General features: G+C 41.6%; 1 protein-coding gene across 1 annotated transcript; it reads left to right on the forward strand.

Moving 5' to 3' along the window:
• Nucleotides 1–2,478: 2,478 nt before the first annotated feature.
• scn1laa (sodium channel, voltage-gated, type I-like, alpha) lies at nucleotides 2,479–44,093 on the forward strand. Its single transcript, XM_082966993.1, has 27 exons — nucleotides 2,479–2,715; nucleotides 10,437–10,750; nucleotides 12,584–12,702; nucleotides 12,952–13,041; nucleotides 13,240–13,368; nucleotides 14,174–14,265; nucleotides 16,448–16,711; nucleotides 17,204–17,267; nucleotides 17,478–17,619; nucleotides 20,895–21,101; nucleotides 21,884–22,159; nucleotides 24,888–25,259; nucleotides 25,776–25,908; nucleotides 26,024–26,262; nucleotides 26,371–26,544; nucleotides 26,677–27,033; nucleotides 27,153–27,650; nucleotides 34,165–34,297; nucleotides 34,489–34,643; nucleotides 34,929–35,102; nucleotides 35,305–35,427; nucleotides 36,728–36,997; nucleotides 37,167–37,220; nucleotides 39,957–40,094; nucleotides 40,242–40,346; nucleotides 41,589–41,859; nucleotides 41,954–44,093. Exons 2-27 carry the CDS (start codon nucleotides 10,490–10,492, stop codon nucleotides 43,117–43,119), a joined length of 6,006 nt encoding a protein of 2,001 aa, XP_082823119.1. The 5' UTR covers nucleotides 2,479–2,715; nucleotides 10,437–10,489; the 3' UTR covers nucleotides 43,120–44,093.
• Nucleotides 44,094–53,912: the final 9,819 nt, after the last annotated feature.

A 53,912-nucleotide genomic window follows, 5' to 3' on the forward strand; every position in this document is an offset into this window, starting at 1 on the left:
GTGTTGACGTATCGCTTGTCCAATTCATTACAGATATGCGTGTGTGTGTGTGTGTGTGTGGTCTGCTGTCAAATGATTGTAGACTACAATGATTTATCCTAATCTGTCAGGAACATAAAGTCAACAGAATGTCTGACAAGAGAAATGTAGCGATAATGGATTGGAAGATCATGTCCTTAAATTACGAAGGTTTACGATGTGAAAGTGATGGCCCCTTCCGCTTTACTACCGTGTCCTCCAGTCACATACTCATGTTCTTAGATTATACTGTACCTCTATTATTGAACAATTACATTGTTTTAAATTGTACTTTGAAATGACTGGAAATTGTACTATGTTGGAAATTGTACTTTGAAATGAATGGAAATATGTTGGAAATTGTACTTTGAAATGAATGGAAATGGTACTTTGTTGGAAATTGTACTTTGAGTTTGAAATGAAATGGTACTTTGTTTGAAATTGTAGATTCTACTTTGTTTTGTACTTCTTGGTTGTATAATAAATGATTGGTAAATTTGACATTTGTTTAGTCATTATTGATTATTATTTCAATACATTTGAAGGGATCAACGTATTTTAACAAAATTGCAGAAGAACCACCATATTTTAAAGAAACATTTGATTTAGGTTCTATACAGAAACCTTTAGAGATCGACAAAGAACCATCAATGCTGTGCTACAAGAGGTTGGGTTAGGGTTAGGGCTAGGGTTCTTTGTAGAACCAATAATGGACATTTGTAGAACTTTTTATGCTGGATACTTGTGTAACCAATAATGGTTATTTGGAGCTCTTGATATTTATATTGTGTTCTTTTGTTGTTTGTAGGGTTCTTTAAAGGAACAACCCATTCATGGTTCTTTGGAGACCCAAAAATGGTTCCCTATGGCATCGCTCACAAGAACCCTATTTGGTTCCAACTTGCACCTTTATTTTTAAGTGTGTGAATCAGTTAAATGATTTGGAACATTTAAAGCAGTTAAAATCACACTCCTCACTGCACATTTCAAAGTGTCCCATCACACACTTGCTTTCCCATGATGCATGCTGTGCTGCCCAGGGTTGTATTAGCTCAGTCCGTGCCACATTGGTCAAGTCCCCCTGCTCAGATGTTGCATGCATCAACCAATGGTTGCGTGCCACATCATCGACTGTGTCACCAACTGACAGATTGCTATAATATATGATGGAGTTAGCTGATAAGTAAAATACTTGTCCAGGCATTGTAAAATCTAGGTATTCGTCAGCAACGCCTAGGCAGGGGAACGCACCCATTGTCTGGCTAGCTGGCACTCAGACAAATGTTGGCTCACTAGGGCACCATCCATTAGGATCCCTGTCTTTGAGTACTGATGTTCTGGAAATTACTGAACCCGTCAGTGTTGTTAATGATGATTCAGAGAAGTGGGTTAGGGTGGAAACTCACACAGTGGCCAACTGTGCTATAGCAACATGAACCCAGCAATGTGCCCTGAATGAGAAAAAAAAGGCTCCCGGGAAAAACATTTAACAGGGAAGTCTGTAAATGTCACACAGCGGTTTGTTAGTCATACATCAGCGTGGGCCCATTTGGCAACGAAAGGAATTTACCCAGAAAACAAAAACCTGTAGAAATTCATCTAAATGAAGTTAATTAAAAAGTAGTGTCATTGGAATTTACCCAAATTAGAGTTTAAACAACACATTTTCCCCCATTGTAACACCAATCTATATGTACTCCCTTCACTCACACACCTCCAGTCAGGATCCGACTAAAGAGATCCTCTCATGTTGAATGGAAAACTACAAAGACCTTCAATAAAATAAAACCTTTTTTTCTGGAAACACAGAATTGATGGTTGCTGTATTTCAGCACATGGATGAATGATATGTACAAAACGCAACGCATTGGATTTGATCCCTGAACAATGCTGCCTGCAGCCACCAGGTGCCATCAGAACACTTGAAAGCATATAGTCTGGGGTATTTTTGGGCTAGAACGACAGAGGGCAATATTCACACTTGTTTATAAGTGCATTTCTCTGCCTTCTTATTTGTCACAGATTTCCTCTAATAAAAATGTTTTAAAATACTAATAAATCACACAGAAAGCTGGTATTTTGTACTAATATGATATGAAACTGTCTCTAGTGCTACAAGGTTTTTTTTTTTTTTATTGATGCACACGTTGTAGTGACAATGTGTAGTGAAGCCTTTAGCATTTTCATAATGAGAAAAACACTCTCACATCGTATTACCACAGTCACCCACTGTGTGTATCAGAAACTACCTCCATACTTCACCAACATCCAGAGATGACTAACACTTTTTGAATGTTCTTCAATGTGTTACAGTAGGTATGCCTACATGTAATCTCCATTTCAGTGATACTAAACTGTAGACTTCCCATTATCTCTTCCCGACATCCACGACCACAGACAGACATTATTTCTGATCACGCACACAACCCCCGACTCTCTGCCGTCATTGGTACCCGGTAACAACCGGAAGCGAAACAGAATGCTCTGAACAAGACGACTGTGGCAACAAGTTAATCACTCTCTCCTGTGATTTTTTGTTGTTGTCCATCTCTGGGAAATACTAAATCGAAAGAAGAAAACACATTTGACTTAGTCAAGTTTACACATGTGTCCTTCAATCACCTTACTCGGGAGAAAGCAACATCAAGGCGTGCCTAGCGATTATTGTCTTTACCTGCCTTGGATGAAAAACGAATGGTAAGTATAGGGGATGGGAATGGGTGCCATAGGGCTGCCCAAAGGTGGGAAATGATTGCGTAATTTAAATAAATCTCTCAAAAAACCATCTTTAATGTCTCAGGTGAAAACGGAGTGGGAGCTGTCCCTGTTTTTCAAAACTGATGCATGACAAGGTTGATGGAAAAATATGGTTAAAGAAGATGCCTGGAGGGTCCTGATACAATAATGATCAGTTATTGGTAACAGAATATCCCATGATGTGTAACCTATAGCTGACCTATTCAAATAATTATGATAGGGACTATTGTATACTCAGATAATGTAGTTTAGGCTAATCCGTACTATGGGCATCTTGTCATTTTGACAGGGGATTACCAGATTTTACAGATCTGTATTTTATTCATTTAAAAAACAACTGTGGCGTAGGTTTTAAAGGGAATTAGTCTTGCTGGGTGAAATAAGCTGTTTAGCAGATAATACTATGATCCTGCTAGTTATTACAATATTTGTGTGATCAAACCTTATTCATATAATGTCAGTGGGTCAAACCCTGGATCAGGCATGAAATAAAAGGGGAAAGGGAAAGGGGGATACCTAGTCAGTTGTCCAACTGAATGTATTCAACTGAAATGTGTCTTCCGCATTTAACTCATCCCCTCTAACCTCTGACAACATTGTTCTTTCGGCATGTCCAATCTCCCATAGAAAATATAGTTCAACACAAAATATAATGCGCCCTACTGTAGCCTAGTTTAATAACCTTGTTAGGGCGGATATATGAATCGAATGTTATTGATCACTGTGATCATAATAGTGTCCCGTCTGCTGCTGCAGTATTGTTTCAGCTGACCCATCAATAGTGTTTCTAATTGGGTGCCACTTCCAGGTATTCCAACCTGTTAGTTTAATGTCAACAGAGTGGCAATAAGGCTAGCAACGTTGGAACAGCCGGACAAATAGCCTACTGTAGCCAACACTTCATCACATGGGACTAGATAGGCTGTAATATGATTATTGCCATATAAAGATGAGAATTGATGAGAATGAGAATTGAACATATACCAGTCAAGAACGATTTTACTTTATCCCACTAGCAAAACATGTTTGTATGTATTTATCTGCGACATTATCCTGTCATAACTCTTCAATATACATATATTTATAGGCTATAAATCGTAATCAGTCTGTTTAGACTCATCGTAATGTATAGGTCTACATTATTTATAGTATCGCCGACGCGCTAAATGTGTCACACTTCTCCAGTCATTCTACAACTTAGCCAATTTTTTTTATCTGAAAAATCGAGGCGTGAGGCGTGATGCAAGCAGTGGTTGTGGGCGCTTGGCTATAGCCTACTGTCGTGTACGTGAATGGGAAGGGTGGCTTGAGGGTGTTGGTTCTACCAGACTCGCTGGGTAGGGCGGAGATTTTGCTCTGAGAGAGCCTTCTCCATGGAAATAATTGAAGCCTACAATATGGCGACAGCAGTTGAACCCCCTTCGTACGTCATATCTACCATTGATAAGGTAACTTGTTTGATGCCCTCCGGTATCATCGGATGCGGTCATATTCATATTCATATCCAAAATATAAGCCTAATCAAGTCATTCATTTTCGAATGTATCCGTACACCTTTCTCCTTTTCTGTTGTGTGGACAGATTTATATGTATTTACATTCCCTCAGCGCGCCTCTCAGGGTGGACTTTCTTATGGACGAGACGCAGAAATGCATGAACATACAGAAGTCAGTCAGCTAGCTGCGTGTCAAGGTTGTGGTAATAGTCAAGCAGATGTTTTAAATGTGTCATTTATTGGCTGCGGGTTTAAATACGATATTGGTCATACATTCTCAATACTCATTTGTTTGATTGGTTAAGATAACAAAAATGTAAGCTATTTTACCTCAATAACTCAGTGTTGCTTGCTTTCTGATATATAACGTTGCTTTTGTACAATTTCGTTGTAGTAGTCGGCAAAACAGCAAAACAGCGCTTTTATTAATTTAAAGTCCCATCTCAACTTTCCTAAATCGTATCATAAATTTGCCTGCATGAGTAACCCAGGTCAACATGCATATTTTGTCATGAAATTGAACATAATTTACAGTTGGCTAAGTGATATACCACTAAGGCGAGTGTGATTTGAATAGTTAGTTAGACTACATAATTTTGTACGCTCTTATGTGAGTAATGCAATGAACTTTAGATTTCTCCCTCTTGGGCAAATCTCTTGTGAAATAATGGAGGATAAATCAGTGCCATTCACATGAGCAGACACTCTGGAGGGAGGGTATCACGCATTTCTGATAGACCCACTGGCATTTCTGCGCTTAGTCCAGTGCGGTTAACCTTTCAGCACCATGGACAGCAGCACATGCGCGAAAAGTAGGACTGCCCGGTAGAATCAATCCGTCAATCAACAGCACCCGTACACGAAAGAGAGGGAGAGCAAGTAGCCTTCGTTGCTCTGTTAGACTGATTTGGGATTATTTATTTCGATAACAGACTAAGCAACTAAAATTGGACTTTCAATGTGGTTTATGGTCGGCTACAGTAGGAAATATGCAGATGCTCTGAAGCTCTGTCCCTAAATGTTTTCGCCTAAATAACAAGCTGCTAAAACGTCATGATGCATGGCAATTATGGTTTAAATAATCTATGCTATATCATGTCTATAGCCGTGGTTCTACTTCCCTCCCTGGAGTCCTTTCATTGTACCTGAGTTCATTGTACATTTTTCAAGTAAGAAGACTAACACACTTTAGCTTGAGTGCCCGTCTGTTTCTGCTCTCTTGCTAACTCGTTGTCAACAATGATAATTATCCGTGATAATTCCATAATGTGTTGACAAGAGAGAAAAAACATACCAGCACTTAGGCTAAAAAAAGCACATTGAGACAAGTAGCTTACCATGGGTTTTCTGTCAACCTGTTTGAATTAATGAAACATGGAGGGCGGGGCTAATATGCACGGTGAAAGATAGAGAAAACAAAAGTGGTGTCATTTGAGGTCAGTGAACGATAGAGGAGACAAATGAGTTGCCATTTTTGGTCAGCTGGCCACCTCAAGGTCTTGATGTCAAGGCAACAGCTTGCAGATGAAGAGAACTATCTGAAGCACATTAGCAGCTCATAGTCGTGTGCAATAGATACTAGAGGCCTGTATGAAACACTGGTTTCAAGTTCTACGTTTTAATGTCACATGCACAAGTACAGTGAAATGCCTTTCTTGATAGCTCTAACCCAACAATGCAGTAATCAATAACAATGTAATATTAAAAATAACATAAGGTCCAACAAAAACACACAAGAAATAAGAGCACGAGAAAGTAAGTAAGCATACTATATACAGGGTCAGTCAGTTCCAGTACCATATTTACAATGTGCAGGGATACTGGAGTGATAGGGGTAGATATGTACAGCTGAAGTCGGAAGTTTACATACACCTTAGCCAAATACATTTAAACTCAGTTTTTCACAATCCCTGACATTTAATCCTAGTAAACATTCCCTGTCTTAGGTCAGTTAGGATCACCGCTGTATTTTAAGAACCTGAAATGTCAGAATAATAGTAGAGAGAATGATTTATTTCAGCTTTTATTTCTTTCATCACATTCCCAGTGGGTCAGAAGTTTACATACACTCAATTAGTATTTGGTAGCATTGCCTGCACCACCATCTGTAGTGCCATGCGATCTAGGGAGGTGCTATCCTGTAGACCATGATCAGCTCCTTGGTCTTACTGACGTTGAGGGAGAGGTTGTTGTCCTGGCACCACATTGACAGGTTACTGACCTCCTCCCTGTAGGCTGTCTCATCGTCGACGGTGATCAGGCCTATCACCGCCGCGTTGTCAGCAAACTTTAAACTTTTTTTTATTTAACCTTTATTTAACTAGGCAAGTCAGTTAAGAACAACTTATTATTTACAATGACAGCCTACCCCAGCCAAACCCTAACCCGGAAGATGCTCGGTCATTTGTGTGCCGCCCTATGGGACACCCAATCACGGCCGGTTGTGATACAGCCTGGAATCGAACCAGGGTTTGTAGCGACGCCTCTAGCACTGAGATGCAGTGCATTAGACATCTGTGCCACTCGGGAGCCCTACTTGATGATGGTGTTGGAGTCGTGCGTGGCCATGTAGTCATGGGTGAACAGGGAGTACAGGAGGGGACAAAGCACACACCCCTATGGGGCACCCGTGTTGAGGGTCAGCATGGCGGAGGTGATGTTGCCTACCCTCACCACCTGGGATCAGCCTATCAGGAAGTCCAGGATCCAGTTGCAGAGGGATGTGTTCAGTCCCAGGGTCCTAAGCTCGGTGATGTGCTTGGAGGGGACAATGATGTTGAACGCTGAGCTGTAGTGAATAAACAGCATTCTCATGAAGGTAATCCTCTTACCTAGGTGGATGAGGGCAGTGTCGAGTGCAATTGAGATTGTGTCGTTTATGGATCTGTTGGGACAGTATGTAAATTGGAGTGGTGTCCGGGATGATGGAGTTGATGTGTGCCATAACCAGCCTCTCAAAACACTTCATGATTACAGATGTGAGTGCTACAGAGCGGTAGTCATTGTGGCATGAAGCCTTATAGTTCTTGGGAACAGGAATGATGGTGGCCATCTGTTTATGCTGCCTATGTTTGGTGGCCAGTCGCTTCAATATTTATTTTGGATCACATATTAAGTCTAATCACTAGTCAGTATTTACAGTATGTCTGTAGTGCGTGTATATGGGAGGCGAAGTCAAGTGCAGGAGCGCGGAGTAATATAAACAGGCGCACTTTAATACCGGTTACCAAATGACAGCACATAACACATACTAGTGCCAAAAACACGGTCTAAAACAAAACTGCAACGCCTGACAATCATCCACGTAACAAAATAACAATCACTCACAAATACAACATGGGGAACAGAGGGTTAAATAATAAACAAGTGATTGGTGAGTGAAGCCAGGTGTGATAAGACAAAGACAGAACAAATGGAAAATGAAAAGTGGATCGGCGGTGGCTAGAAAGCCGGTGACGTCGACCGCCGGGAACGCCGCCCGAACAAGGAGAGGGACCGACTTCGGCGGAAGTCGTGACAATGTCAATAAACATAGATTCGAGGAGTTAACACAGAACATAGCCTACCAAACAGAAATTCTTCAACTGCTGCCAACAGTCACCATGTTTTCACTGGATACAGTTTGGCCACACACCTACGGTCACATCTGACTGTAAGATACGTTTGACTGGATCCCTTTTAGTTGACGTCATGTATCTAGTCCATTATCTGTTTATTATCTTAATGCACATTGAGTTAGATGTACCGAGGTTATAGGAATAATGATCTTATGTTATATTGTGTTGAATGAGTTGTTGTGTTATATGGAGATACTGTAGTGTACAGTATGAATTATTGTGCCCGTGGTTTTGTCTTGCAGCTGGATTGTGACCGAACATTTACCTGTATTCTCTGGTAGAAGCAATCTAAAATAAATGGAAGGCGAAACAGCTTGTAGTAGGTCCGATGGAGAGGCCTGCCTCCCTGAAACCTAGAGAAAGGTTAGTACCAGGATTATAGCATGACTCCAACCTGGCATCTCAGCGATTACATTGGAAACTGGGAATTGCTCCCAGATACCATTGAAGCCAGGAAGTATTTTCTTTTACATCACGGCGCATTCTCACTTATATAGCTGTTGGAAAGTGCTGCACGGATAAAAGATGAAATGATTCATACAGACATTTACATTCACCTTTAAATCAATTTTTGGGGGGTTTTGTTTTGTCGAGCAAGGTACCCACTGGGCAAAAACTAGTTGAATCAACGTTGTTTCCACATCATTTCAACCAAAACATTCAATGTGATGACATTGAATCAATGTGGAAAACCGATTGGATTTGTAAAAAGTCATCAACGTAAAGGGATTTCAGGAATGTTTGTCTTTTTTTTCACCCAATTTAGAACCTAAAACCAATTACATGTTTAAGATGTTCGTTGATCTTTACGTTGAAGGCATGTTAACAGACAACTCAATCAAAGACAAATCAAAACTAGACGTTCAACTGATGTAAACTCCAAAAGGTTTAAAAACTCTTTAACATAAAAAGACTTTAAACGAATATAAAATCTTGGCTATATTACATACGTAGATTAGTCATTCATCTGTGTTTGAATATGACATTTGTATTTTTATAGCCAACAATATAAAATATTTCATTCTAAATAATTGGTTCTATTATTCAGAATGCAGGTGTCAGCTCTTCATTGTACTCTTTTCAGAACTGCTTCTACTTGTGTATGTGCTCTGCTCCTTTAGTGCGTGCACTCATACCTGTAAAGGCAATTATAAAGGTTGCCTTTTGTGTCTGGAGTCAACGTTTCAGATGCATTAAGGAGGAATTCTAGATACCCTAATGTAGCTGAATTTGATACACAGCTACAACTGGCAAATTCTGTACAGATAAACTAAGCCATTTCCTAATGACTTCTTCCATTTAATGAAGGGAAACTAGATGTGGCTTCTAGCCATTAAAGTCAATAGAAGATGTGTGAGTAGTATAGAGTACTAATGCTGATGATATGCACTTCTGAAATCGTTCCAAATTCAGGTTCATATGAATTGGCATTTGTGTGTAGCTGGCTGAAGAGTCAAACTAAACCACAGCTGTGCTATTAAGGTATTTATATTATAGTGTATTATGTTGCCTTTGGCAGGATCTGCTTTTCTGTTATATGTAACAAATCATTCATAGTCACAACCCACAACCTAAATATGGGGTGATATAACCTAATGCCATAACAGAGCACAAATATACCTCAGAGGTTACAACGACTACTTTCGTTTCACTAAATTCCTCAATGGGGTTTTACTATGTTGACATATTGATGTGATTTATATTCAATCCAGTCCAGCATTGACCAATGTGTTAGTGATTGATTTCTTGGCTCTGTCAAGACAAACAATGGACTTATTTTATGACACTATTGCACTATAAAGCCAATGACATAGAGATAAAGCTGAGGCCTCTGCACAGCGGGACAGACGCAAAGGGGAGCTGTGGTGAAAGGGATGCACGATATTGCCATTGCAGTGTCACTGTGCATCATCTTACTACTCTCTGAGCCTATTTGGAACATCAGCCTCTCCCTCTGTAATTTTGTTACTCATTTTAAGGTGGAAACTCTGGGCTCGGAACGAAACCGTGCCTTCTAGCTGTTGTCGGTAGGATTGGCTCTGGAGCAGAGAGTAATGAGTTAAACTACAAGCCTGTATTATATGGCAAATCAGATTTCATTATTGCCGGGTAGTTGCTGTGGATTCAAGAGCGAAGACAGGTCTCCCTAGACTGATAATGGATTGCTACTTGTCCTCTGTGGGATCCACAGCCAGATCTCCCTCCACTCATGGGCTTGTTTATTTAAAGTAAAGTAATAGGTGTGAAGAATAGACTGTAAAGTTCCTCATATTGATTGTTATACTGCCAAAGAGATGCGGTATGGAAAGCATTTCTGTTTTCCTTTGTCACTGGTATCCGTGTGACATTGGATGATTGTGAGTGTAAGATTATATCGGGAGAATATTGTCCAAGTCACTGTGTTCTGCACTCATACAGGTTGCACATTTCCTTCAGCAGAAATATTTCGTAGGTTTTATGTCTTTTTTTGGGGATATCCATGCCTCAGGAGTTGATACAGAGTCACTACCCTTGCCTCTAACTGGAGCTTCTCCCTCTTGTTTCTCCAGTCCTTTCTAATGAAGGAGGCTAGCCGTTCACTCTGAATGTGCAGGATGAAAAGATGGCACAGCTGCTTGTACCGCCAGGACCAGACAGCTTCCGCCTGTTTTGTCGTGACTCCCTTGATGCCATTGAGAGGCGGATCGCTGAGGAGAACGCCAAGAAACCCAAGGGGAAGCCCGATGACGATGACGACAACGGACCCAAGCCCAGCAGTGACCTGGAGGCAGGCAAATCACTGCCACTCATATACGGGGACATTCCCAAAGGATTGGTGTCCACACCACTGGAGGACCTGGACACCTTCTACAGCAACCAGAAAGTGAGTTGGATTGGTCATCACAAAGAGCTGGGCATTGAAACCAAGGAAGAGGTGTTTGAAGGAGCTGTGAAGGGTTATGGCAGTCTTGGAAACCATAGACATGCATTAATGTGTAACACACAGTTGTCTGTAACGTTGCATAACGGATGTAGTAGCTCATGTTTTTGCATACAGTAGCCCTCAACTTTGGATCTGCATACTATTTTGAGTAGAGGGTTTATGTTGATGCATACTACTGTCTATCCGGTCATGTGTACAGTATTCCCGTGCTGTGAGAGATCTCTGTGTCAGGCACTGTGATGCTGTGACACCCAGAGTTGTCTAGCACAGGCTTTCTCTGTTGTCAGATCCAGTTTCAGTTGTTATTGTGTAGGACAGGTGGTGGAGCACGCCCTCATCCATCCAGAGCCTTTGTATCCAAGGTGACAGGAAAGCAAGGATCGATAGGGATACCATCTGACAAGTTCAGGGAAGACATATTACCACACCACAGAGTAGGGCTGGGCAATATGGTCAAAATATCATATCCCGATATAGGTCATTTCATATCCCGATAACGATACATATCACGATATACACATTTTCTGTAAATTCAATGAATAAATCGTTTATGTAAAATGACCACATGTGAAGGCCTATTTCTTATTATATTTTGAATTATACTCAACAAAGAAAAGGTATTTGCATTTGGTACCTTGGGTCGAGTGTTAGCACCAACACACGAAACCCCCATTTCTCGACCGTGTAAATTGGGGCCATGTCTTTGCTAAGTTGTAACGGCAGCGGTTATCGCCTTCCATCTTCATGATTCTTTGCCATATGGTGTGCCGCGGACAAAAGCCTCTTGCAACGTCTGAGTCGGGGGTTTGTTTTGAGCACTCGACTACTTTTTGTGGTCTCATCCGTACTCTCCATACTGTTTCATTTGATTCTTGCATAGGTGGTAAAAGAGGTTAGTGGTGTTTGAGCCTGTTGTCGGGACCGGCCTGCGGCATATTTTGCAGAGGACGGTTTCTGGTCCGTGTCAGACTTTTCATACCCAAACCACGTCCATGCGACCGACGTAACCCCTCTTTTAGGTACAGTCTCCGTGCTCTGTGTCGCGTTCACTCTCCTCCATGTTTGTTTGTGTTGCAAATTTCCTTCCACGTGGCACGTGTGGAAGAACGCAAAGCGACGTCCAATTGACGGAAAATATTGCCGTAAAGAGTGTGATTTGCGACACAACGAAATAAACGATAGAGCATAATATGAAACGATAGACGTTTATATATATATGTATATATATGTATATATATATATGTATATATATATATGTATATATATATATATATATATATATATATATATATATATATATATATATATATATATATATATATACATATATATATATATATATATATATATATATATATATATATATATATATATACATATATATATAAACGTCTATATATATCGTTATATCGCCGAGCCCTACCACAGAGTATCGCTGTGCTCTAGAATGTGTGCTATAGCAATACCAGAAGCTGGTGTTGTGTTGTTGTTCTTCTCAAAGAGAAAAATGCATAATTCACATATTTTTGTTTAGTGAATAGTTCATTTCCATCACTCCTAACTGACCAGGAATATGTGTTTACAGTCTCATGGGGTGTCTTTCTCCCTGTCTCTCCCTTTCCCTCTCTCTTTCCCTCTCTCTCTCTCTCGCTCTCTCTCTCTCACCCTCTCTCTCTCCCTTTCTCTCTCTCTCTCTCTCTCTCTCTCTCTCTCTCTCTCTCACTCACCCTCTCTCTTTCCCTCTCTCTCTCCCTTTCTCTCTCTCTCTCACAGACCTTTATAGTATTGAACCGAGGGAAGGCCATCTTCCGCTTCAACGCCACTCCTGCCTTGTATGTCTTAAGCCCCTTCAACCCTCTTAGAAGAATATCAATTAAGGTACTGGTTCACTCATATCCTTTCATTGTCGTTTTTTTTTAAATTAATGTTTTTTTTTTTAGGTCAAATTAAATCTATATCCAAATATCCCATGTCTTTATCCTGTTTGAACAGATAATTAGTGCAGTATAGTGATTTGTGTACTGAAGATATGTGCTCACCTGATACGTTCTATGCCCGATGTCAGGTGTTGTATCGTATGTCATGTGTAAGCAATATTGAACCAGTCTGGACAGTTCCGTTTCCTTGACAACTGCCTCCACATTGTTCAGCATGGTAATCATGTTCACTATCCTTACCAACTGTGCGTTTATGACCCTGAGTCAGCCCCCGGACTGGGCAAAGAACATAGAGTAAGTCATCCTCTTACCCCAAAATCGACATGCTTCCACAATACACATCCACAATACCCATCCACAATACACATCCACAATACACATCCACAATACACATCCACGATACCCATCCACAATACACATCCACAATACACATCCACAATACCCATCCACAATTATTCATGTCGACTAACCAGTCCCCTTTGTTACCAACAGGTACACATTCACTGGAATTTATACATTTGAATCTCTTATAAAAATATTGGCAAGGGGCTTCTGTGTCGGGAAGTTCACCTTTCTACGAGATCCATGGAACTGGTTGGATTTCTGTGTTATTGTCATGGCGTAAGTATTCACACGTTTTCCTGGTATGAGCTGTAACGGGATACTGTATCCCGCGTACCTAGCTGTATGATGTAACTAGTGGCAACACTATACACTAATGTTCAGTCTGTAAAGTTCTCACGACAAATCCACTTCTACGCTACAAGTCATTTTGCCTATTTCTATTAACAGCTACCAGACTTCACTACCATTTGTTTTTGCTGCTTGAGGCAGATGAGTTACAAGTATTGGGTAACTGTACATGTAGTTTAGCACATTGATTCTGTTTGTTGTTCAGGGGCAACAAGTCCCCTTAGTTTATTCTTTGTGTTGTTAGTGTATTAATTGTTGGAGCATACACAAGACAACAGTTGTGATGCAATACTGTGTTGGAATGGTTGCACATCTTTGTAATTATAATCCCATGCAGACATGATGAATATTGAGGCACTTCTCAGTCTAACCTTAGCTTTGCTAGTGTCCTTCCTCTGACTCCTCACACCTATTGTCTACCCCACCATGTAATTGTGTTTGAGGGGTTTAGGGACCTTGCCATGTTACATGAATGTATTTTCTCCTGAAGTACACAAGCTCTATTGTAATTGTGAATTTTCCTGCAGGTATGTAACAGAGTTTGTAAAACTAGGCAATGTTTCAGCTCTTCGCACTTTCAGAGTACTGAGAGCTTTGAAAACTATTTCAGTTATCCCAGGTAAGGAGTGCCTGCTGCCAGCTGTCAGCCAGCCCCTTCCTTGTGTGATGTTTCCTCCGACTGCTCTTTGTTGTCCTGTCATGGCGTCTGTATGCGACTTCCCTTTTATTACAGATATGTCACATCGTTTGTGGACCTGGGCAATGTGTCAGCACTGAGAACGTTCAGGGTTCTCCGAGCACTGAAAACTATATCGGTCATCCCAGGTGAGAGCCAGGTTAAGGGACAAGGTTTCGGGGCCAAAGGGTGGTACTGTACTACTCACTCCATCAAAGTTTAAGGGTTACTTCACCTTTACGCTTTTCTTTAGGTTTGCCTCTCATGCTGCCAGTAAAAGCAGGAATCTGAAGCAGTTCATTTAAAATGGAAAGGATTTCTTGCTTTTAGACGATTTTATTTATTGATTTGTTTATTTTTATTGAACAGCCTCGGGGGTCTAGTCGATTTTGTTTGCATGAGACTTTGTTTAAATCCAGCTTTAATTGTGTTTGTGGTGCTGTCCAGCTCTTCTCTCCTTCCTTCGCTGTTTGGGATGGTTGCTTGTCAGTGTTCTCCCTGACTGGTGTTTGTCTTCATTCAACTGTTCTTGTTCAGTGAAGACAGACTGTGTTTTGGTCTGGTAAGGGTGGGTCATATGTCAGAGCTGATTGTGATGTATGCCCTTTCTCACAGACATGCATGCTTTTGTTATTATACTCTACGACATGTTTTCTGATCCAAACTCTTGGTAGGGTGTATAACACACAGGTATAATATCTACTACAACATATGTCAATTTGTGGCCAGAACTGCCTGGCCATTATAACAACTATGCTCCTCAGCTTATTTGTTTTTATAATCAACCGTAGAGCATTCAGGGACTTCATTTGAAGCTACATTGTGTGCTATAAACATATTACCGGGATTTGGATCTTAGTCAGAAAATATGATGTGCTTGTCATGTCTCATATAATTCTAGTGGAGAAAATAACATTATATAACTGATTAAACATTCTTAGGGTGTAAGACCACCAATTGAGACAGTAGAATGTGTCACTGCGCTGCCAGCGTACCATTCTTTGACAATTGAGGAGTTTCTTTCAAAAACACTATATATCCATTTTCAAAAATGTTGGTAAATTCGCTTTTATTGTTTAAGAGCGTATGACAGAGGTTGGTGTTTTTTTCACTCTCTAATCATGGCATGGGGTTGTTCAGTGACAGACATGTATTTGTTTAAAATCTATCGCTTGATGGTTTCATTTTAGAGAGACAAATAATCATGTTTTTTTTTGCAAATCGCTATACACTAAGTGTACAAAACATTAAGGACACCTGCTCTTTCCATGACATAGACTGACCAGGTGAACCCAAGTGAAAGCTATGATCCCTTATTGATGTCGCTTGTTAAATCCACTTCAATCAGTGTAGATGAAGGGGAGAAGACATGTTAAAGAAGGATTTTAAAGCCTTGAAACAATTGAGACATTGATTGTGTATGGGTGCCATTCAGAGGGTGAATGGGCAAGGCACAAGATTTAAGTGCCTTTGAACAGAGTATGGTAGTAGGTGCCAGGCGCACCAGTTTGTGTCAAGAACTGCAAAGCTGCTGAGTTTTTCACGCTAAACAGTTTCCCGTGTATATCAACAATGCTCCACCACCCAAAGGACATCCAGCCTACTTGACACAACTTTGGGAAGCATTGGAGTCAACATGTGCCAGCATCCCTATGGAACGCTTTTGACACCTTGTAGAGTCCACGCCCTGACGAATTGAGGCTGTTCTGAGGGCAAAAGGGGGAGAGGGGGTGCAACTCAATATTAAGAAGATGTCCTTAATGTTTTGTACACTCAGTGTATATCCGCCTCACTCTCAGAGAAATAAGTAGAACTGCTAGGTTTTACACAGTCCAATGTAACAAATAACATTTTTTTTTTAATTAAGGACTGTACAAATGATACATTTGTGACATCAATATAAAACAAATCAATACAGTTATATTGATCAGTTAAATTGATCTTAAGATAGCTATGTGAGACAACCACATACAGTCAAATACACTGTATACAAACATTCCATTCCAGCTAAACAATGGAAATACAGCGTTTAGAAAAATAAAATACATTTTAATACACGTCTAAAATCTATGAATAAAAAAATCTGAGAACAGTCATATTTTACACACACATTAAGCAATCATTTCTAGTGAAAAAACACAAAATGAAAAATGTGTGGATTTAGCGTTTTGGGACACATCCACACTGTTTCTTTTTTTTATAAACATATGAGCAACAGAGATGACGTTTCATGCTGTGATGTTAACATTGCATACAAATGACACTTCTTCTTTGCATACACTGTATAAGACTCCTATGCGAATAACAGTGAGGTTCTGTCGTGTCCTGCAGGCCTGAAGACCATTGTGGGAGCGCTGATCCAGTCAGTGAAGAAACTGTCCGATGTGATGATCCTCACTGTATTCTGCCTAAGTGTCTTTGCCCTGGTAGGGCTGCAGCTGTTTATGGGCAATTTAAGAAACAAATGTTTAAGGATCCCTCTTAACTCAACCGACCTCTTGAATGATACATTGGACTTTAATGGGAAGGAGTATAATGATGCGGACTTTAACGAGATCATCCCGTTCAACTGGACCAATTACACTAATAATCCTGGTAAGCATGTTTCTTTTGGCTCTAGACAGCCATTGGAGGGTGAAAGCCATGCTAGTAACCACGGACCACAGTGAGTGAGTCACAGCTCATTGCTAATAGCCAAACAAGCAGCCCTGGCTGAAGAGCGTAATGTAAAATGACAGGAATGGCAGAGAGGGGTTTGTAAGAGCTTCTGGTGGGAAGTAGTGTGGCGGTTAATCATAACACTGTCGGTTTGTGGATGATACTAGTGGCATGTTTAGCTTGTCAACACGGAGGGCATTGAGTCACCACCCAAGTGGGGAAAATGGCACCTGGATGGCCATGACACTAGGACCCGGGCAGCCATGGGGTCAAAGGGGAGACAATAGATAAGAGAAAAGGAAAGTGCTTTTCATTACTAAAGCTTTGAACTGTTCACTAGTTACAATGCTGTGATGATGGAGGTGAGAATGAAAATCATTTCTCTTTTTTGCAGTTGACAAAAGATTGACTTGTCTCTTTTTCCTGTAGATAATTATTACTACCTCCCAGGTAAAAGGGATGCTTTGCTTTGTGGAAATGGCAGTGGTGCTGGGTAAGATTGAGCCCACATTACTACCTTTGTGTCTGATTGTCAGGATGCACTATTGATTGTGCTTGCGTTTTGTTTGTGTGTGTGCGTACCTGCGTGTGGTCGTGCATGTCTTTGTGCGTTAACATCAAAATAGACTTCACAGGATATTGGGAATGCAGTGATGGTGATTCTGATTCTGTTTGAGTTTCCCAGGCTTGTTGTTTGTTGTAGGCTGTGTCCAGAGGGATTCTGGTGCATCAAAGCGGGCCGGAACCCAGACTACGGCTACACCAGCTTTGACACGTTCAGCTGGGCCTTCCTGTCTCTGTTCAGACTGATGACTCAGGACTACTGGGAGAACCTCTACCAGCAGGTCTGTCTCATAGAGATGTACTAGAGAGCTCATCTCCTGTCTTTGCAATGGCCGCTTTTTGTGACAGCTTGGCCAGTGCCATTGAGGGCTATCTCCATTTTAAAGTAGTCCATGTCTTCCTCTTTTACTTCTATGAGTGTATTGGTAGTTTGTACATAGACTGAATAGGTGCATACCACTTACTGTGCTGGAGTGTATCATCTGAACAGGTATAAAGCCAAGGTTGGTGATTAACTGCCACCTGTAATTGTGGAATGTTTGCTCAGGAGTATAATTCATTGGCTTACCTCTTCCGCTGACCAGGATGGAATTCTGTGATCGTTCGTTAACCCATAGCAAGTCCCACCATGTTGACTACTTCAAAATGGTGAAAGCTCTCATTGGAAGCCTGGTGGAACCAGACTGATTGCCATTCTTTACAGAATTCTGAAGGCAGCGATCAGGCTGGTTCCTCAAACCTACCTCAAAAGGCTTTGGGCCAAGTGCGCCCTCTATCCCAACTCTATGGTCTGTCTGCATTATGACGTGATACTGGGGGGCTGTTTTTACAGGCAAAGGGACTGCTAGCGTTGTCGTTGCATTGGACAGACCCATTTGTGCCAGCTTCTGTGCTCAGTGGAGTTCCCTGTGTTCTTGTGCTTCTGACTGCACCTGTGAGGAACACTACGGGCTCTAATTTTGTCTGGCGTTAAACCAACGCAGTTGTCAAATGCACGCTTGTTTGCAATTTTAACCTGTTAAAGCCGGCACTCTTCTATTTTCAAATCATATGCCAGGATTGGTCTTTTACCTGTCTTAAATGAGCTTGTATGTGCTGAGGTGGGAGGGTTGGCATTATCTAAGGTGTGTCCTTAAAAACGTGCGTCAAAGTGCCAATTTTAGTATGCGCTGCTTGCGATATTTAAGACCAACCGAATACTGGATTTAGCGGTAACGCGGTTGGTTATGGCATGGATTTTAACAATGGAAGCAAAGCCTATCCAGCTGTGACACACAGTGCCCATATGCACATGGAGCAAGTGAGATGTGCTTTTTGTGCCCGTAAACCTCGTATTTAGAAACGTGAAAAACAAATGTTTTTTTCCCCATTTCGTTTCATTTCATTAAAAACCAAGCATACACAGTACAATTGCAAGAGTTAATTCAACTCATATGGAGTCGAATTTAACATGTTGGTGTTTATATGATCCAACCCCCATTTTGTCTGAAAACTACTCTTGTCATGGTGTTGATATTTCTGGAGTTAAAACGACACTAAATGGATTAACAATCAACTCCATCAGAGTACATTTCTCTTTCGGATTTACTTCCTTTGAGTAATAAGGGTGTACAGCCTTATTTGAATATTTCTTAATGTGTCACATTATGGTAGTTTGCAATGTAATATCTCTGTTAGATCCAATTTGGAGGAAGATATTCGGCACTTTCACATCACCCCTAACTTGCATTCAGAACACCTGGCAGAGTAGGGAAGACAATACAGTCCATGGAGACTACCTACGTCAAACTGGAACAACTCTCACTAACAGTTGCTATGAATCCAACCACTTCCAGATTGGATTCGTTTAGAAAAAAAATGTATGTTTCTGATCTTATCTTAGTGTAGCATCAGATAAAAAAAAACTATCAATGTACATATGAAAACACAGGGTCGCCAAAGGGTTTGGGTCGTGAGACCGCTTTGAAATGAATCTTCATCACCAAAGCTTTAGCAGCAAAACAGTGAGCGGACATCCACCTTTTATCTATGTAGGCTAATACGTCGTTATAGCCAGCTTCTGTTTTTATTTAGGAAGTGCATAAAAAAAAAACTCTCCTTGTAGGTTGCATGCCCATAATGCAGCAAAATATTAGATAATCCGGGGACACTCATATTTAGAAAATGTAAGTTGTTTTTCCGTTTCGTTTGATTTCGTTTGATTTATAAAAACTATAACTATAACGAAAGCTCCTTCAACAGCAATGTGTCTGATGTCTTTATAATTCACGAGCAGCCTATCCATAAAAGGATTCTAGTCGCGAGGCTTTTGCCGACATGCTTTTGTATTATTCACAATTCCCATAGGCCTACCTGCAGTGCTCCATTCGGCTTGTATCCATCCCCATTGTCCGGTTACCAGATACGTAACCAGCCTCTTGTCCGGTTACCAGATACGCTCCTCCAAACATAGGCTATTCAAATAGTGCTGTCCTATAATGGCAGGCTACATAATGAGTAGGCTACATCTTGCTTATTGAGAACGTGCCTCGCACATACAACACAATTTACGGGCGACTAGTCATTTTACTTGAGGATAAGTGCGATGCAGAAAGGCCTATACTCATTGAAGCCAATTACAACAATGTTGACTGTCAACACTCCAACCATATTGAGCAACCACTGGATGTTTAAAAAAAATATATATTTACTGTTGCTATCCATTGTTACTGTAACTTATGCTATTTAATAAACCGTAGGATCAATCCACAATGGACTAGGACCAGAATATTCCGTGTCCCCAGCCGAATTGGAGTTGATAACAACGCAAAGACCTGCAGAGCTTGAGCCAAAAGCATGCAGTAAGAAACCATGGAACACCTTGATTGGCCAGTGAGTGGCCAAGCCCTCGTCACACCTACACCACCGCCAGCTATTGCGCTCAAAATAACGACTGTGAAAACAGCAACAATATTTCTGACACACCCTGGACGTATAGCACTGCCGTACGTGCTTTGATTTACCAATGCATTAGGTTTGTTAAAAGAGATCCTGGCCCTTGTTTGTGACATGTTTAACTTGATGGGCACGGTTCTCTTGAAAAGACAAAGAGAGGCATCATTTGCTGTGTGATGAAAATGAGTACATTCTCCCATTACAAAACAGAAGAGATTGCCAGTGGCCTGTTCAAACAACCTCCTAATGGCGGGCAGGTGCGTTTCTGCTCGAGGAAACAAAGATTGGTCGCATCATGACTAAAGCAAAGGCAACATGTCTTTTTGAATGCCTTATTGTCCCTTGAATAGAGAGATCAGCGAAGAATTCTGAGCAAATAAAACAGAACAATACCCCAGATCAGGTGTGCAATATCACAAGGTAAATGTGTATGTTCCAAATTGCTTGTTACGTGAGCACACGTTTTCTGCATGTTTTATCATGGTCCTTTTAGTACTCCACTAGCATCCTCTCAGTAGAGATATGTTATACGAGGTGTAATACGAAGACTGGTGATTTACTTGGAGATATGTTAGAAGAGGTTGTAAGAAATGTGTCATAAGAGGTGTTGCTCCTCTTCCAGACCCTGCGGGCTGCTGGGAAGCCGTATATGATCTTCTTTGTGCTGGTCATCTTCCTGGGCTCCTTCTACCTGATCAACCTGATCCTGGCTGTGGTCGCCATGGCGTACGACGAGCAGAACCAGGCCACCATCGAGGAGGCTCAGAAGAAAGAGGAGGAGTTCCAGGCCATGCTGGAGCAGCTGAGGAGACAGCAGGAGGATGCACAGGTACAGGAGATCTCCCACTTCCACTCTATATGCCACCCGTTTCAGCACACTCATTAATTACAACAACCATGGGATTCCTTTAATAGTCATTTATATTGCTAGTGATATATGAAGAGTTTCATTCCTAAACGCTATATATCCATTTTCAGAAATGTAGGTAAATTACCTTTTGTTGTTTAAAGAAATTATGAAAGAGATGGGTGTGTACAAAATATGATTTCCATGACATAGACTGACCAGGTGAATCCAGATGAAAGCTATGATCCCTTATTGATGTCACCTGTTAAATCAGGTTAAAGAAGGATTTTTAAGTCTTGACACAATTGAGACATGGATTGTGTATGGATGCCATTCAGAGAGTCAATGGGCAAGGCAAAAGATGTATATGCCTTGGAACGGGGTATGGTAGTAGGTGCCAGGTGCACTGGTTTGTATCAAGAACTGCAACGCTGCTGAGTTTTTCACGCTCAGCAGTTTTACACACATATGAAGGCACCCATAAACAATCATTTCTAGTGAAAAGAACACAAATGTGAAAAAATAGTAGATATAGTGTTTTCGAAGTGTACTCTTCATATTCTCATTTATCTTAAACTGAAAATGGCCAAGATTTTTTTAAGTATTCAGATTACAAATGTTCAAAGGTATTCAAAGGTAAATGTATTTTAATCTAAATGTAGAAGGCATTTAATAGCCTATTGTGTCTATTTCTGACTGGTTGCCCTGCTGAGTCATGTGTTGCCCCTGACGACCATAGCTTAGGTGTGTTGATTGGTTTACAGGCGGCGGCAACGGTGATGGCGGCTGAGAGTGGGGAGTTCAGTGAGAGAGGGGACCTCACTGAGACCTCCTCAGAGGCCTCCAAACTCAGCTCCAAGAGCGCCAAAGAGAGGCGCAACAGGCGCAAGAAGAGGAAGCAGAGGGAGGAGGAGAGAGAGGACAATGACAAGTGTCACAGGTCTGAGTCCGAAAGCAGTATGAAAAAGAGTCACTTCCGCTTCTCCATGGATGCCTCTAACCTGCACAACTATGACATGAGCTGTTCAACACCATACCAGGTCAGGATAATTTAACATACTGCTTTAACCTACCTTTACCTTCGGCTATCAAAAGCATGTGTGTTCGCTGTATTGGTGAACTGTTGTGCATGCTACACACTCCTTAGTGAATCTATTCATCTCATCATCATTATTATTTTCGGCATTATCAATATCAACGCTACCCTATCATCTCCATTTTCAGCAGCACCGTCATCTTTCAATTGCATTATCATCGTAATCACTATCCTCCTCATCAGCATCCTCCTCATCAGCAGAGGCAACAGGATTGTGCTTGTCGTCATTATTATCATTATCCTCTTCATCGTGCTCTTGCACATTTCCTTTTATATTGTCCCTGAGGTCATCTTCTAGATCAGGTATTCCCAAACTGGGGTACGCACAATGTCATCGGGGATACGCCAAATAAAAATATGTTTTTTTTCTCTTCACATTTTCAAACAGTACATTTATATTTTCCAACGGGGCTATACATTTGGGTGAGTTTTTTTCCCCGCCTGAGTACCCTTATTTCACTGCCAAAAATAAAATGAAACCATCTACTGTTCAGCGAAATAACAACACAATGTCAAATACAGGTAGACGTGTCAAATAATTAACATCCAATCACGTTAACCGTTACTCTCTCGCGGGAAACCTTCACTCTTGCGCAGACATTTAGAAACGAAACATGACAATTTGAAAAATAAGCCACGGGAGTGTTTTGAGCGAGAATAAAGACGACTTTCGAGTAGTAAGATGTATACAATCAACAGACACCATTAATTAGAAGGGGCTAGAAGCATCTTATATGGTGAGCTACCAAGTGGCTAGGACAGGCAAGCCCCATACTATTGTGGAGGACTTAATTCTTCATGCTGCCACGGATATGGATGGGACAATGCTGGGGGAAAAGGCCAACAAAAACTATACAGACAATGCCTTCATCAAACAACACTGTTTCACAACGCATCGGTGACATGGCAGGAGATGTTTTGAAACAATTACTGCTTCGCATACAAGCCAGTGAATTCTATATGTTACAGCTGGATGAGTCAACAGACGTGGCGGGCCTGGCAGAGCTCCTGGTATATGTCTGTTACATTTATGGGGGGTCAATTAAGGAAGATATCCTCTTCTGCAAACCACTGGAAACCAGGACAAGAGGAGAGGATATTTTTAAAGTACTGAACGTCTTTGTGACATCAAATGGACTTTGGTGGTCAAGATGTGTTGGTATCTGTACTGATGGCGCAAAAGCCATGACAGGGAGACATAGTGGAGTGGTAACTGGCGTGCAAGCAGTTGCTCCCGACGCCACTTGGGTATACTGCAGCATCCACCGAGAGGCTCTTGCTGCCAAGGGATTGCCTGAAAGCTTGAAAGATGTTTTGGGCACTACAGTGAAAATGGTTAACTTTGTTAAATCAAGGCCCCTGAACTCTCGTGTATTTTCTGCTTATGCAATGATATGGGCAGCGACCATGTAACACTTTTACAACATACAGAAAGAAGTATGCTGGTTATCAAGGGGCAAAGTATTGACCCGTTTTTTTTTTAAATTGAGAGACGAGCTTAAAGTTTTCTTTACTGACCATAATTTTCAGTTGTCTGACCGCTTGCATGATGACGAGTTTCTCACATGACTGGCCTATCTGGGTGATGTTTTTTTTCACCTGAATGATCTGAATCTGGGATTACAGGGACACGCCGCAACTATATTCAATGTGCGGGACAAAATTGAGGCTATAATTAAGAAGTTGGAGCTCTTCTCTGTCTTCATTAACAAGGACAACACACAGGTCTTTCCATCATTGTATGATTTTTTGTGTGCAAATGAACTCAAGCTTACGGACAATGTCAAATGTGATATAGCGAAGCACTTGAGTGAGTTGGGTGCGCAATTACGCAGGTACTTTCCCGAAACGGACAACACAAACAACTGGATTCGTTATCCCTTTTATTCCCTGCCTCCAGTCCACTTACCGATATCTGAGCAAGAGAGCCTCATCGAAGTTGCAACAAGCGGTTCTGTGAAAATTGAATTGAATCAGAAGCCACTGCCAGATTTCTGGATAGGGCTGCGCTCAGAGTTTCTTGCCTTGGCAAATCCCACTGTTAAAACACTGATGCCCTTTGCAACCACGTACCTATGTGAGAGTAGATTCTCGGCCCTCACTAGCATGAAAACTAAATACAGGCACAGACTGTGTGTGGAAAATGATTTAAAACTGAGACTCTCTCCAATACAACCCAACATTGCAGAGTCGTGTGCATCCTTTCAAGCACACCCTTCTCATTAACCTGTGGTGAGTTATTCCCCATTTTTGATGAACAAATAAGGTTTTATATGTAAGATGGCTAAATAAAGAGCAACATTATTGATTATTGTTATTATTTGTGCCCTGATCCTATAAGAGCTCTTTGTCACTTCCCACGAGCTGGGTTGTGGCAAAAACTCAAACTCATTCTTATGTATCATATTGTGTGTGTGGCAGGCTTACAATGATGGCAAAAAAACAGTCCGCTGAACCTGGTGCTAGAGGGGGTATGCAGCTGGAGGGTGAATGTTTGAAGGGGTACGGGACTGTAAAAAGTTTGGGAACCACTGCTCTAGATAATCAACATCATTGCATCATCTTCATCACAATCACCCTCTGCAGGACCCATTCTTCCATCTTAAATTACTCCACTTCTCAACCCATGCTTATACCAGTGACGGGCACTGAGGAATGTATTTTTCTCCCAGTCCTTCCTGAGTATCCGCGGACCCCTGTTCTCGTCCAGACGGAACAGCCGGGCTAGCCTCTACAGCTTCCGGGACCGTGCGCGGGACATAGGCTCGGAGAACGACTTTGCCGACGACGAGAACAGCACTTTCGAGGACAACGACAGTCGCCGGGGCTCTCTGTTTGTCCTTCGGCGGAGCGACCGGCGCTCCAGCAACGTGAGCCAGAACAGCATGCCATCACACGTCCTGCTGCCAGCAAATGGGAAGATGCACAGCTCCGTCGACTGCAACGGGGTGGTGTCCCTAGTGGGCGGGGCTTCACTCCCCAAGTCACCTGAGGGACTCCTTCTGCCAGAGGTGACAGTAGATAAGGCCTCTACTGATGACAATGCAAGGAAGTGTAGTTTAGCCTGGATGGCCTAAACCAGTTCTGTTCTGCTGTCTCTAAACCAGTTCTGTTCTGTCTCCGCCTGCCGTGCCTCTACTCTAGCTCTGCTGTGGTCTTGTAGTGTGCATCTTGTTCCTTTCCTTCTCTCTCTTCCTTCTTTCTCTCCTTGACTACCTAAACATTACTTATGGTATATTTACATACAGTTACACACTAAAAATTACATTTTGTTAAAAATAATAAATATAAGGCAGTATAAAGCAAGTTTGGATTTTCATATAGAGTTTTATTTATTCCATATAGATAAAAAACTATTAAAATATTTCTATTGATGTGATTAGAAATACAGTATTTTTTGGTTGAACAGATAATAACTTCCTGGTTAAGAGATTAATTAGCCCTTGAACATGGCCATCTTTGGTGGTTACATTGTGCTGAGATACAGAATATTACTGATGCAATTGGTTTGTGATGATTTATTAATACATTGATAATGCTTCCAAATGATGTAACTCCAGGAAAACACTACGGAGACAGAGTATAGAAAGGCCCGATATGGATCGTACCAGGCCACTATGGACTTCCTGGAAGACCCAGTTGCCAGGCAGAGGGCGCTCAGTGTAGCTAGTGTTATAACCAACACTATGGAAGGTGTGTACAACTATACCATACCCCGTACACCCCCTAGAACAAATAGCATGAATAGACAAAATGAGAACACATTCATAGAACAAATATTTCTCTGTTATTTCTCTATATCTATCAGAACTTGAAGAATCGAGACAGAAGTGCCCTCCTTGCTGGTACAAGTTTGCCAACACCTTCCTCATCTGGGACTGTTGTCCGAAGTGGCTGAGGATCAAGAAAATAGTCAAGATGATCGTGATGGACCCGTTTGTAGACCTAGCTATCACCATATGTATTGTTATGAATACAGTGTTCATGGCTATGGAGCATTACCCAATGTCTGGGGAGTTCAACACCATGCTTTATGTGGGAAACCTGGTACGCAGTCACGCCATTTGTTTTTGCCATATCACTTTAAATCGGCCATTTTAAGCACATGACATGTTAATTACTGTTGTCACTGTTCTTGTGTGTTGTTTTACTCAGGTGTTCACGGGTATTTTCACAGCTGAGATGTGTTTCAAGATTATTGCTTTGGATCCATACATTTATTTTCAGGAAGGCTGGAATATATTTGATGGTATCATTGTCAGTTTGAGCTTGATGGAGCTTGGCTTGGCCAACGTGTCTGGAATGTCTGTCCTCAGATCATTCCGATTGGTAAGAGAATCGACACTCCAGCACTGCATCCAAAATGCTGCATGTTCAGTCAAAAATCACTGTTATAAAAGTAGACTGTCAACATATTGGAATAGAAATGAATATTAATCCCATTCTTATCTTTGTATCCAGCTGAGAGTATTCAAACTGGCTAAGTCTTGGCCCACACTGAACATGCTGATCAAGATCATTGGTAACTCAGTGGGGGCCTTGGGTAATCTCACCCTCGTACTGGCCATCATCGTCTTCATCTTCGCCGTGGTGGGCATGCAGCTTTTTGGGAAGAGCTACAGAGACTGTGTGTGTAAGATCTCTACAGACTGCACACTGCCCCGGTGGCACATGCATGACTTCTTCCACTCCTTCCTGATTGTGTTCCGGGTGCTGTGTGGGGAGTGGATCGAGACCATGTGGGACTGTATGGAGGTGGCTGGTCAGAGCATGTGTCTCATCGTCTTCCTGATGGTCATGGTCATCGGGAACCTAGTGGTACATTTTCAGCTCTACTGTATCTCTGTATGACTGTTAACAACACTGTTAATCCACCGTCAATCAATTACAGTAACTTTAAACCATCAGTTGTGTGTGTGTGTGTGTGTGTGTGGCAGGTCCTGAATCTGTTCCTGGCCTTGCTGCTGAGCTCGTTCAGTGCTGATAACCTGGCGGCCACGGATGATGACAGCGAGATGAACAATCTGACGGTGGCCATAGGCCGCATCCACCAGGGCATCGCCTTCGTCAAGGCCTTGGTACGTCGCTCTTTCCAAAGCATCTGTCTGAGGAAGAAGAAGAGGAGCCTGAACGAGGACAAGACCCTGGATGACCTCCACAAAACCATGGGGACCAACTGGAACTCCAACCACACCACAGTGGACATCATGAAAGAGCCTGAATACATAAAGGATGGCAATGGCGCCACCAGTGGGTTGGGAGTGGGGGTGGGCAGCAATGCAGCAGGGAAGTACATAATGAATGACAACACTGACTATATGCCGTTCATCCACAACGCCAGCCTGACCGTCACGGTGCCTATCGCTGTGGGAGAGTCGGACCTCAACACTGAGGACTTCAGCAGCGATTCCTCGGACATAGAAGAAAGCAAAGAGGTGAGCATGATTCTATGTGGAACAATGTGGAAGTAGTTCACAGTCTGAGATTCTTGTACATAGTTTGAAATCAAGTGATGATCTAGGTTAAGGATTTGAAAAATAGACAGCGATGTTATGAGCTTTAAAAAAGGACAGTGATGTTATGCAAATCTGCTTGTTTGCTGTTGTTTGTCCACGTTATCTAACATAATTACATTACTATCACTCATTAGATATTATTGCACTGATGTAGTATCTGAAAATCAGAGGAGGCTGGTGGGGGGGAACCATAGGAGGACGGACACATTGGAATGTAAAAAATAGAAAGGAGTCAAACATGTGGTTTCCATTCAATACCATTCCATTCATTCCATTACAGCCATTACAATGAGCCCATCCTCCTATAGCTCCTCCCACCAGCCTCCTCTGCTGCAAATTGTGACAGCCAGAGCCAGGTGATGGTCAAATGTAATCATAGTGTGCTTGTTTGTCACATTAGAGCTTATAAAGAGGGGATTTCTGGCCTGCCACACGCTGTTCACTCACTGGGGTGTTAATCAATTGTAGGTTAGGGAGGTAGAACAGCTGCAGTGACTCACATGTACCAGGGAGCTAACATAAACACTCTCAGGGCTGTATTTTAACAAACCTAATGCAATGGTGAGTCTTAGCGCTGGCGGTATAGGTTTGGGGAGGTATCAGAAATATTTTTGGCTGTTTTCACAACTGGAATTAGTAGTAGCTAACGGTGGAGCGAAAGGGTTGGGTTTTGATGAATAAACAAGTTGTAGGTGTGTCAAGGCTTGAACCCTAACTGGCCAATCAGAATGTGCTCCATGGCTAAATATGTGGTTACTTCAAGATGTGTTTTTATGGTCTTTTATGTATTGCGTTGTCATCAACTCCAATTCCAATGTTAGTCCGCTATTGCCTAATTTGTTAAATACTCTACGGAAACAAAATAACAATATGTATATAGGCCTAGCCCATCTTTGCAGTCCACATTGTAACAAGCCTAATTGCATGGCTTCAACATGGAAATATATTGTTCAATTGCATTATGTCTGCCATGTCTGAGCCATGGAATTACCAAAAGTTGTCAAGAAACAATATTAAATTCACTATTGATAAGGCTTCAAAAGAGAGTCAATAATTCTATCAAATTCTAATCAAGACAAAACAGCAACTTGTTTTAAATACTGTAGGTTATGTCTAAATACAGTGACAGGCACCATAATTGCTCCCCGTGTGCATATAATATTAAGGCAACTCAGACAATGGAGGCTTTTACGCACATCCAAACTTTCCACAGAATCTGGACAAAGAACCAATATAAAGAGAATGTCCACTGACCGTTATGCTGTTCCCAAACATAATGCTTTATAAACATTCACACTTCTCCAGAAATAGCAGACGGCTCCTAAATTCAAATCAAATCAAATGTATTTATATAGCCCTTCTTACATCAGCTGATATCTCAAAGTGCTGTACAGAAACCCAGCCTAAAACCCCAAACAGCAAGCAATGCAGGTGTAGAAGCACGGTGGCTAGGAAAAACTCCCTAGAAAGGCCAAAACCTAGGAAGAAACCTAGAGAGGAACCAGGCTATGAGCGGTGGCCAGTCCTCTTCTGGCTGTGCCGGGTGGAGATTACGGGGTGCTCGTACAGGGCAGACTGGGCTGTGCAGGGGCCTGATGGTAGCCGTGCGTAGAGCGGGAGTTGGGTAGCCTGGTCCTCGGAGGCGTACCGGCGACCAGATGCGCTGCGCAGGCATCCTCCTACCAGGTTGGATGCCCGCTCTAGCACGGCACCTGCGAGGGGCTGGAATAACGCGCACCGGACTGTGCGTGCGTATGGGTGAGAGTGCGCTCCTCAGCGAAACATAGCGCTCTCCACCCCATACGCTCCTCCATATAACCACGGGTAGCTGGCTTCCGGCTCTTCTTACGCCTAGCCAAACTACCCATGTGCCCCCCCAAAAAAAATTATTGGGGGTGCCTCTCGTGCTTCTCCCTCAGCGCGTACTTGGCCTCGTACCTCCGTCTCTCTGCCTTGGCTGCCTCAATTTCCCACTGCGGGCGGCGATAATCCTCAGCCTGGTGCCAAGGTCCGGCCCCGTCCAGAACTTCCTCCCAGGTCCACTTCTCCCGCCAGTCCAACTCGAATTCCCTCTGCTCCTTCTTCTGCTGCTTGGTCCTTGAGTGGTGGGTGATTCTGTCACGCTTGTCGTTGGAAATGGAGGACCAAAACGCAGCAGGTACGTGAATGCTCATCTTGATTTTTAATTATCTTCAAAAATGAACATACAAAATAACAAAGAACGAACAATCGACAAAAAACAGTCTGGTAAGGCACAAGGCTATACACAGAATAATCACCCACAAATCACACACAAACACACCCTAATATATGGGACTCTCAATCAAAGGCAGATAGACAACACCTGCCTTCAACTGAGAGTCCCAACCCCAATTAACCAAACATAGAAACACACACACTAGACTAACCATAGAATACAAACACAGACCATCAACCAAAAACCCGGAAATACTAAATCAAACACCCTTTACACAAACACACCACCCCGAACCACATAAAACAAATACCCTCTGCCACGTCCTGACCAAACTACCAAAACAATTAACCTTATACTGGCCAGGACGTGACACAAAGGCATGGATTAATTTTTCTGTGTCATTTTTGGACAGAAAGTTTCTGATTTTTGCAATGTTACGTAGATGGAAAAAAGCTGTCCTTGAAACAGTCTTGATATGTTCTTCAAAAGAGAGATTGCATTGGATGTGAGCTGGACATTCACCATAAAGCCAGGATGGTGAATTCAAAATTGTTATTTGTTACATGCGCCGAATTAGTTTTTTAATCAAATTAAACAAAAAACAAGATGTCCAGTTTTTTTTCAAACAACAATAGTTGTAAATAGCTTGAGGTCAGAAGCGTGACATCATAAAATCGACAGGATAAAAAAGACAATGGATTGCTGTTGAACCAGCCTTCGCTATAGCCTACACTCTTAGAAAAAAGGTTCCCAAAAGGGGTTTTCGGTTGTCCCCATAGGAGAACCCTTTTTGATTCCAGGTAGAACCCTTTTGGTTCCAGGATTTTACCTGGAACCAAAATGGTTCTTTCTGGAACCAAAAAGGGTCCTTCAAAGGGTTCTTCTATGGGGACAACCGAAGAACTCTTTTAGGTTCTAGATAGCACCTTTTTTTCTAAGAATGTATAGGCCTAGGTTAAGGGTAGCCTATTGAAGGCTTGGTTTTTAATCATATGAAATGGAAAACAAGCAATTGTTATAGGAAAAGAAATACAAGGGTCACCAGCATTATCTGATCTCTCGTTGCACGAAGGGCATATGGCCCAAAACGGGAGCTGGCTAAAATATTGTAGGCCTAAACAATACATAGATTAAAAGGTGATGTCCGCTCACTGTTTTACTGCTCTCAAACTTGATCTTTTAATAAAGCTTTGATGATTAAGATGTATTTCAAAGCAGTCTCACGAGCCAAACCCTTTAGAGATAGGTTGTGCTTCCATGCCATTACGAACCGCAATAACGCTAAGACCTGTTTTTTTCTGGTCTTAAATCTCTCGATATGCACTGCATGAAATGATCACTTTTTATCCTGGGGACATAAACACTTAGTCCCTCCAAGACCCTTATCACAGTTCTAGATCATTTACAGTATTGATGTCAAAGACAGACATGTAAGTCGGGGACATTTCGCAGATCTCATGTTAGGCTTGGGCCATTAGTGATTACTTTGACATGTTCCTGTAAGACTCCGATGTCTCTACGCCTTTTGGTTTGACTGTCTGGCAAAATGGAGCCAGAGACAAATAGAATATGAATGAGTGGACGAAGACCGATTCAGATATTGGCTGCGGTGTGGTCCTCTATGGATACATTTGCTGTTTCAGATAAGTAGAATGTTCCATTGCCGTGGTCATGCTGGTGCACTTAACCCACGCTACATGGCAAGCCGAGTATGAGCATGTGACATTATGGATCCTTATACCACAAGCCTTTAATGAGGAGAGGCCACAGAGACAAGAGAATCCTCGTCTTCCGATGCCATTATGTGCCATTTAAATCGGGAGTGTTCTGCGGCTACATCCTCTTCTTTAGGGCGCTTTATTTGCATTGAGTTGTAAAAAGTCCCATTTCAGCTCTCACTCTCCCCCAGAACATGGTGCAAATTGAGTGCCAACTGTCAATTAGTATCTATGGTAACATTGCAGTCGTAAAATGTCACTGTGTTACAGTTTTATTTTGCTGATGTTGTTGTACTGTGCTGTTTGTGTTGTTATGGTACTGTAATTACTGTTTCTCGTTTAACGATAATGACTGTTGGAAATTTGGTGAGCTTGTAAATGTACTTTTTGAGATGTTAATATGTGACTAACTTGCTTTGCTTCCGTACAAGGTAGCATGTGGTACAGTAACTTACCACACTTAACCCCATTTGTTATTGCAGCTGTTTCACAGACGCTCTCAAGGTTTTCAATGAGAGGAGACTTGTAAGACCACTTTATTGTACATAACACTAACCATGGACGTTGCCTATTCCATTTTCCAAAAAAGAACAACCTTTTTATTAGATTGATCATCTTTGTTTGTTTCTGCTTGATCATACTTTACTCCCTACTTCATTTTTATATACGTTCAGCAGCCGTTCTGATGCTGCCAACCCTGATAATTTTAAGGCTTCTTTGCAATGGTTTCTTTTTTTTTATGAATGAGCAACACCACCATTTTCATCCACTGATCAACCCATGATTATTATTAGTTTTGTCCCTTTAGTTTGGTTTCGTTTTGGGGGATGTATTTTTCAGCAGCCAGAGATCACCTGGAACTTTACAAATTTGACTTATATGCTGTAGAGTAATGGAAATTGAAGGTCAAAATTTATTGGAGGAATGGCTCACAGCCCAAGCATTTACTATGGCATTTTCATTTGGCAAATATGATCCATAATTGAATGATGAAAGCAGGTGATTACAAATGCTTGTTTTTAAGAGGACCATCATTATTTCAATCAGCTGGGTTTCCAAAATGAATGTTGTTGCTAGTAGGCATACCGTTATTAATGATAGTGCAGGTAAGAATACAGGACATACTACACTCAGAAAAAAAAGAGTTACAAAAGGGTTATTTGGCTGTCCCCATAGAAGAACCCTTTTTGGTTCTAGGTATGCCAAAAGGGTTCTACCTGGAACCGAAATAAGTAAGTTCAAGTCCAAAAGAGGTGCAACTTCTTGAGCTACTAACAGATAGTAGAGTATACTGTATGTGGAAATGAGAAGATATCGTAGTGCCTACAATAGTACCTAAATTGAAGGTCAAACATCTGGATGATTGCAGTAGCTTAGTCAAACGAAGTATTCCCAGCGCATATATCATCGTAGCATGCTTACATCATTCACCATTCTGCATTAGCTGGGTTCCATGACAGCTCAGTGCTACTGTACTCCCCAGAAAGGCATTAACGCAAGTCTGCTCTCAGTTCAAGGCTGTTGGAAGACACACCTAGTAGAAAGATACAAAGTGCTTGAGGAGAGACGTTGAATAAGCTTAATTATTGGAAAAACTGGCACATCTTTGAATATTGCCAACAGTATTAGATGCTTGACATCATTGCATGGGGAGGCTGCTATTCCTTGCAATCCAGCACACCTCTCCTAAAAGCATGACCTATTGGTCACATCCACATGGTTAGCTGATGTTAGTCCTCTAGTTCTTACACTGTATTTGGAAATGTTCTAAGCGCTGAGTTTTCTATTCTATTTTCTATTAATTGTTTCCCCAGTATGATCACATTACTCTCTCAAGTTATCTTGTCTCGGGTGTTTAATGCGTGATCAGGTGGTCCTAATCTGACACTAGCCTGGAATGCGGACTCCTTAATGCCTGTCTTGGTTAAAGTGCACGACACTGTTATATCTGCTGTTAAGCTAATGCAGGCTACCCTCTTTTTGAAATGACTAAGGCTTGTCTACTGCTTAGCAACTGGACATATGTGTTTTCATGTCAATGAGGAAAATGTGAAGGGGAAAAGACCAGTTTGTTTGGGTCAAAAAGTCCTGGACATGAAAATACTGGAGCACACATGTTCTATAATTTAGATCACAGGCTTGGTTCAAACATACACTTTTAGAGAACGCATGCCATATAACTAAAGTGAAATCATTTTTACCTACAGCACTTTATTAAGATACAAAAATATATTTCAATAGTGCTTATGCATGTGTTAGCCTGCAATTTGACTTTCCAAACTATACGTGTCTCATCTTCTATGTCTGTAGGTAATTTTGATTTTGATTCTGCATGAAATGATATACAACTCTAGACAAAGAGACAGACCCTGTGAGCTTACATATGGCAGTACCCTTGCATCACTGGGTGACCCATTGTAATGAGGCTCAGTATGTCAGCTCCCGGGAAGATGCTAGTGTCCCAAGCCCTGTCATGGGTGTGCTGTGCTAATGTTGCCTGGCTTGACTCCCCTTGCAGCAGCTATCTGAAGACCATCCGCTGAGCTCCTCAGAGGGCAGTACAGTGGACATTAGGCCCCCAGGTGAGGGAGTGGGCTCGGTGGACATGGAGCCTGAGGAGTCCATGGAACCTGAAGGCTGCTTCACTGATGGTGAGAGATACAATAGTCTAGGTCTCAGGATGTGGGTATCGTCTTTTGCGAACAGCTTCAGGCATTACAAGCTGGAACCCAGAAATAGAATGGATAAGATCAGAAACTAGAAACACAAGACACACATATTTGGGAAAGTAAGTTAAATTGTAACATCTGTCCCAATTATCCTACATGTTGTCTGCTTTCAGGATGTGTCCGCAGATTCCAATGCTGCCAAGTGAACGATGATGAGGCCAAGTGGAAGATGTGGTGGACGTTGAGAAAAACCTGTTTTAGGATAGTGGAGCACAACTGGTTCGAAAGCTTTATCATCTTCATGATCCTGCTCAGCAGTGGAGCACTGGTAAGTGGGGAAGTAATGATTCGGGGAAGGATCTAAGAGTATGACAGAGGGGGCTGGCAAATTCTCTGACCCTTATGAGAAACTACAAAGGAGTAGAAATGCAGTACCACATGCAGCTGCTCTGTTGTTCAACGTGCTCAGTATTGTGTAATAGAACATTCTGTGATCCCTTGACACAGAAATAACTGGCAACACATCTGATGAGGCAGCAGCTACTATTCTAGTGTGTGAGATTACTGTGGTGTATAGGACGGGATCATCTGATTTGAGTGTGTTTACGTCAAGGCATTTGAGGACATCTACATCGAGAAGAGGAAGACTATTAAGACTGTGTTGGAGTTTGCAGACAAAGTCTTCACCTACATCTTCATCCTGGAGATGTTGCTGAAGTGGGTGGCCTATGGATTCGCTAAATACTTCACCAACGCTTGGTGCTGGCTGGACTTCCTCATTGTCGACGTAGGTCTTCTTTTAAAACGACCTTTTCACTTGCACAAAATATATGTAGTCTGGCGATGTTCACAATTAGCTTGTTTTGAGACATTGCCTTGACGTTTCAATGTAGAAATGCTTCCTGGTTTAAAACATATGTTTGAGGCCCAGGAGAAAGCCTGTGCCAGCAAGTCCTTCGTCTCTTCTCATGGCGTCATTATGTTTACAGGTGTCTCTTGTCAGCCTTGTGGCCAACGCCCTGGGCTACGCTGAGCTGAGTGCCATCAAGTCCCTGAGGACTCTACGAGCACTGAGGCCACTGAGAGCACTGTCCCGCTTCGAGGGCATGAGGGTAAGAGTCATCAGACCAGATCCTGTTGCTTCACCGTGCAAATCATCACAGCCTTTTACCAGCGTGACATCAGCGCCCTGCATGGGCACAGAGCTCTGTAGTCAAACTAAGGTCCACTGCAACCCAACAGCTGGAGAATGTAAAGTTCACTCACTCCATGCATGTATATTTAGAGTTACCTTTCCTCTCCTATTCCTCCTTTTCCAGCTATATGTGTTTTCAGCAGGGTTGGTGTCAATTCCATTTGAATTCCAGTCAATTCAGAAAGTTAACCAAACTCCAATTCCAAATTTGTCTCATTTAAAAAGCATTGAAGAGAATTGGAATTTCAGTGTACTTACTGATTGACTGGAATCGACCCCCAACCCTGGTTTTCAGGATGAGAGTTTCCATCAGTCCCACTGGCAGGCCATGTGCACTCATCAGAGGATGTCAGCGTTATTGAAAACGAATCAATAAGACGCGGAAAACGCATTCACTTTACTTAAACAAAATGTAAACAAACGGAAGTCTTGGAGGCTACTGCACTGAACCATCTTAAAAATGTATGGTACTCTCACTGGAATGCATATTTTACGGTGCAATACAAGCTCTAGCCAGGGGTTTGGATGCTTAGGTCATATGTGCAGGATGGGTGTCGACTGCTATAATCAATGTAGCTATTATCGATCAGATTCTTGCATGTTGTGGTTGGCTAGATTTCCACCAGTACTGTGACGACGGTCTCTCCTCACGTGGTTGTCACTGAATTCTCCCATCTGTATGACTGACTTCTCATTGCTTCACTGGCTCTATATTGATGTTCTCTGAAACGGTACTGTGTTTGGATGTTGCTTGCTGCGGGGGACTGCCTTTAATGTGAACACTATTTATGTGTTTTGTATTTTTATTTACAGTAAACAAATTATGTGACTTCGTCCTGCCTCTACAAGGTTTTTTCTGTTTCGTTTTTCCCCCACTGTAGCCTGAATGTAATTCACTAAAACGTAAACATAGCCTACAGTATCTCCTTTACAGATACATCCCCCCTCTTCTCCTTATTCTTTCCTTTGCTTCTCACCTTGCTGTTGTCATTGTTGTTAATAAGCTGTGGTGTTAGTGATTCTTGTGTTGAGTTTTGACTGACGTGTACACTGCCATTTAAACACTTTACTCATGTGTTTTCCTATTTTCACCATCACCAAAGTCAACAAGTAGCCCACAGTATTTCTCGTCAGTTCTGAAAATGATCATCGTTACCCAATGAGATATCGTCTATGCTCCTATATCTGAGACTGAGGCCGTGTGTGAATCCTTACAGGTGGTGGTCAACGCTCTCCTCGGAGCCATCCCCTCCATCTTCAATGTGCTGCTGGTCTGCCTCATCTTCTGGCTCATCTTCAGTATCATGGGTGTCAACCTGTTTGCAGGGAAATACTACCATTGTGTCAACATCATCACACAGGAGCGCTTCAAAGTTAGAGACGTAGCTAACAAGACAGAATGTTTGGCTTTGGAAGGTGCCTACTGGAAGAATGTCAAGATCAACTTTGATAATGTGGGAGCAGGCTATCTGGCACTGTTACAAGTGGTGAGCTGCTCTCTCTCATATCACCAGAAATATTTTATTGACAGAGAGTGGACCTATGTCAAAGGTTTTGTACCAATTCCGTGTGGGCAGATGAGTTGTGTGAGGGCGACGTCCTTCTGAACTAGTGTCTTAACTACTAAGTAATAACATTTTCCTTACTTTCTCTGAGGCTACATTCAAAGGCTGGATGGACATCATGTATGCAGCTGTGGACTCTCGCAATGTAAGTATTTTCAGGAATACCTTTCACAAGGTATTTCAGACTAATGGCTGATTGTGTTTGCACATTTTCAATTGATATATCATAGTGTTGTTGTTTGTATGATGTTGTTAATTAAGTGACAATACCTGAGAAGTTGGTGTTTGGATGATATATTGGCACGGGTGTTGTTAGGCACGGGATGAAGTCGAGTGTCGGCAAACCGTGCCAATACCAAAGACCGGCTTTGAGGGCGTTATCACTTTTATACAACGGGTTACCAACATATTCAAATAATGATTGACATATTTTCATAAAAAATCGTTATTTTGATAAATTTATTCAAACAATTTAATCCTTCCACAAGATATAGTCCCGACACAAATCTAGGGTTGCTACCCAAGCCGGCTGGACGTTCGTTCTATCGGTTCGGTTGCTAGAGACGTGACCCAGTTGTTCAGTCTTTTTGTTCTATATCTAAGGACACGACCCAGTCGTTCGTTCTAAATGGTCCATTGCATACTGGCTGGCAACATTTTTATCCCTAGCTTACTAACTAGCCAACTACGGCTAACTTACAGTCGCTTCAAAAATTGCAGCCAGAATAACAACAAAGTATCTGCATTTGCATTTGATTAAGCTGTTTTCTAGAGACATTTATTTGGATACATCTATAACAATGATCTAATGAGGCACGATTTTGATTGGCATAGAAAATATTCTCACTCGTCAGGACACTGTTGTTCAGAGGAGCTCGCCAACAACACAGCTAACACAATCACTTCAAACTGAAGCTGGAAAGACTAGCTGCGATTCTTTTTGTCTGACCTTTTTTCAATTGACATGTCTTTGTACAGTGTATCCGGAAAGTATTCAGACGCCTTGACATTTTCCACATTTTGTTACGTTACAGCCTTATTCAAAAATTGATAAAATTGTTTTGTTTTTCCCTCATCAATCTACACACAATACCCCATAATGACAAAGCAAAAACAGGTTTTTATAAATTCTTGCAAATGTATACAAAAATGTCATCTGAAATATAACATTTACATAAGTTTTCAGACCCTTTACTCAGTAATTTCTTGATGAATCTTTGGCAGCGATTAAAGGCTCAAGTCTTCTTGGATATGATGCTACAAGCTTGGATGGAAAGCGTTGCTGCACAGCTATTTTCAGGTCTCTCCAGAGATGTTTGATCGAGTTCGTCCGGGCTCTGGCTGGGCCACTCAAGGACATTCAGAGACTTGTCCCGAAGCCACTCCTGCGTTGTCTTGGCTGTGTGCTTAGGGTCGTTGTCCTGTTGGAAGGTGAATCTTCACCCCAGTCTGGGGTCCTGAGTGCTCTGGAGCAGGTTTTCATCAAGGATCTCTCTGTACTTTGCTCCGTTCACGATGCCAGGTTTCCTCAAGATGTGACGCTTGGCATTCAGGCCAAACAGTTCCATTTTGGTTTTATCAGACCAGAGAATCTTGTTTCTCATGGTCTGAGAGTCATTTAGGTGCCTTTTGGCAAACTCCAAATGGGCTGTCATGTGTCTTTTACTGAGGATTGGCTTCCGTCTGGCCACTCTACCATAAAGGCCTTATTGGTGGAGTGCTGCAGAGATGGTTGTCCTTCTGGAAGGTTCTCCCATCTCCACAGAGGAACTCTGGAGCTCTGTCAGAGTGATCATCAGGTTCCTGGTCACCTTCTTTACCAAGGCCCTTCTCCCCCAATTGATCAGTTTGGCTTGGCGGCCAGGTCTAGGAAGAGTCTTGGTGGTACAAAAATTCCATTTAAGAATGCATTGAAGGTTCTTGGGGACCTTCAATGCTACAGAAATGTTGTTGGTACCCTTCTCCAGATCTGTGCCTTAACAAAATCCTGTCTTGGAGCTCTACGGACAATTCCTTTGACCTCATGGCTTGGTTTTTGCTCTGACAACTGTGGGACCTTATATATACAGGTGTGTGCCTTTCCAAATCATTTTCCAATCAATTGAATTTACCACAGGTGGACTCCAATCAAGTTGTAGAAATATCTCAACGATGATCAATGGAAACAGGATGCACCTGAGCTTAATTTCGCATCTCATAGCAAAGGTTCTGAATACTTATGTAAATAAGGTATTTCTGTTGTTTATTTTTAATAAACTTGCAAAGATTTCTGAAAACCTGTTTTCACTTTGTCATTATGGGGTATTGTGTGTAGATTAATGAGGATTTGTTTTATTTAATCTATTTTATAATAAGGCTGTAACATAACAAAATGTGGAAAAAGTAAAGTGGTCTGAATACGTTCTGAATGCACTGTATTTATTCATAAAAATGATACCAGCTGATTCATGATTTCGACTGGCTGAGAAACGCTGCCTGCCTGTCTGTCTCGTCCCGGCTCCCAACACATTCATTACTATGGGGCAGCTGGAGATAGAATTTGAATATTGAAACAATGTTGCAAATGTCGGAGAGACAGACAACAAGGTTTAATCAAATCTCTGCTGTTGAAAATGAAATGTTAGCCTTAAAGGAAGGTGAGATAATGTCTAGATGCTTTTTATAGTGGAGATCAAGTTTATAAAGTGCCTGGCTGGGCTGATGAGACAGTGGATTGCGCAGTCAAATGGAACAGAGTAAATAGGCATTTTAACGTCATAGATTTAGCCAGTGGTAACTTGTGGAATAGACACCGGGTGGATTACGGTTTTAACCAATCAGCATTATGGATTAGACCCACCCATTGTATAATGTATGGTAATACTATGCTATTCTATTACAGTTGGAAGAACAACCCGTCTATGAAGTTAATCTGTACATGTATATGTACTTTGTGGTATTCATCATATTTGGATCCTTCTTTACACTCAACCTCTTCATTGGTGTTATTATAGACAACTTCAATCAGCAAAAGAAAAAGATAAGTATTTCATGTTGTAGTAATCAGGCAATGATACATGCATACATTTTCTCTGATTTAAGGTATTGATGATTTTCTCCCCTCAATAATGGACTAGAAATGTATAAGAGCTGTAGGAATTTAACTAGGTTTGTCTTGCCTCTTTACTTTGGAGGTCAAGACATCTTCATGACAGAGGAACAGAAGAAATACTACAATGCTATGAAGAAGCTTGGCTCAAAGAAACCCCAAAAGCCTATCCCTAGGCCAGCGGTAAGGTCATGCAGCCTGGCCTCAAAGCCATACGAAGTATACGATACGTATTTTTCTGCACCTCGAAGACGTATGGTATGTACTAATGGTCTAGTTACTTTAGACAGAAACGAAAGTTGGGAGGTTGGTCGGGGAGGATGGGTGGATGTATACCATCTGGCAATCCAAAGGTTGCATGTTCGAGTTGCGTCGGGGACAAGTGTAGCATTTTAGCTTCCCCGCCTCCTAACCCTTTTCCTAAGCTTAATCACATTTTTCTCACCTTTTACATTTTTCTCCTAATCTTTGTCGTTTTAGTTCTCGTAAACTTATACGTAAATTATCCTAACATTTGTCGTTAGCTCTTCCAACTATCACGTTTCAGGTAAGACCCAAATGCAGACTGTGTTGAAGTAACAATGTGTATTACAGCAACAGGGGGTCAATAATCTCAATAATCAACAGGGGGTCCATTATCTCAACAGGGGTCAATAATCCAGGGTAGTGGCAAAGGCACAGGACGGCAGGCAGGCTCAGGGTCAGGTCAGGCAGAGGTCGGTAATCCAGAGTAGGGGCAAAAGCACAGGATGGCAGGCAGGGTCAGGGGCAGGCAGTGTGGTCAGGCAGGCGAGCTCAGAGACAGGACAGGCAAAGGTCAAAACCAGGAGAGTGAGAAAAAGCGAGACTGGGGAAAAGCAGGAGCTGACACAAAACGCTGGTTGACTTGACAAACAAGACAAATTGGAAACAGACAAACAGAGAACACAGGTGTAAGTACCCAGGGGATAATGGGGAAGATGGGCGACACCTGGAGGGGGGTGGAGACAAGCACAAGGACAGGTTAAACAGATCAAGGCGTGACACCAACCACCAATGTAAATTCTCCCCGAAATGCTCCTTTGTTGTTACAGCGCAACAAGTAAACCTGGTTTTCAGAGAAAGATGTATAATGCTATAAGTCCTCCAAGTGATTGATAAGTTAATTCAATTAATATGCTATTGTACGACCGGGTAAGGCGTATGATACTATACATCCTATAATTTGTATGATATTGTACGACCACTATTTCATTAATCATGTAAGCTAACATAACATAATATATCATACCAATTGGAGGGAACAAATGAACACCAAATCCAAATCCTATGAACTGCCCTGAGAACAGGTTGGGTCATACCACTCTTTAACTTGTTCATTGTTTCGTGAACCTCTATGTCTACTTCCTGGTTTCTCAAAATGCTTCTTTCTTATGTTTCCTCCAGAACAAGTTTCAAGGATATGTCTTTGATTTCATTACAAAGCAAGCCTTCGACATTGTCATCATGATTCTTATATGCCTTAATATGGTCACCATGATGGTGGAGACGGACGAGCAGACGGACGACATGGATGAAATTCTCTACAAGATCAACCTGGTGTTTATTGTCATGTTTACCGGAGAGTGTATTCTGAAGATGTTCTCACTCCGCCAATACTACTTCACCATTGGGTGGAATGTATTTGACTTCATTGTTGTTATCCTGTCGATAATTGGTAAGATTTTTCACCTATTGTTCATAATTGTAATACTGCAATTTGACAGTCTGCTTTGGGGATTATTATGTGTAATTATTCTCTGTCCTTTCAGGTATGTTTCTGTCTGAACTGATAGAGAAGTACTTTGTTTCACCAACCTTATTCCGAGTCATTCGACTGGCCCGGATTGGTCGCATCCTTCGCCTCATCAAGAGTGCCAAGGGAATCCGTACACTCTTGTTTGCTTTGATGATGTCACTTCCTGCCTTGTTCAATATTGGTCTCCTGCTCTTCTTAGTGATGTTTATCTATGCCATCTTTGGCATGTCGAACTTTGCATACGTCAGGAAGGAGTCTGGGATTGATGACATGTTCAACTTTGAGACATTTGGCAACAGCATGATTTGCCTGTTCCAGATCACCACGTCAGCTGGCTGGGACGGCCTGCTGGCACCCATCCTAAACAAGAGAGAGCCAGACTGTGACAGCCGTAAAGAGCACCCAGGCAGCAAGTACAAGGGGGGAGACTGTGGGAACCCCCCTGTAGCCATTATCTTCTTTGTGAGCTACATCATAATCTGTTTCCTCATTGTGGTCAACATGTACATTGCTGTCATCCTGGAGAACTTCAGTGTGGCCACTGAGGAGAGCGCTGAGCCCCTGAGCGAGGATGACTTTGAGATGTTCTACGAGGTCTGGGAGAAGTTTGATGCACGGGCCACCCAGTTCATGGAGTATGAGAAGCTGTCTGACTTCGCTGATGCCTTGGACCCCCCGCTACGCATCTCTAAGCCCAACAAGATCCAGTTGATCTACATGGATTTGCCCATGGTGAGTGGGGAGCGCATCCACTGCCTCGACATCCTGTTTGCCTTCACCAAGCGCGTCCTGGGTGAGGGCGAAGGCTTGGACATCCTCCGGGGTCAAATGGAGGAGCGCTTTATGGCCTCCAACCCCTCCAAGGTGTCCTACGAACCCATCACCACCACGCTACGCCGCAAACAAGAAGACATGTCTGCGCTGGTAATTCAGAGAGCTTTCAGACGATATCTGCTCAGACGTATTGTTAAACGGGCCTCTGCCATGTACAAAGAGAAGATGCTCCTTGATAAAGAGGTTCTCGTCATAGACAAATTTAACGAGATCTCTACTTCAGACAGAACTGACATGACACCCTCCACAGCCTCTCCCCCATCATATGACAGTGTCACAAAACCAGAGAAAAACAAATATGAAAAAGACAAGAGAGAGAAGGAGGTGAAGAAGAAAAAGAAGTGAATGGATGTTGGGAAGATGCAACGTAGACGTTTCATTTCGTGACAAATTGTTTACAGCCTTTGAAGGTGACTAATGTGTCAAGTGGACCTTCTTCTTTGGTGTGGATATCTATGCCAAACTGACAATGCTTACTTGAGTCTAAATGTAAGGTTGGTGTCTAAAACGAGGTAGTGACTCACATTCTTAGGCTGTAGGGTGACCCATTGTTCAGATAAATATTTCCGTGGGGACAAAAACAAATAGCTGCCCGCTGACAGGTAGAAAAATTTGTTATGGGTGTTGTTCCGATCGGAAACATTTAGTTATGTTGTGCCCTGTAACTTCTCTTGCAGCCAGTACTACCAAGGCTGCATCCAGTGTCTTGCATTATAACTGCCATATGATTTACTAACTTATTTTTCTTACGGAATCTTGTTTTTAATCATAGGTTGATTGTGTGACTATATTTTTTGTAAAGAGTTTTTTTTGCTGCAAAAAGAGGGGTTTCATTTATTGCTTTAAAGGTAGTCTTGTTCACTTTAAATGTTCATACGACTTGACTACTCATGGCGACCATTATTGCTGCAGTGCAGTTAGTGGGATTACTGCAGTTCAATCTAAATGTAGACCTGCATGAAGGCACTAAAAGGTTTTTCATACTCTGATGAATCGGCAACATTATTACATGTTTACTCACACTATTAAGTGTGTAGAAATATTTCTCCAGAGCATACAGTCCAAATACCATTACCACCAATTATTATCTACCATCAGTTTCAGAACAATAACATGGGCTATAATGCCTAACCCTATCTAGTAGCACATACTTGGTTTTCCTGCTTTCATTCATCAGAATCTACAGTACAATACAGAATACATGAATCTTTACAGCTGGTTCACAGAGTTGATACCCATAGTATTCATTATCCATCTCTTCTGTCCAGCTTGTACAGTGAGGGAAAAAAAGTATTTGATCCCCTGCAGATTTTGTACATTTGCCCACTGACAAAGACATGATCAGTCTATAATTTTAATGGTAGGTTTATTTGAACAGTGAGAGACAGAATAACAACAAAGAAAACCAGAAAACCGTCGAAAATGTTATAAAATGATTTGCATTTTAATGAGGGAAATAAGTATTTGACCCCTCTGCAAAACATGACTTAGTACTTGGTGGCAAAACCCTTGTTGGCAATCACAGAGGTCAGACGTTTCTTGTAGTTGGCCACCAGGTTTTCACACATCTCAGGAGGGATTTTGTCCCACTCCTCTTTGCAGATCTTCTCCAAGTCATTAAGGTTTCGAGGCTGACGTTTGGCAACTCAAACCTTGAGCTCCCTCAACAGATTTTCTATGGGATTAAGGTCTGGAGACTGGCTAGGCCACTCCAGGACCTTAATGTGCTTCTTCTTGAGCCACTCCTTTGTTGCCTTGGCCGTGTGTTTTGGGTCATTGACATGCTGGAATACCCATCCACGACCCATTTTCAATGCCCTGGCTGAGGGAAGGAGGTTCTCACCCAAGATTTGACGGTACATGGCCCCGTCCTTCGTCCCTTTGATGCGGTGAAGTTGTCCTGTGCCCTTAGCAGAAAAACACCCCCAAAGCATAATGTTTCCACCTCCATGTTTGACGGTGGGGATGGTGTTCTTGGGGTCATAGGCAGCATTCCTCCTCCTCCAAACACGGCGAGTTGAGTTGATGCCAAAGAGCTCCATTTTGGTCTCATCTGACCACAACACTTTCACCCAGTTGTCCTCTGAATCATTCAGATGTTCATTGGCAAACTTCAAACGGGCATGTATATGTGCTTTCTTGAGCAGGGGGACCTTGCGGGCGCTGCAGAATTTCAGTCCTTCACGGCGTAGTGTGTTACCAATTGTTTTCTTGGTGACTATGGTCCCAGCTGCCTTGATCATTGACAAGATCCTCCCGTGTAGTTCTGGGCTGATTCCTCACCATTCTCATGATCATTGCAACTCCACGAGGTGAGATCTTGCATGGAGCCCCAGGCCGAGGGAGATTGACAGTTCTTTTGTGTTTCTTCCACTTGCGAATAATCGCACCAACTGTTGTCACCTTCTCACCAAGCTGCTTGGCGATGGTCTTGTAGCCCATTCCAGCCTTGTGTAGGCCTACAATCTTGTCCCTGACATCCTTGGAGAGCTCTTTGGTCTTGGCCATGGTGGAGAGTTTGGAATCTGAATGATTGATTGCTTCTGTGGACAGGTGTCTTTTATACAGGTAACTAGCTGAGATTAGGAGCACTCCCTTTAAGAGTGTGCTCCTAATCTCAGCTCGTTACCTGTATAAAAGACACCTGGGAGACAGAAATCTTTCTGACTGAGAGGGGGTCAAATACTTATTTCCCTCATTAAAATGCAAATCAATTTATAACATTTTTGACATGCGTTTTTCTGGATTTTTTTGTTGTTATTCTGTCTCTCACTGTTCAAATAAACCTACCATTAAAATGATAGACTGATCATTTCTTTGTCAGTGGGCAAACGTACAAAATCAGCAGGGGATCAAATACTTTTTTCCCTCACTGTACCTCAATGACCTCAAAGACATGTCTATACTGTCTTGAGTTCTCTTCACGTGGTGAATGCTAAAACGAGCCAATGTCCTCTGCACAGTATAGTTGTGTCAGTCAGGTGTAAGTCACCTCATGTAGACGCCAAGCTTCTGACAAGAGAAACACTGTATTCTGTATCATATGTGTTCATCTTATGAACAAAAAACTTAAGAGGCATTCTAGCATCATGACTCTGCGTTTTTGCCACTGCAACATCATTGGTCAGTGCTAGAAAACGTCCATGTCATTTACCAAATCCAAGTTAATTTGTGTGCACCTTTCCTTCCTCACTTCCCAAATAGTTTTCCATTGTTATTGTATGTATATGTATGTACATATTCTATAATATATGAAATATACAAATATATTTGATATATTAGGTGATAGTTTTCATGTTTAATGGAATATATGAAGTTGTCAGTGTTATTTAGTACATATAAATGTATATATTGTATTCTGCATTCTCTGCTCTATATGGCAGACAGACCAGAGTATGATGCATCCTGCTGAGGCTGTGAGGAGATTGTGTTTAGATTTCACTCAATGTCTATATAAATACTGTAATATAATACTTTTTCTTTGTACTATATAACCCCTTTGTAAATAATTTGCTACACAATATGGCTACACTGTCTACACCATAGCCACTTTAGTTATTTCAGCTTCACTGCACTTTTTCATTCTGAAACTCCCCATGTGAAGGGGAAGTGGACTTCTCGTTTTGATTCTTGCAATTTTTATTGTGTGTCATTTGTAAACTGTGGTCACAGCTTACCTCACATGCTTTATCATAATAAATATCTAAGATGGAACATCAGGTTCAGAGAATTCTGAATATGATTGTCTCAAGGCTAGTGTGACTGCACAAGTCTTCGATTGTTTCCTGCATTTGTTTACATTTGTATAGTTATTCAATTCTTCAGGATGTTACTTTTGTCAGCTGTTCACTCTGTATAATATGTCACAAGTATCTGTAATTAAAATGTTATAAAGTATACATTTCTAGGAGTATATTTCGCATGTAATAAAAACATTCATAATATAATACATTTATACACAATTCATGTTTTGATTACATAACATTTACTACATCCCATCTTTTACATGCATAATGCTTGTAGTGAATGAGTAAACTGCATGCAAGATATTGCTATTATCCATCCCATTGAAAAGCTAAATGAATAAAGAATACATATCTGTAAAATATTAATTTATTCCATTGCACGTAATTATCACTATTAATTGTCAACTTGCCATCCATTTACATTTTAGTCATCTAGCAGAAGCCATCGATACATTACATCAACATACTCTATAAATACATTTTTATCCCAGTTACCAGTGTGGTTTTGCATACTAAACAAATGTTTTCAAAGCAGTGGCCAGTGAGGTAAATGAATTCTTCCAAGGCCCTGGAGTTTTTTCCTTGTCAGGAAACACTTTTGTCTTGATCATGTGACCTGACCAGTAAAAACTATGAATCAATCATGTTAATATGTAGTTGCCTATGGTGTTCCAGAGGTAAAGCCTCACATGTCGCTAAACGGAAGTCTTACATGTTTTTTTAAGCATTTGTATTCAGTATATCCTGACCATTACACTGCATTTCACAACACTAAATACAGTACTTCATAGTATATTAAAGATTTAAAACAAATTACCTTTCCTGTTGAGAAACAATATCCCAAGTTTAAATACAGCAATGTACACACACTTAAGGGTAAAAAAAAATGTTTTTGAGGAAAATAGTATTTTTGTTTTTGTAGACAATTCAAGGAGTTGGTCTGATGGTCTGATGTGATGTCATCAATCTTCCCCTTTACTTGTGCTATGATATGACTTAAGGTGTCAGCATGCTTCAGTTCGGCTGGCCTAGCCAAACCCAGTTAGTCGAACTGAACGAGGGTGCTCACATACTACCGTTAAAAGACCTACGCTTGAAAAACGAGAAAATAGCAGCAATAGTACTGTTTGTCCATTTTGAGATGCCGTAGACAGTATACACTTCCTCAAAATAGTCAGAATTAATCTAAGATAACTCAAGAAATCTGTCATTAATTTAGATTTTTTTTTGCCAAAGAGATCTTAGTCCTGCAATTTTACATCTAAGATGTTTGGTGTAGTATTTTTCAATATAAAAATAGCATGAAAATTTGTCTTCACGTTGAATGACAACAAAAACTTTATTGAAGAATCCCTATTGTTGACCAATCACCGACAAAGGGGGGTAGACTTCGGCTCTGAACTTCGGCTTGCCTCCAGATTTTGTTTTGTGTGGCTGAACAGCCAAAACAATCTTCAACGAAGTCCAAAACGTACAAAAGCGTCACATAAGCACAAACTCTACCGAACTGTTTCAGCTGTAAAGCATGCCTTTACAGTACCTGGACCACCTAACGTTATTGAGATAATGCCTTTTGCTAAATAAACCAGGTGTTAAATGAGGTGAAAAGGAGACTGGAGTGCCACTTTAATCATGGCTTGATTTCACTGGACATAACATGTGCATTGGAATGAATTACAGTATGTGGACTACCAAGACAATTACACAATGCCAATCCAACCATCTATTATATAGAACAAGAACTATAACAACCATCAGCCATCTCTCACAATCACCTTCCATCTGCATGCATTGGCAATTGTTGTGGATGTTGCTGAACCATGTGCTGTTACCACTCCTCATTAATGTCACCAAAGGCACATGATTACTGAATCTACTCCTGACATGAATAACCCAAGAAACATAAATGCATGTACAGTATTACAGTATGCATAAAAAATGGTACTACTGTATTGTATGCACTTTAGTATGATGATTGAGAGCTGAACCTAAATCCCAAAGCTCTGAATGATCGATATGAGTAAGCACAATCATTCATATATGTAGGGCATCTTTATTTTGTACTCTATTCCTCTTTTTTCCCCCTGTGTACTTCAGAGGACAAATCTGTTTGTCCATCGTTTGTTATCTTTCATCGGCAGCGTTTCAGCAACCTTTTTTTAGCTATTTACAAGCCACATTGCTGTATATACACAGGAATTTTAGGTGCCTCTTAATATGCTTTACAGCAGTGGTGTTCAAAGTCTGGTTGCTTCCCCTAGTGAGGTCTTGGGAGAACTGCAGAGCGGACAGCCAAAAATAAATAAAATGTATTTTATTGTTTTATTTTTTTACCCCCTTTTTCTCCCCAATTTCGACCTTGTCTCATCACTGAAACTCCCCAACGGGCTAGGGAGGCGAAGGTCGAGTCATGCGTCCTCCGAAACATGACCCACCAAACCGCACTTCTTAACACCCACCCACTTAACCCGAAAGCCAGCCACACCAGTATGTCCCAGGAAACACTGCTCAACTGACGACAGAGGTCAGCCTGCAGGCGCCCGGCCCGCTACAAGTAGTCGCTAGAATGCGATGAGCCAAGAAAAGCCCCCCCTGGGCCAAACAATACCCTAACCCGGACGACGCTGGGCCAGTGGTGCGCCGCCCTATGGGACTCCCAATCACGGCCGGTTGTGATACAGACTAGTGTAACCGATGGGAAATGGCTAGCTAGTTAGCGGGGTGCGCGCTAATAGCGTTTCAATCGGTGACGTCACTTGCTCTGAGACCTTGAAGTAGTTGTTCCCCTTGCTCTGCAAGGGCCGCTGCTTTTGTGGAGAGATGGGTAACGATGCTTCGGGGGTGGCTGTTGTCTATGTATGCAGAGGGTCCCTGGTTCGAGCCCAGGTAGGGGCGAGGAGAGGGACAGAAGCTAAACTGTTACATTGATGCTGTTGACCCGGATCACTGGTTGCTGCGGAAAAGAAGGAGGTCAAAAGGGGGTGAGTGTAATCGATGTGAAATGGCTAGCTAGTTAGCGGGGTGCGCGCTAATAGCGTTTCAATCGGTGACGTCACTCGCTCTGAGACCTTGAAATAGTTGTTCCCCTTGCTCTCTAAGGGCCACGGCTTTTGTGGAGAGATGGGTAACGATGCTTCGAGGGTGGCTGTTGTCGATGTGTACAGAGGGTCCCTGGTTCAAGCCCAGGTAGGGGCGAGGAGATGGACGGAAGCTAAACTGTTACACTAGGATGGAACCCGGGTCTGTAGTGACGCCTCAAGCAGTGCCTTAGACCGCTGTGCCACTGGGGAGACCCTTAAATAAAAGTGTTTTATAAACATTTTTGGAACAAAAGATTAAGAGTACAGATTATTGTATGGGACTATATACAAATGTTTTTGAGAAAGATAATTAGCAAAAAAATGATTGAGTAAAAGTTTCATTTTGATGAACGAAAATGTAATGAATTAAAGATGAGTTTTTCTTGTAAAAAAACCTCAACGTACAGATTTTAAGGTTGTGTCTTTAGATTTAGGGTGGGGTCGCGAGAAATTCTTGCGAAATAAATGGGGTCCCCGCTGAAAAAGTTTGAATATTACTGCTTTACAGCATACTGTTTCATTTCAAATATATTCCAAACAAAATATGAACACAATACAATATTCAGCTGGAATACATTTTCAGGTTGAACTAACTGTATGCTGATGTGTGAATACCTTGTACCTGTCATAGTGCAATGCAGTCTCAGATTTTAGTGAACAAAATGCTGGATATGAATTGGTATTAGTAAATTCTAAGTTACTGTTGGGTATCAATGGGTATCAAGTAGTATGATTTTCTTCCCCTTGCATAGCATAACTCTTCCTCAACTCTATGATGTACTGTTCTTGAATGGAAAATGATAGTTATTTTTCATAAGATTCAGTTTCGTTATACATTTTATTTTTGTCTGTCATCTTTTTCCTAAGTGGTGTAAATGTCTTGAATGCACTTGGGTTTCAAGAGAGGGGGAATTGCTTTAGGCCAGCAACTCTGCTACCTAAATCAGAGCTATATTTCAACGCCTGGGAGTTCATCAAAGATACAGTAGCAGTTGACGTCTATGCTAAGAGGTCAGGGCTGACTGTCCCTGTTTAACATGTCTAAGGCTTTTGGGTGAATGAATGGTGGTGGAGCCAGGTACACTAGTAGGAATGGCAGGTGAGCCTCTGTCTCTAGAGACAGTCAATGCCAGCCAGTGGCGGTCGGTGCCGTTTAAGAATAGCATGGCCTTATTACTATTACAGCATATTGGATGACTGTCATTCATATTCCATTCACCCAGTTCAATATAACATTAATAGGTTTAGGCTACTACGTGATACTCAAATTTTCCCTATACGCATCATGAGGTTGCTGCAACCTAATCAAATCAAATCAAATTGTATTTGTCACATACGTATGTTTAGCAGATGTTATTGCGGGTGTAGCAAAATGCTTGTGTTTCTAGCTCCAACAATGCAGTAATATCTAACAATTCACAACAATACACACAATACACACAACCTAAAAGTAAAATAATGTAATTAAGGAATATAGGTATATTAGTACGAGCAATGTCGGAGTGACATAGACTAAATACAGTAGAATAGAATACATATGAGATGAGTAAAGAAAAATATGTAAACATTATTAAAGTGACTAGTTTACCATTATTAAAATGGCCAGTGATTTCAAGTCTATGTATATGGGGCAGCCTAGCGATGGCTATTTAACAGTCTGATGGCCTTGAGATAGAAGCTGTTTTTCAGTCTCTCGGTCCCAGCTTTATGCACCTGTACTGATCTCGCCTTCTGAATGATAGCGGGGTTGAACAGGCAGTGGCATGGGTGGTTATTGTCCTTGATGATCTTTTTGGCCATCCTGTGACATCGGGTGCTGTAGGTGTCCTGGAGGGCAGGTAGTTTGCCCCCGATGACGTGTTGGGCAGACCACGCCACCCTCTGGAGAGCCCTGCGGTTGCGGGAGGTGCAGTTTCCATACCAGGCGGTGATACAGCCCGACAGGATGCTCTCAATTGTGCATCTGTAAAAGTTTGTGAGGGTTTTAGGTGCCAAGCCAAATTTCTTCAGCCTCCTGAGGTTGAAGAGGCGCTGTGGAATCTGCGGAATGAATTCACCCCTGATCACGCGTAAACACAGTAAACGCGTAAACGCTTTCATAGCATCCACGTTGTATTCCTTCTCGCATCTATGAGCTCTCTTCCTCTCACCTTTTGCCCTTCGTTTATGAACTTCAATGCACAACACATCAACTGTATGTGACCAGGTGAAAAAAACTTTGCAAGCCAAACCATATCATAACCGCTACACACAGCCTACATCGTCATCACGATATTAGCTGAAGTAACATCATAGCAACATAGCTAATAGAACTAACGCGTTAATAAACCCACTACAATTGTGCAGGGTGTTTGAGAAGGCTAAACTAGCTAACTGCATTTGCTAGTTAAGTAAGTGAAACTGAATGTTTAAAAAAATCACTCTATCTCTCTCTTGCTTCTCCTTCAATTTATAAGAAATTACTTTGTTCAAAACTGTTAAACTATTGTCTTTCTCTCTCTTTTGATTCAACTACTCACCATATTTTATGCAATGCAGTGCTAGCTAGCTGTAGCTAAAGATTTCAGTAATAGATTCATTCTCTGATCCTTTGATTAGGTGGACAACATGTCAGTTCATGCTGCAAGAGCTCTGATAGGTTGGAGGAAGTCCTCCGGAAGTTGTCATAATTACTGTGGAAAGGGGTGAGAACCATGACCCTCCTAGATTTTGTATTGAAGTCAATGTACCCAGAGGAGGATGGAAGATAGCTGTCCTCCGGCTACACCATGGTGCTACCCTACAAAGTGTGGTTGAGGCTACTGTAGACCTTCATTGCAAAACAGTGTGTTTTAATCAATTATTTGGTGACGTGAATATATTTAGTATTGTTTATCTAAAAAGGATAACTTTTATGTTTTACAATTTTATTTTTATGAAATTCACTGAGGAGGATGGTCCTCCCCTTCCTCCTCCGAGGAGCCTCCACTGATGCCAGCTAATTTGCTACTCGGCTCAGCCTTAGTCACTGCTTTGCATGGCCCTGCTGGGAGTATAGCTACTAGCTAATGATTGAGAACAGAGTGAAACCATCATTATTTGCATTATAGCATGGTTGGAAATGTGGACAAATTAACATTACATTTGTATGAAGCAATAGATTCACTCTCAACTCCAGAGATGAGACTCGGTCAGTGTTTTTTTCGATTAACATTTCCACTCTATACCTAACTGTCCACTATTTTACAGAACATATAACGATGTTCAGGTGCTATTGTCCAGTGAATAACATTTCAACAGACTTAAATCTACAAGGGAACAATCTGTTGCTGTCAAATCCAGTCTGAAAAACATCTATTGCTACAACATTTCTTCCTCTCTGTGCTTTTTAAAGGCTGAATCTGTGTCTAAATCCTGACCAAGTCACTGGTGATTTGTCAGTGTGCCCACATCCTTGTCAGAGTATCTAAAGGATTCAATGATGCGTCATGGAGACAGACTGACTTTAGCACACTATAATTTGTGAGAAGTTTTATTGTTTAATTCTATGTAAGTGCTTTCTAATTCCTGCATTGTGTGTTCTATTAAATTACTGTTTGAACAGGAAATGTAGCAGGATATTGTGTTCATCATCCTAAACAATATACTTTTTTCTTGCTAAGATTAGGTTCAATGATTGGACCAGACCTGTCTCAAGTGACTAACCACATAATTGCAAAAGCATTAGGCATAAAGCTTTTCCAGTCACTCTTTAGGACTTTGACCATTGTTGTTGCACCCAAACCACAATAATTAGCAATAGTCTCAACAGTGTCCATTTATTATGTGGCAAATTTTTATGAGCACTTAACGGCAAATCATCTTTGTTTGATGGGAGAAAACTTTTTCACTCATATTTACCTTTGGGTAGCAGTGAGGAAGTGTCTCAGAAAAATGTATCTTCTCTCCACAAAATGTTAAATTACAAACACCTAATGGCGCAGTATGTGATCAAATACTTTTTATTTGTATTTCTTTTTTTATATAAATATGTTCCTTTATTAATTTCCCCTAACACTACCCAACCTCTCCTAATTGGAGTAAACTAATGGACAACAACACTTAGGATTCTACTTCCAGCTTATAAGTATTATATTAATTTTATGTGCACAATGCACCTTACAACAGTTATCTTCTGTTTGTTTTGAATCCCATCCTTCAGCTACCATCACCCCTCCCATCCATTCCTGAAGCCCATCCAGCTTGATTTCGACTTTGCCATATATTTCTAACTGTGCTGTTTCACAAAAGTTCCGAACCCATATACATTTTACGTACCCATATATTTTACATT

Source organism: Salmo salar, chromosome 21, assembly GCF_965601325.2.
Source record: "Salmo salar chromosome 21, fSalSal1, whole genome shotgun sequence".
Classification (NCBI taxonomy): domain Eukaryota; kingdom Metazoa; phylum Chordata; class Actinopteri; order Salmoniformes; family Salmonidae; genus Salmo; species Salmo salar.

What these genes read in the sequence shown, in the direction of transcription:
- scn1laa (XM_082966993.1), top strand. Translation starts at nt 10,490, where the DNA reads ATGGCACAGCTGCTTGTACCGCCAGGACCAGACAGCTTCCGCCTGTTT. An exon ending in TTCTGTGTTATTGTCATGGC is followed by an intron (nt 13,369 to 14,173) that starts GTAAGTATTCAC and finishes CTTTTATTACAG; the next exon opens with ATATGTCACATCGTTTGTGG. An exon ending in TGTTATCCTGTCGATAATTG is followed by an intron (nt 41,860 to 41,953) that starts GTAAGATTTTTC and finishes CTGTCCTTTCAG; the next exon opens with GTATGTTTCTGTCTGAACTG.